The sequence below is a fragment of the Silene latifolia genome, chromosome 9 (genome assembly GCF_048544455.1).
Source record: "Silene latifolia isolate original U9 population chromosome 9, ASM4854445v1, whole genome shotgun sequence".
Lineage (NCBI taxonomy): Eukaryota > Viridiplantae > Streptophyta > Magnoliopsida > Caryophyllales > Caryophyllaceae > Silene > Silene latifolia.
The window spans coordinates 7273909-7345362 of record NC_133534.1 but is presented as its reverse complement, the minus strand read 5'-3'; the positions used below and the strand labels follow the sequence as shown (position 1 = coordinate 7345362).

At 35.5% G+C, this 71454-nt stretch overlaps 6 protein-coding genes and 1 pseudogene across 11 annotated transcripts; all 7 read left to right on the top strand.

Annotated features, from left to right (window-relative positions):
* LOC141600540 (LEAF RUST 10 DISEASE-RESISTANCE LOCUS RECEPTOR-LIKE PROTEIN KINASE-like 2.5) overlaps positions 1-982 on the top strand; it is a 1562-nt pseudogene extending 580 nt beyond the window's left edge.
* A 16529-nt stretch (positions 983-17511) lies between these two features.
* Positions 17512-19571, top strand: LOC141600539 (LEAF RUST 10 DISEASE-RESISTANCE LOCUS RECEPTOR-LIKE PROTEIN KINASE-like 2.4). Its single transcript, XM_074420784.1, has 3 exons — positions 17512-17843; positions 18375-18407; positions 18511-19571. The coding sequence occupies exons 1-3, from the start codon at positions 17594-17596 to the stop codon at positions 19569-19571; spliced, it is 1344 nt and encodes a 447-aa protein (XP_074276885.1). The 5' UTR covers positions 17512-17593.
* Positions 19572-26676: 7105 nt separating this feature from the next.
* On the top strand, positions 26677-38900 carry LOC141598944 (zinc finger protein BRUTUS-like). Of its 5 annotated transcripts, none has more exons than XM_074418783.1 (15): positions 26677-27122; positions 28962-29171; positions 29521-29715; positions 29788-30146; positions 32266-32491; positions 32732-32900; positions 32987-34204; positions 34336-34507; positions 34595-34816; positions 34899-35036; positions 36204-36438; positions 36940-36999; positions 37531-37602; positions 37885-38017; positions 38230-38900. In XM_074418783.1, the coding sequence occupies exons 1-14, from the start codon at positions 26850-26852 to the stop codon at positions 37981-37983; spliced, it is 3648 nt and encodes a 1215-aa protein (XP_074274884.1). In that variant the 5' UTR covers positions 26677-26849; the 3' UTR covers positions 37984-38017; positions 38230-38900. The 5 variants fall into 5 exon arrangements, 4 of the variants coding, with proteins under 4 accessions (XP_074274884.1, XP_074274885.1, XP_074274886.1 ...); XR_012523680.1 differs by having other exon boundaries at positions 26718-27122; positions 36565-36999; XM_074418784.1 differs by having other exon boundaries at positions 26718-27122; positions 28828-29171.
* A 1532-nt stretch (positions 38901-40432) lies between these two features.
* LOC141598943 (chaperone protein dnaJ 15-like) lies at positions 40433-46671 on the top strand. Its single transcript, XM_074418782.1, has 12 exons — positions 40433-40563; positions 40832-41120; positions 41781-41904; positions 43058-43140; positions 43227-43338; positions 43533-43637; positions 43722-43772; positions 44379-44468; positions 44547-44655; positions 44754-44902; positions 45010-45063; positions 46147-46671. Exons 2-12 carry the CDS (start codon positions 40993-40995, stop codon positions 46381-46383), a joined length of 1242 nt encoding a protein of 413 aa, XP_074274883.1. The 5' UTR covers positions 40433-40563; positions 40832-40992; the 3' UTR covers positions 46384-46671.
* Positions 46672-48102: 1431 nt separating this feature from the next.
* Positions 48103-48863, top strand: LOC141598941 (uncharacterized). The gene has a single exon (XM_074418781.1). It carries the CDS (start codon positions 48284-48286, stop codon positions 48728-48730), a length of 447 nt encoding a protein of 148 aa, XP_074274882.1. The 5' UTR covers positions 48103-48283; the 3' UTR covers positions 48731-48863.
* Positions 48864-50036: 1173 nt separating this feature from the next.
* Positions 50037-51447, top strand: LOC141598940 (uncharacterized). Its single transcript, XM_074418780.1, has 3 exons — positions 50037-50834; positions 50936-51016; positions 51136-51447. The coding sequence occupies exons 1-3, from the start codon at positions 50172-50174 to the stop codon at positions 51142-51144; spliced, it is 753 nt and encodes a 250-aa protein (XP_074274881.1). The 5' UTR covers positions 50037-50171; the 3' UTR covers positions 51145-51447.
* An 8590-nt stretch (positions 51448-60037) lies between these two features.
* Positions 60038-64487, top strand: LOC141598939 (protein SIEVE ELEMENT OCCLUSION B-like). Of its 2 annotated transcripts, none has more exons than XM_074418779.1 (7): positions 60038-60275; positions 61254-61319; positions 61591-62045; positions 62199-62296; positions 62377-62495; positions 63041-63511; positions 63943-64487. In XM_074418779.1, the coding sequence occupies exons 1-7, from the start codon at positions 60093-60095 to the stop codon at positions 64378-64380; spliced, it is 1830 nt and encodes a 609-aa protein (XP_074274880.1). In that variant the 5' UTR covers positions 60038-60092; the 3' UTR covers positions 64381-64487. The 2 variants fall into 2 exon arrangements, with proteins under 2 accessions (XP_074274880.1, XP_074274879.1); XM_074418778.1 differs by having other exon boundaries at positions 61245-61319.
* Positions 64488-71454: the final 6967 nt, after the last annotated feature.

Genomic DNA, 71454 nt, shown 5'->3' with positions numbered 1-71454 from the left:
AGCCAGTTCGTTCAAAGAAAAACTCGGTGAAGGAGGTTTTGGTTGTGTACAAAGGCAAATTGCAAGATGGACGGCTTGTAGCAGTGAAGTTACTGAATAAGATGAAGGGTAATGGAGACGACTTCATTAACGAGGTACTAAGCATTAGTAGGACTAACCATGTCAATGTTGTCGGTCTTTTAGGCTTCTCCCTTGAAGGGAATAAACGCGCTCTCATTTACGAGTACTTAGTCAATGGATCTCTTGATAAGTTCATCTACGGCAGCCAAACTCACCCGTCTCTTCAATGGGAAACCATGTTCAAAATTGCTGTTGGGATTGGTAGAGGGCTAAACTACCTACATAGAGGGTGTAATGCTCGTATACTACACTTCGACATTAAACCTCATAACGTTTTACTTGATGAAGAGTTCTGCCCAAAGATTTCCGACTTTGGACTTGCAAAATTGTGCCCTACAAAGGATAATACAATCTCGATGTTGGAAGCTAGGGGTACGATTGGGTATATTGCTCCCGAGGTTGTTTATAGAACTATTGGTGGAGTTTCTCATAAATCGGATGTGTATAGCTACGGGATGATGGTCTTAAATATGGCATGTGGTAGGTCGAATTTATCGCCTGAAGCACAGCGTAGTAGTGAACAGTACTTTCCGGAATGGATATTCAATCAACTCGAACAAACTGAACAAGCCTCACAAGCAACACAGGCAATGTTGAATGAAGAAGAAAAAGAGTTGCAAAGGAAAATGATTTTAGTGAGCCTATGGTGCATACAAACGTATCCATCGGACCGTCCATCAATGGACAGAGTACTCGAGATGATAGAAGGCCCTCTTGAATCACTGCCGATGCCCCCTCGAGCCACAGCTGTCTATATTTGATTCCTCCATGTAGTCGGACGAATATCAACCTTACGGACTATGGCAATAATCTATACGCGTCTGTAATGGTGGACCTTAGATTCAATTCTTGGGCTTTTGTATTGTAACTAGTTTTGAAACCCGTGAAAAATCACGGGTCCTATACAATTTCCTTTTTTATTAATACTACTTGTATAAAATATATTTTGATTTGAAAACATTGCAGACGATAAAATAGGATGTAAATAATGAGATTGGACATAGTAACACGGTAATATAAACAATAATAATAATAATATGAGATTAGTGGGGAATAGAGGCATTGTATTTGTCGTTAAAATGTGGGTCTTTGTAAAAGATACAAAAAAAAATCTAATCATGAGTAACTCTTCTTCTCCTCTATTAACAACCTAGTAAATTAATGGGATTTAGGCATTTAATAGAGATTTTTTTTTTTTAATGTACTCCCTCCGTTCCATTCAATTGTTTACACTTCCATTTTGCACAAATAACTAGGTGAGGAGAGAGGTGATGAAAGATGGAAATAAAACTCAATATTAAATACAAGAGAATGCAAGTTGTAGTGTTAAACCAAAATTTAATCACTTCATTAGTCTTTGGTGGATCACCCAACTTTTAACTGATCCACTTGTAGATGAATTTGAAGAAAATTTTCCTACTCCATTAAAAATTGCTGCTGAAGTTTTATGCTGATTTACACCAAATTCAAATACAAACACACTAATCCTTCTCCTCCTACCCCAATTATGATCTGTCTCAACCAAAAACAAGTCTTCACATTCACTACAAAGCCCACATCGGTTTTAGAAGAGTGCTCAAACGAGTGATCACATTTGTAGAGTATGAGATTTAAACAAACATCCAAATATAAACTTGTCAAATTGCAAAACTCTACTCTACGTAGTACTCCATCTAACTTGCATTCTCTTGAATGTGAGCACTCAAATAATAACAGTATAATACTATAATTAACCCTTCATAGACATAAATTTATAATTGTACCAAATTTACAACATCGAACTAATTTGTTCATCTGATCGAAATTTCCCAATAATTTCTAATGGAATTAACCAATCTAAAATTTCAGAAAAAAAATCAGAGATTATACAAATGATCTAAGACCAACACAAAACTCAATGTAAATTTCTACTCAAATTAACCCATCTAAAATTTTACAAGAATTTCAGATCCGACCTTAAACCACCAATATAGTGAAACCGATCCATCAAAAGATGGAGGAGACCAAACGTTTAAGGAGGTCACTAAGCTTCGAAAATGACCTTAAACCACCATCGTCTTCATCAACTTCCACATTATCTCCCTTCAGATCCGACCTTAAACCAGTGAGAACGACACCAACACCGTCTTTTTTCGAATGGCCGAAAGGAGGAATGTTACCGACTCCATAATCAACAAGATCTGTTGATGTTATTAAAATTAAGATGATTTATGGTGGAGATGGGTAAGAGATTGTGAGAGAGATGGAGAGAGAGAGAGAGAGAGAGAGAGAGTGTGTGAGAGAGATGAGCGGCGATGAGAAAGTATAAGAGAAATGGAGAAGGTAGGTTTTCAGAAAATAGAAGATATGATTAATAATAATTGTGTTGATTAAAATTTGCTTAAGTAAAATAGGCCCACATATCATATGGCTAAAGCTTACCAAAAATAGAAGTGTAAACATATGACTTGTACCCCTTGATTAGGAAAGTGTAAACATATGACCGGAACGGAGGGAGTATATGTTGAACAGATGACGCTGCTCATTGCTCTGATGATTCATGATTTATGTTAACTCGTAAATTCAGTAATGATTTGCATTCTCAATTCATCATACTCAAATTAAATAGTCTAATTACATGTATATAAACATAAGTTGTTTATATAGAAATCAATGATTAATACTTATTCACGGGTTATGTATTATGTAACTTCAAAATATTGGTGCTCCGGAGATTGAGGGGTTTCTTAACCGTCAATTTACCAACAGCGGTCAAGTTTTTCTCCTTCAATAGCTAAAAGAAAAATAGCCTAACAAAGTGAATGAAGTAAGACTAATATAGTAATTGAATACATTGAATATGTGTGTCTCCATTTCAAATTTAATTATCATTTGATGGTTTTTTTTCTCTTGTAAGAATTATCCGTCAATGTTGTGTCGATACTATTACTACAACTAAAAGGCCAAGAATAACTAATAGGCTAAAACCTTAGCATAATTATTGGAACAAAAATAGATAGGCTAATATCAATTAAAATAAACGACATAAAAATACATCCTCAATATGGTGATTACTCCATTCAAGAGCTTCATATTTGATCATCCATATGAACACATCCTCCAACATCAACTATCGTGTTAACTGATATTGAACTAATATCTGAAATAAAAATTCTTAAATTGTGGTATGTACTCACCGATTGTCATGTATTAATAATTAAAATAGGAAAATCTCCCAAAAAAAGAAATTCCAAGAAAAAAAAATGAGAAACATCATGCTACCTCTTAAAAAATCCACATATTTATCGACTGTCATTTGCACGTATTGATCTCCAAGTATGTCATGCTTCTGAAAATTCAATCAATTGTACAAATTAGTATTATGCCAAAATCAATTGTACATGAAATACAAAATTGTACTCCCTCCAAGTTTTATCAATCTTCCTTATTTCTCTTTTGAGCTTATTTTCTTATCTTTCCCTTTCCTTTTTTAGTTATCTTTTATTCATTGTTTATTCATTCTCTCTCCTAAAAAGTCAACAATTTGCCCTACTTTATTCTACTTTATTCATTCTTTATTCTTTATTATTTTCTCTCTCCACAACTCATACTACTTTATCCAGTTTTTTATTGTTTTCCTTATTTTTGGTGCAAAAAGCAAAGAGGAAGACTCATCTCACTTGGAGGGAGTATAAGATATACCGAGTATATGTAAAATATTATCAAATGAGTTTTGTATTAATAATTAAAATAGTAAAATCTCCCAAAAAAAATTCCAAGAAAAAAAATGAGAAACATCATCCTCTTAAAAAAATCCACATACTTGTCGATTGTCATTTGCACGTATTGATCTCCAAGTATGTCATGCTGCTGAAAATTCAATCAATTGTACAAATTAGTATTATGCCAAAATCAACTGTACACGAAATACAAAATTGCATAAGATATACCGAGTATATTTAAAATATTATCAAATGAGTTTGACCAATATAGTAAAATCTTATCATGGAAAAGAGAAATGAGAAAAACGAATTAGTTGTAGGTTGATAAAAAAAATTATAATAAAAATGCATGTCTATTGTTGTGCTCAAGAAATAAACATTATCATCTCAAGAAAAAAAGTACTGTAGTAATTAAGAAGTCATAATATCATCAAAAGTTTAAGGTAAACTAAAAATATGAATCATTATAAAGAAACTTGGGAAATGAGTTATGGAGAAAGAAGATGAAAAGTATGGTTAAATGCTTGTGGTGAATTGAATAAAGTATTGAAGTGGAAGAAGATAAAAAATTATTGTCTTCTTTAATTTTTTCTAATATTGTAATTGTAAGAATAAATATTAGGGGACATAAAAGAAAATAATTATGATGATGAGACTTGTAATATGACTTCTTGAAATCATGTTGTTATATCACATGTCATTTAAAAATGTACTCAATGTTAGTCTTTTTATACTATTTATTATATAGATTTTAAAGAAATAAATAAATGTATACTTTAATTTTATGAGCTGTGTTAATATGAAAAAATTTAACCGATTCACTAACATCTATGTTCTCTTCCAAAATTTTCAATTAAAATGTGAAATATAATTGTAAATTATGAAACTTTTATGTGAATTTTGGTAAGTTACATCTTTTTTTGTTTTTTTTAGCTTATCAAATCATAAATATATACATTTAATTTAAGAATATTAATGATGTCTTTTGATTTTCTTTATTTTTATGTTACACAATATGTAAAAACATTTTTGTAAGGACTTTTAGTAATCATTTATTTTAAATTAAATGCTTTATAAGAATTATATCAAATAACCAATAATCTAATAATAATTAATAAATAATTAAACAATCAATAAAAATTAATAGAAATTAATGGGGTATAAAATACTAAATGTTAATGCCATGTGAAATTAAATTAAATGCTTTAATCTGACATGTTAACTATATTGTATAGATATACTTAAGTATTTACAGAATTTGTTTGTAAATTACTTAAATTATATAAATATTTTCTTATCCATATATTTTATATTTTCCAAAACCTTACCCTTTACGTGAAATAATTTCATGAACTAAATACACTGTATTATTACCCTTTTAAAATTCTATTATTAGTATTTAATTTCACTTAAGTATTTACAAAATTTGTTTATAAATTACTTAAATTAAATACAAAAAAGTTATAGTAACAACAATAGTGAATTAATGCCTTAAAAAAAAAAGTAATGAATTAGTGATAATACAATTTTTTTTTTCAACTTCATTTATTCATTTTCGTTCTTAATTTCTTATGTATTCAGTTTTTTCTTATTTCGAATACATATAATACTACTCCATATGAAATATTTTGAAATTATCAACTTATAATTAATGCGTATTTTTTTATTGTAGTTTTTTTTAGTTATTAAATTTAAAGCTAATGGAATATGGATGGATTTTTAAAGGGAATAAGTATTTTAAATTAATGCAATATAATAATTAATTGGATAATCCATGTCATATTAGTTTGCCAAGTCACATTGTTACGTGGCTTTTTTTCATCCCATGTGGCATTGTCTACGTGGCATTTTTAGGCTAGCCTTTTAATAGTATTATATAGATATAGATATACTGCTATCTGAAACAACTGTATGTATTTTCGATATTTGTAGGTATTATAAATCGAGAGGGAGAATTACATAGAAGTAATCGTAATATTATTGATGATCGTTCGTTGTTTTCAACCATTACAATAGCTCCGTATTTATAGTACGGATAAAGATCTAAATATAATAATAATATCTCTTAATAATGGTAAACATAATAATATCGATATTATTCTGATTACGGTATACCGCAATAATATACCGTAATCTCCTATCGTAGGAAATTGAAGTACAAAATTATCAGTAACAAAAGGAAATTAAATGAGATTACACAATTGTCGTCCTCTAAACAATAAAAAGAGTCCGTTTTTGAAATAATGCTCAAAAATAAAAGAATTGTCGTTTTGGGTCGGTTTTGAAAACATTTATCGAAATGGTGTCCACGTAGGCTCGGTTTTGACGAGCCTGTACGGGGCTTAAACACGCCATACGTAATGGCGTGTTTATTTCAATGAACACGCCATTACATATGGCGTGTTTAGGCAGTCTGAAATTCTACCCCCAATCCAGTAGCAACATAAGGAAAGAAATAGCACACGCCATTACGTATGGCGTGTCTTGAGATGGAAACACGCCATTACGTATGGCGTGTTTTAGCAGCCCAAAATTTTTAGCCCAAGTCCAGTAGCTGGCAAAATGGAAGAAAATAGAACACGCCATACGTAATGGCGTGTCTTAAGAGTGAAACACGCCAATACGTATGGCGTGTTTAGGCAGTTTTTTTTTTTTTTTAGTATATCCGTCCCTTTCTACCAAATTAAACAAAACATTCATCATCTTCGCCTCACAAACACCAAGTGCGATAGAACAAACCTCACTCCCCTTCTTATTTCTTCACCTCACACTCATCTCTGGCGAATCTCCGGCGTATCTCCGGCATTATATTGGGTTTTTGCTTTTCAAATTATACATTCTACCTAATTAGCAAGGTAATTTAATTCTCTTAACTTATTTAATTTCATCTTTTGAATGTAGATTTTGCTTATTTTGTCTTCATTGTTGGTAATTATGTTGTTTTGTACATAGATCTACAACTTATATGTGTTAATTTAAGGTTGTTTAAAAAAAGCCCCAAATTTTCAAAACCCTAATTAGGTAGGATGAACGATTTATGATTTTTAATTGTTGTTTAGGTATGTATTTTAGGGAAATTAGGTTATTGGTAGTTGATTTATACTAAATTTGTTCAATTTTTTTTTATAGAATGGAAATTTGTGATTTTCCTCTTATTTGTTATTGGGATGGAGAAGTGTTGGAGCAAAATGGATGTGTAACCTATAGAGGAGGGAATCAATGTTTTATTCTAGCTAGTACAAAGATGACATATCTTGAATTAGTTGAAGAGATTTATAAGGGAATCGGTGTTCAAAGTTTGGGTACTCAATTGAAGGTAATGATGAAATTTCCGAGTCTTAGGGTGTTTCAAAATTGTTCCCCTTAATAATGAGGGAGCCTTTAAAGCGTTATGGGCAAGTATTCGTCATTCACATGCTCCTTCAATGGACATATTTGTAGAAGTTTCTACTAGTCAAATTGTCACTCCTACACCAAGTATTAGGCTAGATGATGTTGCTCAATTTGTTTCACTTGAAACTAATTACGTAAATGATGGGGAATTTTATGGTAACTTAGAAGGTGATGAGATTGATGAGGAATTGGACTTGAAGAGAATTTGTTGGCAAATGAAGAAGATGGTGATGATGATCTTGTCTTTGCTAGTGCTCCCATTGTTGAGTTTAATAAGATTGATCAATTAGATGAGGATGAATTGAATAGCTGGAAAACTTGGGAAAATATGGTAAGATATGAACATGGGAAAGAGTTTGCGGTTGGACAAGTGTTTCCAAACAAAGCTTCACTTAGCGATGAGGTGACATCATATTGTGTTAAAGCAAATCAATTTTTCAAAGTTGCCGAATCAAAGCCTAATACTATTACCTTCAAATGTGGCCGGATTCCTACACCATGTAATTGGCGGTTAAGGGCTACACAAAAAGACTTTCATTCTGAAGTTTTTACCGTTGTGACATACAAAGGTCCTCATGATGAGTCTTGTGTTTGTGACATGGTACCTCAAGACCACATGAATTTGAAACGAGCATTCATAAGTCATGAGATTCGTAACCTTGTTGAGGGAGATTGGGGATATAAAGTAAACTCTGTTGTTACTTATATTTTAGATAAGTATGGTTACACAATTTCATACACCAAAGCTTGGAATGCAAAACAAAGAGCAATTGAGGAAATATTTGGAGATTGGGATAAATCATATGAGTTGTACCTCGTTTCATGCAAGGCTTAAAAGAATCTAATCCTGGCACTATTGTTCAATTTTATACAACACCAACAACTAACCCAAATGTGCAAAAATTCAAGCGTGTTTTTTGGGCATTTAAACCATGTATTGATGGCTTTGAACATTGTCGGCCAGTTTTAAGCATTGATGGAACCCACTTATATGGAAAGTTCAAGGGAACAATTTTGACAGCTATGTCAATTGATGCTAATAATCAAATTTTCCCGGATGCTTTTGCTATTGTTGAAGCCGAAAATACCGATAGTTGGCCTTGGTTTATGTCATGCATAAGAGTATTTGTTACCAAAAGAAGTGGGTTGTGTGTCATTTCCGATAGACACAAAGGGATTATGAAAGCAATGAGTGAAGTTGGTAGTGGGTGGGAGGAGCCGTATGCTTATCATAGAGTTTGCATTCGTCATTTAGCTTCAAATGTTAATACAAGATTTAGAAATAATTCAGTTAAAGAAATGTTTGGGTCAACGGCAATGCAATTACAAAACAAGAAGTTTGACATAGGATTTCGTCGCCTAGGTGAATTGAATAGAGAGGCACAACAATATGTTGTTGAAATTGGAATAGAGAAGTGGTCAATTTGCCATGATGGTGGACATAGATATGGAATATTGACTACTAATTTGGCGGAGGCATTTAATAATGTTCTTAAAGGAGCACGTTTTCTACCCGTAACGGCACTCATAAAGTGTGTATTTTTTAGAGTTAATGCATACTTTGTTGAGCGACGTGAGTTTGCAAGGAAACGGTTGATGAAGGGGCTTCATTATAGTCCGAAGATTACCACCTTGTTGGAGGAAAATTGCCAAAAAGGAGCATACCATAAGGTTGTGGCTTTTGACCATGTCGGAGGGGTGTACCAAGTCACAACACGTAGAGGTTCTCGACCCATGTCACATGGTAACCATTTGCACACCGTTGATTTATCCAAGAGGACATGTACTTGTAACAAGTTCCAAACATACAAGTATCCATGTTCACATGTGTATGCCGTTTGTAAAAAGAAGGGTTTAAATGCTACTCAATTTGTGTACATCGCCTATTCTACCGGAGAACACTTAGCTTCATATGCTTCTAAATTTCACCCTTTGAAAGATGAGGCTTATTGGGGTCCTTACAATGGGCCTAAAATAGTGTGCGATGAGCAAAATAAACGGGGAAAAGGAAGACGGAAGAATAAAAGATTTCTTAATGAAATGGATGAGAAGAGTAAGAACAAGGTCACATGTAGTTTGTGTCGTGGTTTAGGCCACAATAAAAAAACATGTACTTTGAGAGTTAACAATTCACAAGGGTATTCTACTACTTACACTTGTCTTTAATTTTTTTTATTACCATAATTTTTTTAATTATTTGAACATTTATTTTCATGCTAATCTAATAATCTTCTTTTAAATGTGTAGGAATAATGGAACAACATCAACAACAAGGCCCGGTGAACCCGGAACTTCTCACACAACAAGAGGTACACCGGAGCAAGGCAATATTGGAAGGGCGGGACGTTGGTTCCCTTCGATGTAGGTCACACTTAGTTTCGCACAAGGGGTTTTTGGTAAGTGAGCATGTAGTTGATTTCATTAGGGACACTCAGTTTTTTTTTTATTCATAGGTTAGTGGGGTTGAAGTTTAATGTGGAATTAATAAGTGCTTTGGTTGAGCGATGGAGGCCGGAAACCCATTCATTTCACTTGACTATTGGCGAGGTTACTGTGACCTTGCAAGATGTTCAAGTGTTGTTAGGGCTACGGATTAGAGGGGATATTATTAGTGGACCAACCGCTTATAATTGGCCCTTGTTAATAACTGAACTCTTAGGCAAAACACCGAGTAGTGAAGACCTTAAGGGGGCTTCTTTGAGGATTGGTTGGTTGTTAGAACAATTTAGTGGTCTTCCGGAAGATGCAAATGAAGATGTTCTACATCAATATGTGAGGGCATATTTGCTTATCTTAATGGCCACTATCATGTTTCCGGATAAGAGTGGTAATGACATACAAGTTGTTTATTTGCCTTTGTTGAGGGATTTGAGCAACTTAGATAATTACTCTTGGGGAAGTGCCGTACTTGCTACTTTATATCGCAATTTATGTAGAGCAAGCAACGTAAAGTCCAAAGACATTGGAGGTCCCCTTGTTCTATTGCAATTGTGGGCATGGGAGAGGATTAGTATTGGTCGACCTACACTCATGAGACCCGTTAATGCTACTCATTATGGACCGAACCCATTAGGTTCTCAACATCAAATCAGGATTGACTCATTGGGTCGTAGGTGGGCAAGTGTGAATCGCAAGAGGCCGGAAGGGGTGACCACACTAATTGGGTATAGGGATGCTTTTGATTCAATGCAACATGATCAGTTTACATGGCAACCTTACACCCGACAGATTTTGTCTTTTTTGCCCGAGTTTTGTTATGATGACTCCGACGATTGGACAGTGATGGCACCTATGATTTGTTTCGACATTGTTGAGTGGCATTTTCCTAATAGGTTAGCTCGTCAATTTGGGTGGAAACAAATTATCCCTTTAAACTCTAATACCGAACCAAACTTGCACAAAGTTGACAAAAGGGGTGCCTCTTCACGGAATTGGATAGAAAAACATCAACCCTACATATCAAATTGGGTTAGGAGGGGTGATTTTCGGTTCCGTGGTGAAGAGGATGATATTGAAATGAGCTACTACGACCCTTACATGGTTTGGTACCGGGATCGCACTATTCTTCGCTTGAACCCTTTCCTCCCACAAGCTACTTATCAAGCACCATTTGGAGCCACACAATATCTTGTAAGTACACTTAATATAATTGTCTTAAAATTCTTAACCAATATATCATAAAATGTGATTAGCTTATACTACTTATTTTGTTTTAGGCGCAAGGTTTCGTCAATGTCCATAATACATGTGATGAGGAGCTTCGACAAATGCCTCTTGAGATGCCTCCTCATTTCCGGACAATGGTTTCACACCTACGGGACTACTCCTCTCATTCGCTTGAACATGTAGGCTATTCCCATCTCCTTCAACCAACCGTAGAACCAAGGGAAGAAAGTTCACCAATAGTTCAAGAGTCCCTCGACTCAATGAATGTGGATGACGATGCACCATTGGTTCAATACACTAGGAGGGGTAGACGCTCTAAGTCATCCATGCCGGCTAGACACTCTATGTCTTCCATGCCTTCCATGTCTTCAATGCCGGCCATGTCTTCAATGCCTTCCATGTCTTCAATGTCACCCATCAATGAACAAGGCACCCCGGAACCTAAGAAAGGGTTTTGGAGTCGCATTCGAGGAAAAAGCAAGAAGAAGACTTGAGGACTTGATGTAATAGTTAGAGGATTAATGGTTTGTTTGACATTTTAGATGGTTAATTTGTTTGACATTTTAGTTGTAAAACTTAGAATTTAATCCCCTTGTGCGAAGCTTATGTGGTGTGTAAACTCGGTTTTTATTTATAATAGGCAATGGTTTGTGTTGTCCTTTGCATTGTTGAGCATTGTTGAGTTTGGTTTTCTGTTTTGGCAAAGGAAAGATACGAGAACGAAGGAAATTTGTGCAGCAATGAAAAAAAAAAAATCTGACTAAACACGCCATACGTATTGGCATGTTTATCTCTTAAGACACGCCATTACGTATGGCGTGTTCTATTTTCTTCTATTATTGCAGCTACTGGACTTGGCTAAGAATTTTGGGCTGCTAAAACACGCCATACGTAATGGCGTGTTTCCTTTCCTTCCTTATTCAGCTACTGACTTTGGTTTCAATTTTGGACTGCCTAAACACGCCATATGTAATGACGTGTTTTATGAGTTAAACACGCCAATACGTATGGCGTGTTTAAGCCCCATACAGGCTCGTCAAAACCGAGCCTACGTGGACACCATTTCGATAAATGTTTTCAAAACCGACCCAAAACGACAATTCTTTTATTTTTGAGCATTATTTCAAAAACGGACTCCAATAAAAAGGTGAAACTTTCGGCCTCAGTTGTCAAAAGAGATTATTACTAACGAGTTGATCATCTTGAACCAAACTTGGAAAACCCAAAGTTGGTCTACTTAGCTAACGGTCGGGTTAATTATTGTCGACACTTTTACTAATTATCGTCGACAATTAACACATCTTTCCAATTTTGCCCCCATTAACTTCCCCTTGTCTCTCTCTCTCCCTAATCTTTCTAAAACAAAAAAAAGACGGTTTTTCGGGAAAAAATCGTAATTTAATTTACGAACTTTTCGATTAAAACGGTTTTAAATATACGGTAACAACGATCAAGTTAGTAACGGTTTTAAAAATATTTTCATCCGGAAAAAAAGAAAAAAAAAATCAGACGAAAATATTTTTCGTCCGGATTGAAAAAAAAAATTCATTTTTTGCCACGGTAATCAATAAGCGCTAATCCGTTCTAACAATAACGATTGTATTCTAAACCACCTAAAACTACTAAATAATTACAAATTTTTTAAAAATTAAATTAGTTTAGATTACTTGTCGTCGATTCCTTGAATTTGGTGGCGGAATTGAAGCGGTGGTGACGGAAATGTCGTACTTGAAAAAAAGATTTTAAAATATGGAAGGTTTAGAGTGAGGGGTAGATTATGAAAGTCATTAAACAATGTCGACGATAATTAGTAAAATGTCAACGATGTTTAGCAGGTTGGTCATGTATCCAAGAGCCTTAACTAGGCATTCCTAGATAAATGAGAGCGTTACCATCTCGGTTTTCCGAGGTAGTAAATAACAAAGTAAAATAAACCAAAGTACTTTAGATAAAATTTAGCGATTTCATGTTTATTACAACTTAACCAAACTAAAACTTAATATAAAATAAAATACAACTCGCCGCGGAAATAATTAAAGTGATTAATAAAAACTAAATGGTCTAGACTTCTAGATATACTGGCCGAGTCTTCACGCATCCCCATTAGCTCCCAAGTCAGCTAATCTTAAGCACCTGCAAGTCTGCTCTCCATGTATGGTTCATAACAGGTGTTCAGCAATACACTGTCAACCACGAGGTTGGGTATGATAACAATCTCAAGACAGATAATATGATATAAAGATTCAAACACAAATGCCAAACAACTGTTCTCATAATTTAGCCCTCAACCTCCCGTTGAGTCACAATTCAGTCCTCAACCTCTAGTTGAGTAGACACACCAGAGACAGGTCTGGGGCCTTACACCACCACGAAGGTATTATACGGTGTCTGCCAGTACGTTTATAATACATCACCCGAAGGCTCTTACCATGATGTCTACCTCAGCCAGTAAGTTTATATCACATCACCCGAAGGCTCTTACCATGATGTCTGCCAGGCTAAATCTGATATCCAACCCATTATCAAACCAATTGTAGCAACAACAATGACTACCTACCACACCGTCTCAGGAATAACCAATACAACCGCTTTTAATCACAATATGTAAGACGTGCAATAATCCAAAACAATTCAACCCACAACATCCAATTAAATGACAAGATACACAAATAATAAGTCTAGTAGAATCGTTATTTTCCATGTTATATTTCCCACTAAATTAGTGAGAGACGATCTTTCAGGAGACCTACTGTTAGCTGGTTTATTATCGTTAAATTGATCGATTTTTTGTAAATTTTATGTTCACTTGATAGAAGAGAGATTGGAGAAGTGTAATTGAAATTTATAAGAAGAACACACTTAGACCATCCCCAAGCAAGGTCAATTGCTTGGTCATGACCTTGCTTGGTCATGGTTAATCAAGTAATTAGCATTGTTAATGTGACCAAAGCTTGTTAATTTGTGACCAAAAACAAGAAATGGTCAATTTGTGACTAAGATTGATCAAAAGAGATGGTCTTATTGACCTTCTATGTGTAAATTTTTTATTGGTTGAACAATTATAAAACAATAAAAAAAAACTATTCTACACTACTCTACTCTATTTTCGTAACTAGAATTTGGGAAAACTTTCGTAATTAGAATTTGCTTTTAATGCATTTTATCATTTCGTAGTATTTAATGTTTTTTAATTTAATGTTTTTTTAAAAAAAATGTATGCGGTATTTTATATATCGAATCATGTTTTTCAATAATTTTTTAATTGTTAATGAAATCGTCTAATCACTTTTCAAAATTATAACGTTATTTAATATTTTTTCCCGTAAAGTACGCCATAAGATTAATATTGTCGTAAAATATTGGGTAGTTTTTTTTATTAAGATATTTAGAAAAATAGAAAAATAACTATATTTATAAAATGTTAAGAAAAATAATTGTAGAGGTAAGAGAGAGAAAAGTGGGATAGAGAATGTGGAAAATGATTGGGAATGTTGTAAAGTGAATAATGATTGGGTTGATGACCTAAGTCGCGACCTTCTGCTTTGGAGGGTGAAAATGGATCAAGTTTAATAAAGTGAAATTAAGAGTAAAATCAGGTCGTTACCTAGTTAGCGCGACCACTACTTGAAAATGGTCTTATCTATACAGTTAATTTGTTGAAGATTTAGAGTAACAATATCGATGAGTCCAACTCAAGACTCAATATTAGGTCACAAGACTCACAAAGTAAGACACATCTTAAAACTTGGGCCAGAGACAGGCTATTATTAAAGATGGGCTTTGTGTGACCAGAAAACAAGAAAAAGGCTCTCCGAAGGGTCCAATTAGCTTAACTCTGAATTACGTATTAATAATGTTAGGCGTTAGCTACCTTGGTCTTTTTTTAGACTAGATCTTTTTAAATTGAACTGAATTTAAAAAATTAAATTAAATTAAATTTAACGAATTTCAATTGAGTTGAACTGAATTGAAATTATGTTCAGATAAAGGTATTCACCTTTGTCAATTATCAATTCTTGATTAGCTAGTTTTTTTAGCTTTGTTCAATGTACTAGAGTGGTTCCTTGTACTACCATTTTTATTATGGTTTAGAAATTTCCCAGTTATATAGACTTCAACTCTTCAAGTTTAGAAGTAATTGAATTTCCTAATTGACCCGCAATTGAATTCAACTTCGTTAATGACTGGTATGCATTGTTGTTAAAATCGCGATTCGGATCATAGGGTCGCACAATCCTATGATCCAAAAAGTGGAAAATGATCTTGGTGGTAATATCGGTGTAGGAAGTTCAGGATCAGATAGGATTGTACATGATCGTGTAGGATTGATGGTAGGATCGTTCGGAAGCGTAAGAGCCTTATTTGTGTTCTAATTTTTTGAGGTGGTTGTTATTCTATAATGAAAAGTCCAAATCCTCCTGTATACTGAGAGAATAAAACTTCTCTAAAAATTTTCATCCAAAGTGCTCAAGCTTATATATGAAAATAAATTAGATTTTTATTTATTAAAGTAATTTTTCATTTAAAAATAAATTTTCATCATTAAACTTAAAAATATAATCTTTCAACAAAAATAAAACAAAATTGGTATAAAAATATAATCTATACATAAATTGTTACTCCTATTATTAACTTCATGACGAAAAAAGAATTTATTAAAAGAATTTGTGGTAGTTAAAATATTTTCATAAAAAATACATTTCATGAAATTACTTAAATCTCTTGATTAATTTTTGTTTTTATAAAATTTATGAGATATAAATCTAAAATCTATAAGTATTATAATAAAATTAAAAGGTCTATATATATCCCGCATTTGCGCAGGATCTACACTAGTTAAATGTATACATGTATAATATTGATATGATTATTAAGATTTTCGTGTCACTAGATTGACTTTTAACATTATACTTCCTCCATTCAACTCCACTCTACCACTTTCTTTTTTCACGTTTGCCAACGCGTGTTTTACGCGCTAAATATCATTAGCTACGTATTTGCAAAAATTATAAAAGTTAGATATTTTTAATGTACTCGTAAAGCCGAATCAAACAAGATCCCACATGAATATATTTCCACTTACGTATCGAGAAAAAATCGAAATTGAATACACAATTGTAAATAGTGTACAAAAGTGAAATAGGTAGAGTGAAGTTGAATGGAGGAAGTATTTCACAACTTGTACCAAATTTTTGATATAAACTTGTTTATCCAAGGTATTTATTTGTAAAATCTTACGATTCTGCGATCCGATCCTATCATCTCATCTTCGATCCAAACTAAAATCTCGATTCTAACAACCTTGATGAATATGATGATACGCATCAATTTGTGGAACCTATAAAAAGAGATGGTGGTAACCTGAAGAATTCTTGTGCACTTACGTCACTTAGCTCGCTCGGTCGTGCTAAACAAGATAATATTAAAGACAGGTCAGGAGTGACTTCAATAGATTTTCCAGACCAACTATTACTATTAGTCAAATAGTCAAACCAGAACTATTGTTTCTGATTTTCATTTTTCTCGTGTCTTATTACTTGCACTATTTTTTCCCACACATCATCATAGATAAACGTGTGTTTTTGCAAGCTGTTGGCCGGTCACAAATTTGGACCGCCTCAAATGTGACAACTTTATGTTAAAAAGTAACCACTTATAAAATGTTAACTACTCCCTCTGTTCCGGTGAGATGTTTACACTTCCTTTATTTTGTGAGGGGGAAATATAGGAAGTGTAAACATATCACTGGAACGGAGGGAGTATCAAATAATAGTCACATTTTCTCATTAAAATGGTCATATTTGAGTCCGTCATAATTTATGATAAAAAAGAGCCTGTTATAAATGAAAAATTTGCATTTTGCAAAACTCAAACTAGTATAAGTACATCAACTTTTCAAATGAAGAAACTTGTTCGTTCCATTGAGGTAAGTATTTCAAGTCGACCATGCTTCCTCAAACTATTTACCAAAAATGGGACGGAGGTGCATTTTTCTCATCTTGTCCTCGGTGACGAGCTTCAGAGTTCAGACTATTGAAACGGATCCTCTTACATTCTCTTTTGAATTTTATTCCAAATAAATTCCCTGAACTTCCTTATTCTTTTTACATTGAACTCGAATTTCATCTTCAATAGCGCGCTTAATCCCGAGTAAAAAAAAAATGGCTTATACTCTGTTTACCTTTCAATATAACTTCATAATTTCAATCTTTTTACTAACTTCAATTCATTTGTCAACTGCAAATAATCCATACTATACAATATGCTCAAATATTCTATTCTCTTGTGGAAATGTTCAAAATCTCGGGTACCCATTTTGGGGAGGTAACAGGCCACAATTCTGCGGCCATCAGAATTTCGGTCTCACCTGTGTAAACGGGCCGACTGTCAACCCGTTTATCTATAAAATGGGTACTACAAATGGGGCGGAATCTCTTAACGCGAGAATTGTTAGTATTAATACATTTTCGCGTACTATGTCCTTAGTTCAAGACCCGTTTTCTGATAATGATACGATTTCCTGTCAAAGTCTAATCAGGAACGAAACAATACCGTTCAAGTTAACTCCAATTGTTGCTAACATAAGCTTGTTCTTAGGTTGTGGTGATTCAGTCGCTAAGCGAATAAGTAGTTCAAAGTTTTTAACATGTAACAGCGTAAATAGTTCAAGGGATTTAGCTTATTACTTTGATAAACCGACAGAGACGGTTAAAATGAGTAAGTTGTGTTCGACAAGGAGGGTTTTTCCGGTGCTGAAGTCAGAGCTGGTGGAGTTAAATAATGGAAATGCGAGTCTTACAAGGGTGTTGAATACGGGGTTTGAAGTCGAGTACATGGTGGACTTTGATCGCTGCTTGGCTTGTAAGAATTCTGGAGGTGTGTGCGGCTCATCCGGTGATAATACATGGATATTTGTATGTTTTTGCCCAGAAGGTCCATATACTAGAGTATGTCCCAAGCAAGGTATACATACTAATCATGTTAATTTGGGTTTTGGGTTTCGACTTTCGATAAGTTTTGTTTCAGACGGATTTATTTTCAGACCAGATAATGTCACCTTTTTTTAATAGAATGTATTTAATGACAACATGTTATAACTAAAGTTGTCACTATTTACCCTGAAATGATGGTAACAATTTATCAGAAAATCATTTTATTGTAAAATGGCTACATTTGATCCGTCTTATTTCAGACGGAAAATAGCTCATCTGAAATAAGAATTTGCGCTTGGGTTTAGGCGAGGGAAGCTAAGAATGAACAAGGAGAAATTAACTGAAGTAAACCATTGAAATTGTCCTCCTTATTCTCTTGTACTCCCTCTGTCACCGTGAATAGTTTACATTTGCTTTATTTTGTGAAGGGAAAATATATCAAATGTAAACTATTGGCTGAGACGGAAAGAGTATGATTTTTGTTTACAAGTCATATTAATGTGAATACATCATATAGTATATGTTTCGGTCGGTTGATTAGTCATACTTTGCCATTTTGCAGAAAAACGAATTAGATTGGCAATTATCGGATCAGGTAATTTGGATATATACCGCTCCATCATGTTAAATCTTTCATGTTTCCGACAAGCTGTTAATGTTATTAGCTTATGATGTTCAATTCTTTTTTTCAATTTCAGGCTGTTTAGCTTTGATGATAATATTGGTTTTGGTTTCTTTGATAATCTGGTCCAAAAAACTTCTTTTGCCGAATAAATTTTCAAGAGAAATTGAAGGAATAACAGAGAACCAGAATGTAGAGGCTTTTCTGAAAGCATATGGATCTTTAGCCCCGAAAAGATACAAATATGCCGAAATAAAGAAAATAGCCAGTTCGTTCAAAGAAAAACTCGGGGAAGGAGGTTTTGGTATTGTTTATAAAGGCAGATTGCAAGATGGTCGGCTTGTGGCAGTGAAGTTACTGAATAAGACGAAGGGTAACGGAGAAGACTTCATCAACGAGGTGCTAAGCATTAGTAGAACTAATCATGTTAATGTTGTGACTCTTCTAGGCTTCTGCCTTGAAGGGAATAAACGCGCTCTCATTTACGAGCACTTAGTCAATGGATCTCTTGATAAATTCATCTATGGCCGCGACACACATCCATCTCTTCAATGGGAAACCTTGTTCAAAATTGCAGTCGGGATTGCTAGAGGACTAAATTACCTACATAGAGGGTGTAATGCTCGAATACTACACTTTGACATTAAACCTCATAACGTTTTACTTGATGAAGAGTTCTGCCCAAAGATTTCCGACTTTGGACTTGCAAAATTGTGCCCTACAAAGGATAGTACAATCTCGATGTTGGAAGCTAGGGGTACAATAGGGTATATTGCTCCCGAGGTTATTTATAGAAACATTGGTGGAGTGTCTCATAAATCAGATGTGTATAGCTACGGGATGATGGTCTTAAATATGGCATGTGGTAGGTCGAATTTATCGCCTGAAGTACATTGTAATAGTGAACAGTACTTTCCGGAATGGATACTCAATCAACTTGAACAAACTGAACAAGCAACTCGGGCAATGTTGGATGAAGAAGAAAAAGAGGTACAAAGAAAGATGATTTTGGTGAGCCTATGGTGCATACAAATGTATCCCTCAGACCGTCCATCAATGGATAGAGTACTCGAGATGATAGAAGGCCCTCTTGAATCACTGTCGATACCCCCTCGAGCAGCAACCGTCTATATTTGATTTCTCTTTTCTCGGAGTATCGACTTTACGGTTGTTATCTTATATATCCAGTTTGTAATGGCGGATCTAAGATTCGATCCAAGACCTTTTGAAATAGACTGATAGACGTATAGACAGTGGCGTAGCCAGAAAATTTTGCCATGTAGGATTTTGAATCTTAAAAGTTATTAATCGTTAATGATTCACACTTTCATTTTTAACCGTTTGAACCTGTGGGGTCTTGGGAACCCACTGGCCCAATACCCTAGGCCACTGGCCCCTGTTGCATATAGGTTCGATGTTCGTTTTTAGTTCTAAACCTAGACTTCAAATTTTTGAATCAAAAGTTACTCTGTGGATAAGTTTAATAATAGGCCTTATAAATAGGTGAATGTTATAGAAAACTCGGTAATAAAACAAGGAAAATGTATGACTTATGAGACAATTTAAGGATGTGATCCTCCTATGTACTCTTCTATATGAAAATAAAACCAGATAAAAATGTGCTCCTAGTGTATCGTTCTCTACAATCTTGTAGAAAAGGAAATATCACAATTTATAAGCATTTCTTCATTCTAAACAGAACACCCCATTTACATTCGCATAGCTTTTAGGACTGTACTCAGACTCTTAACCATATTTTTCCATTCACGAAAACGAAAGTAACTACAAAGTATTAACTAATACAACCTAAAATGAAAATAGATAATTTATCAACGAGACAATTTAAGTATATTTTGAAAGAGTGAATTCACCTAAAATTGGAACAATAGTTTTCAAGTGAGCAATAGTCACAGAAGCATTAATCTGACGAGGATGAAACTAATGTGCCGAACATGAGCAAGACACGCTCTTCCAATTTGTTTATTCACAAATTTTCATTTGTAACTGACAATTGTTTATTTACAAATTCTCATTTATGACGGACAAAATCCGTCACAAGTTTGTAACGTGAGACAAAAAGACAAGTGAGACAAGTAGGAAGATAAGTGGGAGAGGTTGTGAGATCTCACAAGCTTATAACCGTCACAAATAAGACAGATGGTTGTTTATTTGTAACTTTAGCAATACAACCGTGTCCACGTCCAAGGTTGACACTCATTGCATTCAGGACATTAATCCGTCACGGCTGACCGTTTCATGAAAAACACAAATAAAATACTACGGTATAATAAGTACGAAGTACGTGATTCCGTATTATTCCGTATGTTGGGATTCTCTAGTCACCGTCCAGACGTTGTCAACGAATTGTTTACATTTGGTGTCAACTGAATCAGTTTAAGCACATGCTATTTGAATAAATGAAATTTTTTCTAAAAAAATACACACTCTTTATGTATATTTTTTTTTTTTTAGAAAAGGTAAAGAATATACTCCCTTTATTTCTTTGATATATTCCACGTTTCTAAAATAACAAATTCACGTTGATGTTTCATTTTTCTTTGTTAGTCTATCCTCTATGATGTTTGATCCCTCTCTCTTTGATAAGGAAACGGTATATTAGAATATACCGTATAGAATATTATAGTGATATTGTGTCTTGAAATATATTGGGTTACCATATTATAGAGATTCTAGGGTTTCTATTAGGATCATTAGAGTGCTATATATATGGTCTTCTTGTAATCGTTATGGACACAACTCATGATGCGATTAAAGTCATGGGCTCTTGCTAGTTACGAGTCATTTTATTCGTTTCAAGTTAATAAGATGAGATTTATTATCCTATTTAGTTCTAGTTTATGGCAATTTATTTAGGCTTTTATTAGCTATTATTAGAGTCCTTAATTAGCTAAATTTATTATCATTCATTAGGGGAATATGTAAGGCCAAAACGGCTGTTTTGATAGGCTATATAAGCCATGTATTGTATTCAGAAGTTTTATCAATCAAGTTAAGAATTTCTAACAAAACCATTGTTTTTATTTGAGTATTTTCAAGTAAAACATAGAAGTTGTGTCTACAATTTCGAAAGGTTGTTCTCAAGCGTCGTCTTGTGAAAAACCCGATTAACTCTATCGGTGTAGAGCGTTAATCTCTTTGTTAGACTATCGGTGTAGTTTAACATTGTCTATCCCCATTGTTATTGTTATAGGTCTAACAATAGCAAATATCCCATTGGTTCGATTTATTTACATAAATCGAAACAAATATCCTTACAAATCAGATCGGGTCGTACCTAGTACGTTCGGATCTTGTTTGTTCTTTCTTTGTTTCCGCTGCACTCATACGAGTTTTATTCTCTCGAGTAAAATTCGTATCATAAGTGGTATCAGAGCTTCGGCTCTTGATCACCCCAAAAAAATCAAGACGGTCCTAAGGAGGTCCCAATCAATTAGTAGTTGAATATCCAACGCGATTGGTATTCAAAGGTTAAACTCAGCGAGGTAGTTGAGGTTTAATCGATTGGATCTTGAAGGTACAAATTGAACCAAAAAAAAAAAAAAAAAAAAAAAAAAAAAAAAAAAAAACCACAAAAATTACTGTTCACGGGGTACTATTCATCCGAAAAGAAAAAAAAAATGTTAGGTGTATTCTCGTTTGAAGGCATCTATGAACAAAATGTTAAGTTTGATCCAAGATTACCTCCTATCTTTGACGAGTATGGTCATGGGGAAGCGATGATTTACGGTTTCAAAGCACAGTGTAATTCGTTTAGTTGTGGGTATGAGTTCGATCTAAATCCCAAGGTCTACAAGAGCACAATTGGGTCTATTAAATTTCAAGATCAATCCGATTCTTATTTGGTTGATTTTGAAATAGAAAAGGATGCTGCAACTATGAAAGATTCCTCTTGTTTACATTATTTGTTTAAGGATGAGATTTCTAGTAAGCTATCAAGACTTGTGCATGGAGGGAGGAAGAGTGGAAGGCACAAAATGGTGTTTGGTATTCTTTTTGTTTGTGTGCATGGAGTGTTCATATTTGATCCCGGAGGAGTTCGATCACATGAATTGAGGACAATTCCTTTTCAAGGAGGAGGGGATGATGCGATTAAAGTCATGGGCTCTTGCTAGTTACGAGTCATTTTATTCGTTTCAAGTTAATAAGATGAGATTTATTATCCTATTTAGTTCTAGTTTATGGCAATTTATTTAGGCTTTTATTAGCTATTATTAGAGTCCTTAATTAGCTAAATTTATTATCATTCATTAGGGGAATATGTAAGGCCAAAACGGCTGTTTTGATAGGCTATATAAGCCATGTATTGTATTCAGAAGTTTTATCAATCAAGTTAAGAATTTCTAACAAAACCATTGTTTTTATTTGAGTATTTTCAAGTAAAACATAGAAGTTGTGTCTACAATTTCGAAAGGTTGTTCTCAAGCGTCGTCTTGTGAAAAACCCGATTAACTCTATCGGTGTAGAGTGTTAATCTCTTTGTTAGACTATCGGTGTAGTTTAACATTGTCTATCCCCATTGTTATTGTTATAGGTCTAACAATAGCAAATATCCCATTGGTTCGATTTATTTACATAAATCGAAACAAATATCCTTACAAATCAGATCGGGTCGTACCTAGTACGTTCGGATCTTGTTTGTTCTTTCTTTGTTTCCGCTGCACTCATACGAGTTTTATTCTCTCGAGTAAAATTCGTATCAACTCAATAATACAACTATCGTTTATGAACATCTCTCCCTCATGAAACTTATCATGGTATCAGAGTCTCACGCTCTTGAGACCTAAAATACAAAATTCCGCTGCCCTGCCGGTGGTGGGTCGATAATGTAAAACACCCACCGGCGGGATTCCTTTCTTGACTATCTATCTAATAATTTATTTTTAGTTTACAAAAAAAAAAAAATTGATTCGTCCTATCTTTTGTTCTCTGAGATTAGTGATTTCCCCATATTATCTCCCCATACAAAAAAAAAAAAATTGACAATTTATCCTTTCTTTGACATTTGATTTAATGTCTTCAATTCCGTTCAAGGTGGTATTTAAATTGACTGGCGAGTTACGCAATTTTAATCACCATGATGGTGGTTCAGATCTATTTGGAGTTCGAAAAACTTAGCGTTCTCCAAACTTTAAAATTAACGGATAATTTTTCGTCTTACTGAAATTTGTTTAGGTTCGATTAGTGTTCCTAACAAATTATTTGATATTCGACAAGTCCGAAAAACTTAATGTTCTTTTTCGAAGAAATTTCTAGCGAGTTTTATGCTCGTTTATCTTACCTACCTTGCGAAGATGAAGACTATTATTGAAGATGAAAAAGATGAAGATTTGAATTTTTTTTTTCTTATTTTTGATTTTCTTTTGTGCAAACTCATGGAAATTTTATCAAATTACCATGAGTTTGAGGGGGGATGATAAGGAAACGGTATATTAGAATATACCGTATAGAATATTATAGTGATATTGTGTCTTGAAATATATTGGGTTACCATATTATAGAGATTCTAGAGTTTCTATTAGGATCATTAGAGTGCTATATATATGGTCTTCTTGTAATCGTTATGGACACAACTCAATAATACAACTATCGTTTATGAACATATCTCCCTCGTGAAACTTATCACTCTTCCCTATATTCACATTCTCTTAATACTTCCAAAACTATATGAGCAAAATTTCCTATACAAAACCTAATTTTGTTTCCATCCAACCTGATCTTAAAGTATAAGACCTCGTTTGATTGACCGTGGAAATTTGGAATACAATTCCAACGGAATATGGAATTCATGGGATTTAAGTTCCCACATTAAATTCACGTGAATCTAAATCCGTTTGGTTGCCGATGTAGAAGTTCAATTACACCGGAGCACTACTACAAATCCAGGCAACTACAACGCCCCTTTAACAACGATTATTCACGAAAATCACAATAGACGTTGTAGAATGTATGGCGCGAATTTTACTAAAATAAATTACAACGGGTATTGTTATAAACACCGTTGTTATTAGTTTTAACAACGGGTCACACATTCACAACCGTTGTTAATAATTTGGCGCAAAATTGGCGCAAAGTTAGTGAAAAGTAATCACAACGGTTATTTTTGAAACCCGTTGTTAAACCTTATTTAACAACGGGTGTTTTTTACAACCGTTGTTAAAACTTATTTCACAACGGTTGTTGTTTAATAACCGTTGTCAATACCTTCCATACTATAAACCACACAAACACAAGTCTGCTGCAGCCACAAAACACAACCCTTAATACACAAACACAAACACAAACACAGCAGACAAACAAACACAAAACACATACACACTCTCTTTCTCTCTTTCTCTATTTCTCTCTTTCTCATCGTCGCTTTATCTTCTCGCCGTCACCGTGATTTCATCGTCTATTACGTTCTGTATTTATCGTAAAAATCTCGCCACACTTTATTAGTTTCATCGTCATTATTTTATTTTTCTATTTATTTCTTTTGCATGTATGTGTTTTTATCGACCATTATGTTATTTGTTTAAGTATTGTTCGCATAATTAGTTAGTAAAACAATGAAGAAGCAAGATGAAGAAGTAAGATAAACATAATTAATATATATATATATATATTTATAAATACATAAATTAAAAAAAAAAAATTACATATGTAAAAATGCAATTCTTATATTTTCATGGAGGATCTTATTCTCGCTCTATCGTATCCGTCCTCTCCTCCTTGGCTATTTGAGGTTCCGTTCGCCAGTTGCTATATCGTCATATAGCCGCAATCGCTCGTTTCTCCGTCAAGCCATCTTCTTTGGCGTGCTGCTGATGCGGATCGAGCTTCCGCAAGGTAGCTCCGGAAACTTTCCTCAATATGGAGGAACCGGCGGATGAAGTTGTTGTTGTTCTCGATCATGGTAAGAGTCTTAAGGATGAAATCATTCATTTTCTTAGAGTTTTTGAGTTTGATTTGAAAGATTAAGTAGAGTTTGTTTTAGCGATTAGAGTTTGGAGATGAATATATGAGATAATGGAAATGTTAGTTGAGATATGCAATGTATTTATACTAAGCAATGTGTGGGTTGAGTTAATTGCTTTTTAATTAATATATATGTTAGGAAGTTGTGCCATAATCATCATCATATCTCTCAATAATGTCGTTTCAAATCCTATTACTAACCCTTCTCATTCCATATTATCCGTTCATATGTACAGTGATGTCGGTAATAATGCATGCATCGGAATTCTAACATACAGGCCGTAATTATGCATGCATCTAGTAATATTTAATTTATTTATTTTTTTATTTTTTAAGAACAAACAACAACGGTTATTTTAAAACAACCCGTTGTCTTTAGTTATAACAACGGTTTTGTATATTAAAACCCGTTGTTATAACTTTCCCCCCAAAATTGAGTCACACTTTCCACAACGGGTTTTTATACATAAAACCGTGGTTAATAGTTTTAACAACGGTTTCCTTAAGTAAACCAACCGTTGTTAAAACCTTCTACAACGGACGCTTTAACAACGTCCGCTTTTTTATATAACAACGGTTTTTGACCGTTGTTATAGCCTGTATCTGTAGTAGTGGAGTCTGCAATTATCTAGGGGGCTAGATAATCCAACTCCTTGGAAAATAGAATTCCTACATCATGGCAAAAAATGAGCAACCAAACAAGTTCCAATTTTCGATTTACAACTCCCATGATTTCCGAGGAGCAACCAAACGAGGCCTAAATATTTGTTGAACATAAAATATTGGGTTGCTTTACAAAATTTCAAAGATTATTCAACAAAATCATAAATTTCTGTTTATTAAGTCTAAACCTTAATTAATCTGTTTTCAACTCAACAAGACCGAGGATTGAAACTTCAAAAAATAAAATAAAAACTAGAAAAAGGTTAGTAATGAATTATTGATTTATTATAGGCAAATAATTCGACCTGATCCATTTTCCCGTTCCACTTTAGATAAAATGCCCTGTCTACGTACCCAATCTGCCTCATTGTAGATAAACATTATCCGTCTAAAGTTTTAGACGGATAGTAGCACTATCACAAAATGCAAGTGGGAGGGTAGGTAAGAGTATCCATTTTCCACCCAGTAGAACTATTCATTCTCATTTTGTGAAAGAGATACTATCCGTTTACCGCTTCAGACCGATAATGTCCGTGTAAAGCGAGAATTTGGGTTACCTTAAAGTTTAAACTAGTAACTCCACTATCGATAAAATGCCTTCACATGAGTATAAAATAAGAACCGTGACTAATTTGAGTTTCCGTGCATCTAATTCCCCCTTCTGGAGTTTCTGGCTTACCCAGATAAACCAAATTATCCTAATTTTCAGATAAAAACAAAATTGAACTTACCTGAGTCCTTAGATACTGGACACTGAATTATACCGTACTGAAAATGGCGACGCCATTGACGATTATAACGGGAACAATCAACGCCGTTGATTCTTCTCCGGCAACTGCGTCAAAAACTTGCGTCACGAATTCAGCTCTCAAGTCGCCGATTTTGATATTCTTAATCTTTCACAAGGCTATTAAATCCGAGCTTGAAGGTCTTCACAGTGACGCTGTTGATTTCGCAACGAATCAGCGTAGTGATATTACTCCCTTGCTTCGGCGCGCTCACTTTTTACGGTCTATTTATCGTCATCATTGCAATGCTGAAGATGAGGTTTGTTTTAATTATTTTTGTTATTATTATTCCGTTTTCTTTTTTAATTGTGTTGTGAATTTCTGCAAATGACGTTAATATACAAAATTACACCTCTGGAAGTGCGGATAAGCTGTTTAAGATGACATTTGGTTTTCCTATGAGTGATCATTTGCTCCGTGTTCCGGTTCACCAGGTTCAGTCTATAATGCTTCATGATGTCCAAGGAGAAGTAATTTTAACCTTAATTATTGTGTGAGACGGTCTCAGAGTGTAAAACGGTTCATTTGTATAAATATCACTATTTTATTGATAACAGTAAATGAATGATTTTTTCGAGAAAATGGCCGTGTTTGAGCCTGTCTTATTCAGTAAGTAGATTATACAATCAGGTGTATTGGACTATTGGTTGTATAGTAAAGAATCTGAGCTTTATAATGAATTATTTGAGCTTAGACCTATACATTGATTTTAAAAAATTATAATGAAATTCAAGAATGTACATAAGCTCAATTATATTTTAATTTTGACATAAAAAAATTAAATATAAATCAAAAGTTATAAAAGCTCGAAAAAAAATATACATAAGTTCGATTAAATTTATGATGGTTGTACAATGCTCTTGTACAACAAGTTGTATAGTAGTATTTGTGTGTCTTATTCTAGAATTTGTGAATTTTTAAAGTTTTCATTACGTCTCATTACTGAAATTGTTACGTTTTCTAGTACAAAGGTACTTATTATGTCTGATTACTGAAATTGGACATTTGAACTGATGATTATGGCTGAGGTACCGTATTTGGGTAGATCATAGGTGATCAGATGTGGTGTAATAGTACAATATTTCTTATTATTGAAGATATAAGCTATATCAATGTGACTTCTGTCGTAAGAAATTTAGCGATATGGATTCTCGTGTTGCTTTTCTTTTGTAGATTCTCAAGAAGCATGCTTTTTAGAAATTGCGAGGCTATCAAGTATCAATCTTAGCATTTTGCCATCTTTGGTAGAAATAGATTAGTTGTGTCTGAGGAGGAATTTTTGAATGATAAAAAACGAGCGTCTATGTAGGAAGTGTTCCCATTTCAAGCCTTTCTGGCTATTCACTTGCAATTAAAAGCTGAGTACGTTTAGGAGGCGTAGCAGGGCACAAATGAACAGCTTGCAGTACACAAATGAAGGCCTAGCTGTGCACATTTGTAAGCCGAAGTTGTAGGGTCAAGGGTGGTATTCTTGGATTCTAGAAAGAAATTAGATTATGATTTTTTTAACTCGTATCATGAAGCATGTTTTTATCACTACATTAGCATTTCAATCCGAGAACGAATTTTATGCTTTATTACTATTATTAACGCTTTGACCTGCTTAGGGAAACTTAAATCAGCTAATGATTTGGATAGAAAAAAATTGACATAGTATTATGTGGCTTGCAAATTACTATTTACCTTCTGAAGTATTTATGACTACTTGCTTATCATTATTAGAAGTGTACTAGTCTATCAGCACAGACTGGTTGGTTAGTGAACCAACCAAAAGAGTGTAATTTGGGCCTTTGATAGCAAATGCACCAAATTTAGGAAACAATGTCTTCGGAACAGCACAAGTAATATTAGTTATTGCATTTCTCTGCACTGTAGCAGGTGCATGCAGTTCCGATATGCTATATAAGTCCCTCCTGTGTGCACAGATTGTAAATTTTTAGTTTTACATAAGAAAACTATGCCAGGGTGGAGGAAGTACTGTTTCAAGGGACGAAGTTTATCAACTACTTCCTCGGTCCTCGCCTCAGAAAACTATGTTTTCCATGTTTTAAAAGATAAGTTGACCTCAGACTTGCCGCAATTCTTTTGAAAACTGTAGGTCATTTTCCCAGCTCTTGATATCCGTGTGAAAAATGTGGCCAGAACTTACTCTTTGGAGCATGAAGGCGAGAGTGTTCTTTTTGGTGAATTGTTTGAGTTGTTGCATAGAGAGGTGCAGAATGAAGAAAGCTACAGAAGAGAGTTAGCTTCTAGAACAGGTGCTCTCCAAACATCTATTAGCCAGCACATGTCAAAGGAGGAGGAGCAGGTGACTATAATTAATTATGATTATTATTATTATAATTGAGGTTCCTATGTCATTATCCAATCCAATAATAACATCAAGAGAAATATTTGACTTTCATTATAAAAGACGGCATGATGATTTGAATGTGTAGCCCACTGATGTGTGTCTGGATAGTTATATGTGTCAAATAAAGATGTTGCTAGTGATATATTGATACAAGATGCTGTATTAATAATGGGATGCTGATTCAATAATAGAAGAATTTGGCCAAATGTTGCATACATTTTAACCCCTTTACAAAGGTGGGAGCCATTCAGGCATCAGGGCAATGTTGTAATTTTTACACGTGTTTCTGCTGAAAAATTTCCAGGTTTTTCCTTTGCTTATTGAAAAGTTTTCTTTTGAGGAGCAAGCGTCACTTGTCTGGCAATTCCTCTGCAGTATACCTGTGAATATGATGGTGGAATTTCTCCCATGGCTTTCTTCCTCTGTTTCCACTGATGAGAGACAGGATATGCGTAAATGCTTGCGTAAAATAATACCAAATGAGGCTCTTCTTCATCAGGTAAGAATCTTTACTGCTTTTAGTCCTTCACTTGAATCAACTGTTTGTTGACGTTGTTTTTCTTTATTGCAGGTCATTTTCACCTGGATGGATGGACCAACGTTAAATGAGGGTTGCTCGATTTCTGGTTCCACATTGCCGACTAGCCTTAATTCTGCAGCTTGCAATTCAGTGGCTCAAACCAATGGGCCTACTGCTTGTAAGGATCCCCCGGTTGGAAAAAGGAAACATGTTGAGTTGAGCGATACAGCTAAAGATGCAGATCTCAGTTACCCTATAGATGAGATATTGCACTGGCATAAGGCAATCAAGCGTGAACTTATTGATATAGCAGAAGCTGCGAGAAACATACAGCTGAATGCCAAGTTTTCTGATTTTTCGGGGTTTAATAAGAGGCTTCACTTCATAGCAGAAGTTTGCATCTTTCACAGGTATGGCGTCTGATGTTATTTGCGTTTTCATTTAATTCTTTTGAATAGAAATGTGCCTTGAATTCCTGCGCATGTTGAACAATGGAGTCCAGTTGTTGGCTGTAGATGTATTTGTCACTGGCATCTGATAATCCGTCGAAGCTTACCTTGCCTGAAGTGGCAACCACAGACAAATATCAGATGAGCCTCCTGCACTATCTTGTGTTTCTTTCTCTCTTTTCTTGGTGTCATTGGAGCAAAATTCAACCATTATAAAATGACTGACTTTGTGGCGGGTTATTATATTTTGGTTGGTGGATTTATTATCTTCTGAATCTGATGTCACTTGTAAAGAATAGATGGTCTTGCTGTATGTCTTTGTATTAGTAGCATTGATTCTTAATGGCGAGCATTATTTGGGAGGGGAAAACGCATTTCAGAGCCTCAAGGAGAAAAAAAGGAGCTTTTTGTTCCCAGTTCCTTGTTTGGATGAAGGGATTTGGAGGGAAAGGATGAGAAGAGAGATGGAGGGTTTCTGTTTCTTTTTTTCTACCAACATAGGAAATATTTGGAAAGAAATAAATCATTGCTTAATTTTCCCCCTCTCTCTCCTTCATCATCTCCCCACCATTTCTGTCCTAATACTGTATCCAAGCAATTCCTTAGCGTAATGTTGGTTTTCTTATTGAACTTCGGTGGCCCTCTTTATTGACTCGGTCAAGTGTGAATTTTTCCCATGTTTAAGTTTCCGGACTCCAAATATTTTACCGATTGATATAAGCTATTATAATTGTTTTTTACAGTTTTTTGTGAACATTATCTTGTCATTTGCACTAAATAAACATCTTATCTGAGTGTTAATTTGCATTGTAAATTTGAACAAATATTCCCCAACTGCTGACACATTTGTTTCATGTACTCCCTAGGTTTCACTCAGTTAGCCCCATATGATATTTTTTTTTTGTGAGGAGGAAAACAACAAAAAAGGTGAGTTAAGTGAAATAGGATTAGTATACGGTACACCACTACACCCAATAGTTATCTATAGCCCCTGCCTGTTTTTGCCGTATCTCATCCTCACTTGCCGTTGTTATTTAAATATCCAGATCATTTGAGTTTATTTCCATCATTTATGATGAAGAACTGGGGAAGTAATTAGAGCTTTCACTCGAGAGGTCAGGATGTGGTCATACTGTGTATACCGGTTTTGTTGGGTCAACATAACCTTTGATATCGAGACAGGTACAATTCATGTACTACAAGTGCGGTCATATATGTGTCAGGTGGAGTTGCGTTTAAAGTCATTACTGCATTAGGTTATGAGTTTGGTTAGGGAATTTCATGTTTATGCTATCATAAGGTCAATTGATTTTGCTGTTATAACTTTAATTATCAAAGTTAAATGTTAGGTCCACCTCATTCGGATCATTGTTAAGCAAAGTCATTATGTGGACAATCAATTAATTAGGATCAGTCCTTATCGACTTGTCGTACCACGGTTCACCAATGTCGGTTTAGGAGTCTGGAACTAATCAGGCCTTAAATAAGATAAGATAGTTTTTGGTTCACTGATTTTTGGGTTCTATGGGGTGGGTCGCTTTTATGCTGTTTGAGCCGGTCTTCTTAAGGCGATTTCCATTTAATATTTCTAAAAACGGCCTGTAAAATGCTTTAAAAGTAATTTTCATAGAGTCTTAAACAATGTAAGGGTTTGTTCAGAGGCAGTGACGTGTCACTGTTCATAAGATGATGCCATTTTGTTGTGTCTTAAACTTTGTTCGATTGTGTAATTTCATCCTTGTAATCGTTGTCTTGGGGATTTTATTTTATTTCTAGATCTATGACTTTATGATCGGTATAGAGTAATAGTCATGACAAATCCACAACAGTCTTGCTCTGTGTAGTATACTAGTATGTGTACCTGTTTCCTTTCATCCTCTCAAAATTAAGCCCAATATTTGACTTACGCCTTTCATTGAGAGACTAGATTTATATGGGATGATAGGATGCTATCTCTTGCCCTTTCGTCAAGGGCCATCTAAGTCATCTTGTACGCATCCCAATTAAATGTTGTGAGCTAATAGATTCCTATATTCCGCTTAGTTGTGAAATCATGCTTTATTTTTATTGTTGTCTGCAGCATTGCTGAGGACAAGGTTATATACCCTGCTGTAGATGCAAAACTTTCTTTTACCCAGAAGCACGATGAAGAAAAAAGCGAATTTGAGAAACTTAGATGCTTGATCGAGTGTATACAAATTGCTGGGCTGGAATCCTCTCTTTCTGATTTTAACCCGCAACTATGTGCTTATGCTGACCAAATAATGGACTCCATACAGAAGCATTTTGATAATGAGGAAATTCAGGTGTGCACATGTGGAAGTACGATTTTCTAGAGACCGCGTTCTTTTTTTTGTTTAAAGTGAGAATAAAAATCTTCATCAAATGCATTGATCCTTTATTCCCGAGATTTACTTTAGCCCATATGTATGTAAAGCGGTGGCCATTGGAACGCAGAACGCTCATAGAGATGTGAATTTCAATTGCCATTCTAATCTGGATAATACTTCTAAGTTTTATCTGGTTATATTGATCTTGCAATTTAGGTACTCCCACTTGCTCGAAAGCTTTTTACTCCCCAAAGACAACGAGAGCTTCTGTATCAAAGCCTATGTGTGATGCCTTTGAAATTGATTGAACGTGTATTGCCTTGGCTGATGGAATCGCTCGATGAAGAAGCAGCAAAGATTTTTCTCAAAAATATGCATATGGCAGGTGATAAGTTTTTTACGGTATGGTAATGTCCTCGTATTCCTGCACAGTTTTATTTATCTAATATTAAGCTCAAGTTTTTTCTACAGCCCCAGCTTCTGAGACTGCTCTAGCCACACTTTTTTCTGGTTGGGCTTGCAAAGGTTTGGCAAGTGATGTCTGCTTGGCATCAAGTGCAATTGGGTGCTGTCCTGCTAAATTTATGTGTACGGAAGTTAATGGTCATATAATGCGTAAATCCAATCCTTGTGTATCTAATAACGAAAAGGCTACTTTAGTTTATCAGAATGATGAATCTCAGCCTTACAACCAAGGAAACGTAGTATCAATAGAGAAGCTTGCTGAGGTTTCCGACAAAAGAGAACTTGATTGTCAAAGGTTACCGTGTGGCACTCTTTCTTGCTGTGTCCCTGGTTTAGGAGTTAGTAGTGGTAATCTCTTGAGTTCTTTGGCTGCTACTAAATCTCTCCGTTCCTTGTCTCTTAGTCCCATTGCGCCCTTCCTAAATTCAAGCCTTTTCAACTGGGAAACGGAGATCAACATTTTGGATGCTGGCTCTACTTCAAGGCCTATTGATAATATATTTAAATTTCACAAAGCTATTCGTAAAGACTTGGAGTATTTGGATGCTGAATCTGGAAAATTAAATCAGTGTGATGAGGCTTTTCTTAGACAATTTAGTGGTAGGTTCCGCCTGCTGTGGGGACTTTATAGGGCTCATAGTAATGCTGAGGATGATATAGTTTTTCCAGCACTGGAATCTAAGGAAACACTACACAATGTTAGCCACTCATATACTTTGGATCACAAGCAGGAAGAGAGGCTTTTTGAAGACATATCGTCTGCACTATCTGAGCTTAATAAACTTCACGTTCGTCTTACTAGATCAATAGCTGCTCATGATCCAGTCGGAGGCCATTTTGATGCTGGAAAATCTAGTGAAAGTTTGAAGAAGTATCATGAACTAGCCACAAAGCTTCAGGGAATGTGCAAGTCTATTAGAGTAACTCTTGATCAGCATGTTTTCCGAGAAGAGCTGGAACTTTGGCCTCTGTTTGACAAGCATTTCTCTGTGGAGGAGCAGGATAAACTTGTTGGTCGCATAATTGGCACTACAGGAGCTGAGGTACTTCAATCTATGCTGCCTTGGGTAACTTCTGCTCTCACACAAGAGGAACAGAATAAGATGATGGACACGTGGAAGAATGCCACAAAAAATACTATGTTCAGTGAGTGGCTCAACGAATGGTGGCAAAGAAATCCTGCTTCTCAACAATGCTCCACATCAGAAGTGGGTAGTGCACAAGGTATGTGCTCTATTAAACAATGCATCATTGAGCTGCTGAGGGCAACCATATTTTCTTTTCAGTTTATGAATTTTTTTCGTCTCAAAACATTTTACTTCATCATAGTTGACACTTGTTTTATGATCCTTTAGGCCATGATTTATGTGATTCTCTGAACTCAACTGATCAGACCTTCAAGCCTGGATGGAAAGATATCTTCAGGATGAATCAAAACGAACTCGAGTCTGAGATTCGAAAAGTTGCTCGTGATTCAAGCCTTGATCCGAGAAGAAAAGATTACCTTATCCAGAATCTAATGACTAGGTTCATTATTAACATTTTGCTATCAGTTCTGTCTCAAGTTCCATGGTATAGTTGTTTGTTATGCTCATAGAAATTCTTGTATGTTAGTCGCTGGATAGCTGCTCAGCAAAAGTCTTCCCATGAAGGAGCAGGTGAGTCTTCTAGTGCGAATGACTTTATGGGGAGCTTCCCTTCATACCGGGATCCTGAGAAGAAAATCCTTGGGTGCGAACATTACAAAAGAAACTGCAAACTTCGAGCTGCCTGCTGTGATAAATTGTTTACATGCAGGTTCTGTCATGATAAAGTTAGTGACCACTCCATGGATAGGTAGGCCATGTCACTCTTTTTACTTTAGGTTTTGATTTAACGACAGGTGGAAACTTACTATTCTGCCTTCTTATTTCTGTAGGAAGGTTACCTCTGAAATGATGTGTATGCAATGCTGTAAGATTCAGCCTATTGGACAAGTCTGCACAACACCCTCTTGCAATGGCCTTCCAATGTCTAAATATTACTGTGGCATCTGCAAATTTTTTGACGACGAAAGGTAAAGGAGCATGTGTTCAGCTTCCATTCACCATTGCATTGCATTGCATTGGATTGTTTCCAATATGTAAAATTGAAGTCAGGATTGGTGGGAAAAGATTGAGGTTGTGACAACGACTTGAGACTTGATCTTGGAATCAGAAATAGTGGCCTAAATTTGGTTGTCCACGCCATTAATGTTACGGAACTTACGGTTGTGATAACCTTCAAAATCAAGGCTTGAGTCATTGACTCATTGCCCAAATTTAAAACCATGGTTCTGAGCTCTGACCATGGTACTAAAACTTGATGGAACTACAAGTTGCCGCTAAGACCTTTAAAAAATGCCTTTATTTCAGTCCAGACAACTGATAATTCAAACTACAGTTGATGCCTTTTAGATATTTTGTGACTGTATAACTTGTTACTTTTTAGAGAAGAATTGGTCAACTGATGCATTTGCAAAAGATGTGTATTTGTGAAAAAGATGCAATAAGTCTATATGAGAAACAACAAAGACTATTAACAAAATCTACTCTGATTTCAGATTTAAAGAAGTGAAAAAATAACACATTTAGTTAATTATATTGAAATTAGAATCACATAAATTGGCAAGGCGTCACAAAGTTGCTGCCAATTGCTACCAATATCGCATTTTTATACAATGTTTAAGACTGACCTAGTCAAATTTGGCCTGTGCCGCTGTCAGTCTTTGCCATGGGTAATGTATAATATAGGTCTGCAAATATTTAATAGGTATTCTGTGACATGGTCATTGGTTTTGAAGAATAATGTGCTGTCGGGCCTCTCAGAGTCTCAGGCAGTCGGTCTCAGGCACAATAGAGATTCAGATTTATGCTGTTGATCTATATAGGCATATTTTTTCGATAAGTTTTGCCAGTCATGTAGATTAAGTCAACATTACAGACTTACTGACTGCCCGTGATTCCTCCCAAGTTTTTCCCTTAACCGTCAAGAATGTTCAGGACTGCTTTGAGGACTCTTAATTATAAATTGTTTTGATCATTTGTAAGCTATTGAAGGAAATTTTCATGTCACTTGGGTGTTATATTGTAAGAAGATACTGTTTTTGACACAACAGATCAGCCGGGAAGACATTTTGAACTGAATGGAAGACTTGTTGAACATACTTGCTGATACAGCGTTTATTCTTGAAATTCTGTATTAGGAATGTCTATCACTGCCCCTTCTGCAATGTATGTCGCGTAGGAAAGGGTCTTGGTGAAGACTGTTTCCATTGCATGACTTGTAATTGCTGCCTAAGTGTAAAGTTAGTCGACCACAAATGTCGCGAGAAAGAACTGGAAACCAATTGCCCGATTTGCTGTGATTTCCTCTCCACATCTAGCGAATCAGTCAGAGCTCTTCCTTGTGGCCATTTTATGCATTCAGCTTGCTTTCAGGTAGTTTTTACTTAATTACCTGTACAACTATGTGTTTCTCTTTGTTATTTGCGCCTCTCCGCGCTTCAGAAAACCATAGCTTTTTGTCTAAAGTTTTAATTGTAGCTTTTGAAAAATATATATCAGACTTGGAGAATACTGTCATTCGGATTATGCTGGAAAAACTCCATTTAAAACAGTTAGTGTGCCTTTCTGATACATTAACTCATCATTTTGTGATCCACGGGCAATGCACAAGAGTAAAGGAATGAATTGAATGATGACAAATTGGAGAAGCGAAGATGAAGTGGTGATAAAAAAAATGGTTATTGGTCTTCAAGTCTTTCTAAAAATTTTGTTGCTCTTACTGCTCTATATTATGAAACAGAGAATGAAAAGATAAATTGAGCTATAGTTTTGTCTTGTACTTTAAAGATTGTGAAATTACAGCGGTAGTCTTTCTAAAAATTTGTGCTACTATATTAGAGTCTCACACTTAACAATTTTTTTTCTGAGTCGCAGGCTTATACTTGCAGCAATTACATCTGCCCTATCTGTAGCAAGTCACTAGGAGATATGGCGGTATGTTTTTTCTTTTATCTGTATTCGTTTCTCGTCTATATAATTTTTTTTTGCATCTTTAGGAAGTAGTTTAAATGAACATATTTTTCATGTTTTGATATGAAGATAACATTCATACATTGTAAAAGGATTCTTGTTGTCTATGAGGTTTTGCTGGTTTCTGAACAATGAAAGTTCTGTAATGCTAGTCTTGATTTCCAAAGTGAAGTTTCTATGTAACAACCTCCTGTTATGCCTGCTCTTCTGAATGGATCATAGGTTCAAATGTAAGGTTCTTTTAGGCATTTAAAATTATTCTACGGCGGGTTTGAAAAGCTGAAAAGGGTGATATGTCCCCCATGGTGTCCTTTTATAGAAGGGCGCTACGTACATGTTTGGTTAAATTAAATGGTCTATATATTTGTACTTTATTGGAGTCGCGAACGATGTCTTTTATGTTACTGTATGCGAGAAACTAACTATAAAAAAGAACATAACATTTCTATTTGTTGTCCTGTACCGTTGTCTCATCATTGCTTGTCACCTATGCAGGTATACTTTGGTATGCTGGACGCCTTATTGGCTTCTGAACAGCTTCCAGATGAATATAGGGATCGTTGTCAGGTAAAGAGTCCACTTCTTCTGATCTTTACTCCCTTCTTTCTTTAGGTTTGACTACATTTTCCTTTTTGAATCATTCAAACTAGCTCACTACATTTTTAATATTTTGATTTTGAAAAGACCAAATACCCTGTCAAAGTCATGGGACTCAATTATCCATCCGCCTGCTTACTTGCACTTTCCATCTATTTGACAATATACCCTTCTATTTTTTTGTACCTTATAGTTTCTTATCGTGTTCATGACTTCATGTGTTGTATGGCTTCTGAATCTTATGATGAACAGGACATACTCTGTAATGACTGTGGTAGAAAAGGAACTGCGCGCTTTCATTGGCTTTACCACAAGTGTGGTTGTGGATCATACAATACTCGAGTTATTTAAATAGACTCGTCGGGTTCTAATTGTTCAACTTAAAGTAAGCTGCAGAATTTACTTTCTACATTGGTTACTACATCTCATACTATTTTCACCCTTCTATAATCTCCCTCTCTTTTGGCCCGGGAAGGGGGGCCTTAGATGTGCTACTGTCAGGGCACATCTTATGCTATGCTCCGTATAATATATTAAACCCTTCTAAGATTTCTAATGTTTTGACCGAATTTAAGTCTTGTATAATTTCCTTTCCAGGTTGTGCAATGCTTGTGGATTCAGAATCTTGAAGTGTAGTTCTGGTAGTTACTCTGGATCATGGCAGTTTTGTGAGGGTCGAAGGTTACGGCAAACGCATTTGGATTCATCAAGGCACGTTGATACTCAAGATCAGAAGAGATGATGAAAGAGAACTAGACAATGTCTTTGTGCACTAATACCAAGTCTTTAATGTGAGAATGTTTGGATCAATAGTAAAAGGAAGTGAATTATGCTCCCTGTGACTACAATATGGTTCACGCCTTTGTCGAGTGGTTTTGGCGCTCCCTTACGCGATTGAGTGCCTCTGGGATCGTTTTATGCAGGCTTGAGTGTCGGGTTAATGCGTAGAAGAAGGGTATCATGGTGAAGATTGAAGGTCATCCTTAATGAAGGTCTTTGTGGAAGAATAATTGCATGGGTGGCTTAATGTTTTTCTTTAGCTAGTGGTCTTTGCATTTGGTCGTTGCACAAGCTTTGTTTGATTTTGTACGTTGGTAGGCCAAAAATGCTTCTAGTAAGGTTTGAATTCCGGCCATTTGATTTGAATAAGAAGTTGGGACCAACTAATCTCACTTTCGTATGTTGATAATTTAGTTACAAAACGTTATTTATCTTATCGAATTTGGGTCTTAAACCCCAATTATAGTTAATGTTGCTATGTCACTTGACCCGAGACTCAAGTTTTTTTTTTTCTACTAGGAGTATTTTATTTTCAAAAATTATGTAAACTCGACTCATTTTAAAAACATGTATAGTAGATTATACTTCATTATAGTACTTAAAAAATATTGAGCTATTCGTGAGCTTTTCGAGCTGAGTTTGGCCTTGCTCAGCTTGACTTGTAAAGGATCTGAGCCGAGCTCGAATGAGTAGCTTTGACCGAGTCAATTTCGAGCTGCTTTCGAGCTGTCTCATCTCATTATCACTCTTAGCAACCAGCACCATTTGTTGTAGTAACATTCGAATTTTCTCTGTTGTAAGTTCAGTTGATCAATTTTGAGTACCATAAGAGCATCCGCAAAGGTGAGGCTCCCCATATTCTCTTTCCTTTTCTTATTTGTCCACCTTATTTTCTACTAACTTTTCCATTTACCCTCCCCATTTCATAACAATATCTATGTAATAATGGGGTTTCCTAATTCACACACACAAATTTGGAAACCTCCCAAAAGTAACACAAACTGCTTTACTTTTTTTGGGGGGAGACCTTCCCTAAAAACAGTGGAACCCCATTTTATGGGGAGGTTGGTGCAACAATGAGGTTACTCATTTGAGGAAAGAGAAGGCAAATGAAAAGGTAATTTCTCTCCTTTGCGGATGCTCTAATCGTCTTTGATCGAACCCCATAATAATAGTATTAAAGCCTTATAAAGTAGTACTCCGACAACTCCGTACATGTTAAGATGAATCATGGTCGAACTTTCACCTCCGATCGATTTCAATTTATTGGCCGGAATATAGGAGTAGATTTTAATCTCAATCTTAATTGTTACTTAATATTTACATTTCTATTTAGTTCCCACAATTTCATAGGGCTGTAAATGAACTGAGCCTGCTCAACAAGCCCTCGGGATCGGCTCGGTCAAAGCTCGGCTCGAGATCGGTCAAACGAAGCTCGAGCTCGGGCTCGAACTAAGCTGCGCCCAAACCGAGCCGAGCTCGAGCACACTAAGGCTCGGCTCGGGAGCTCGTTTAAGCTCGTTATTTTTAAAATTACTTAATGTTTTTCAATATATTTACTTAAATTGTATCAATTTTAAAATAAATAAATTAAAATCTTAGTTTATAAGATAAAATTACATAATAATTGTTATTATAAGCTAAAAAAAAGATAATATTCTCGTTTGAATTTGAATTTTTAAATCAAAAATTACGTTATAATTAAAATAATGCTCGAAAAAATGGTACGCAAACAAAGCTCGGGCTCGGGTTCGGGCTCGTAAAATATTATATGAGCCGATCCAGAGCCTTGATTTCAAGAGCTCGGGTTCGGGCTCGAACTCGATTTTTACAATATGAGCCGAGCTCGATCATAGGTAAGCTCGAGCGCGGCTCGGTTACACCCCTTGAATTTCAAACCCTAAAAAAAATCAAGGGCCAAAGCCTAAAAGTTTCAAAAAAAATTCACTCAATTCAGTTCAGTTTCGTTCAGTTCCGTTTCGTTTATAAACAAATAAAACAACCAATCATTTGACAAACCGATTCATACATTTGAAAATTCAGAAACTTAGTTTGCACCCAAGAAGACTAAACCAAACACACTGTAAGTCTGTAAGCAATAATCTTACGAAACGAAACACAGTAATTTCACAAGCTCGTTTTCTTCACCAGGTCCTCTTTCTCTCCCTCTTTTTCTTTCAAGTTTTCTTCAAATCGCATCCTTTTCCTTTAGATCTTGCATAATTAATTCTATTCTATAACTACAATTCGAAATTTGACTTGTAAATTATTGTAATTGCCATTTTTTCCGATTGATTTTAGTGAATTGTCCAATTTCTTGATTTTGGGGGAAAACTATGATTTAATTGTTAAATTTGTGATCTTTATTTTGTTTGGATTGAAAATGAATGAATTTGTTGCGGATTTTGTTGATATGCAGTTTATTGGCGATTTTTGGGTGAAGGAATTATTGTAATTGGGGGAAGGTGAAGAGAATCTAGACCTAGAAATTGGATTTAATTGAATCGGCGTCGAAAAAGAGGGGAAATACAAATAGAGGGAGGGATAGGGTGGAAAAGAGAGAGGTGTGGAAAGGCGAAAATGGGGTCGAAGAGTGGAGCAACTTCTGCCCCAACTATTGTAAGGAGAGATCCTTATGAAGTTTTGAATGTTTCTAAAGAAGCTGATGATCAGGAGATTAAGACGGCTTATCGTAAACTCGCTCTCAAGTACGTTTTCCGCTTGATTATTGACTCTTGCGTTGTTTTGTTGTGTTTTAATTTGCATTTTATCATTTTGATTGATTGTTGTATGCTATGTTAGCTATGTGAAGTGGGATTTTTTGTTAAGTGGCAGAAAAAGGTCAAAGAAGACACCGGAAATAATGAATGGTCGATTCGTTGTGCTGTTTTGTTGCTGCTGCTGTTGTTCTTGCAGCTTGTTGAATGAAGAAACAGGCTTTTATTGTATTAATCAGTGAATAGTGTGGGATAGGATAGCTAAATGGCGATAATGATAAAAAAAAGTTCATGTTGTCTTGCATTTTATTTACCTTCCGTATTACTCAATCCAGTGCCAATGGCGGAGTGTTACTTGCAAATTTTCAGTTATATCTGCTGTTCATGTTTAAGGAATGTGAGTATTTGTTGTTTACAACAACTTGAGAAAAATGCACAAACGAGGAGGGTGGCATTAAAACTATGTATGTGGTGTAAAGGAGTGGCTCTAATTGCTAGTGGACGCTTTAGTTACACTTTTAGTGGAGTCATGTTTACTTTCTAAATGTAACTGTATTGCACACATCATCAACGCGTTAGCATATTGCCCGTTTTGTGGTGATCGATTGATTTCCAACATGGACTATATGTATTAATCAGAATTCAGTGTAGGTATCATCCTGATAAAAATGCCAACAATCCTGAAGCGTCGGAGCTTTTCAAGGAGGTTGCATATTCATATAGCGTCTTATCTGATGCAGAAAAGAGAAGACAATATGACGCAGCAGGGTTTGAGGTATAATAGGTTTTAAACTCAATTATTGTCCTATTCCGCCATTTAAATTGTGGTTGGTTGAATCTCACATACACTGATAGGTCTGATACACTTATACATGCATTGTGATACCTTCATTACAATTACACGTTGGTTTTTTCCTAGAAGTCCCATGGGAACCATATTCGGTTTAGGGAGGTTGGCTCATTTTGTTACTTTCTAAACAATTTTCTATCAGTGTAGCATGTTACTATTAGTTTTTTTGTATGAATCTAGTACTTTTAGAGCTTATGAATATCGTTTTTGCATTAGATGACATCCTAGTTGCATTGAGAAGTCCCGCCACTGTATTATCTTTTACTTTTGACGTGGTACCTTTTTTTGTATGTTCACTTCTGAGTTACCATTATTTTGCGGCTCCTTTGAAGTAAATGACCAATTCTTAGGTTCAAATTGCTACCATCATTCATTTAGAGCATGTACAATAGGGACTCTCCAAGCTGCTCGCTATTGTTGGAAAGCGAAATCTAGTGCTATTTGCTTACAATAGCTTACTTTATCATGCTCTCCATGAGAAAAAATGGGGAGTACCTCTACATGAGGCCTCCATTAAAAGTAAGACCATAGAAAATGGAAATGTGACCAAAAATATCTTTTAAATTTTCTTTTGGTGGAACCTAAGGATATGATGAAATGCACATGAGAGAGTTTTGCCATTGTAGGTGTAAAATCTGATCTTTGCTCTCCAAGGATAAAAAGAGTAAGTGGAGAGCAAAACCAGTGTTCTCCATTTTACAGTTGGACAACTTGTACTGTTAGGAGAGTTTTAATACATGAGTTGGATCTGTCAGATAACAACACTCGGTAGAAAATCGCATGACTCTGGTTCACGAGTAGGAATCTGTCAGGCTTGTTTCAAAATTCAAATCATATGAGGGCCTCATGTTAGTTGATCCCAAATCATTTTGGATCTAGTCTTTGCTGTGGTTATGGTTAGGCTTTTTTTAAGCGACCATAAAATAGTAGCTTGGCCTTGTTATATTACACTAACAAGACAGTAAAATAAACATAAGACTAGATAAAATAGTGGTCATTGTACTTGATGTAACAGTTTAATCTTGTTGCATTCATTATTTCCAAGGCGATACTGAGTTATGTTTCAATAACAAACTAGGCTTTGGATGCTGAGGGCATGGATATGGAAATCGATTTATCCAATCTGGGGACTGTGAATACAATGTTTGCTGCTTTATTCAGGTAAGAGCCTTTTAGTTTCACGTTTCCAGTTGAGCTGCAGCTTTACTCTTTCTTGAATTCTTATGGTGTTTGTTACTGGTTTTCAGTAAGCTTGGTGTTCCCATAAAAACAACAATTTCTGCTAATGTATTGGAAGAAGCATTGAACGGAACTGTGACTGTTCGCCCACTTCCCATTGGAACATCAGTTAGTGGAAAGGTATTTTGTTGTAAGTTCTTAGGTTATTCATAAAATACACTAGTACCTGGCCTTATCGTTGTGGAAGGGAGTTCCAAACTAGAAATGTAATTGTTGGCAAGCATAAGACAACTTACTGACACGTGTGATTAAGTCCTCTATTACTGAAAGTCAATGGTGACACTTTTATTTATTCATCTCCCATCTTTTCACAGGTAGATAAGCAGTGCGCCCACTTCTTTGGTGTGACAATTAGTGATGAGCAAGCCGAGGCAGGAATTGTAGTTCGTGTTACTTCTGCTGCCCAAAGCAAATTTAAGGTATAGGTGTATTTTAGAGATGAATGTATTCACGTAGCTTCATCAGTTATCTCATTACTATATATTTTCTGGTGATGTGGTCAGCTTCTTTACTTTGAGCAAGATGCAAATGGAGGCTATGGTCTAGCATTACAGGTATATGATTCATTTAATAATTTGTGTGTACTAGTTATGTGTTTAGTTTGCATTCTTGCTCAAAGCAACCTCTTTTACTTCACATTTACTTATTTACTTATTGAGTGTAAGTTCCTCTTGCTGTTGAACTTTTGGGAAGCATTGGCCATAAGTTTATGGGTTTAATTTGTTGCTGGGCCTCCGGAAATTTACTTGTGATTTTTGGTTTATCTTATAAAATCATTAAAATGTACTGTAGCAGAGTAGCTTTTTATCAGCTTCCTCGCTAACTTTGGTATCTTAGTCTTACAAGCCATGTTCACTTTGCATTTTAGGATCTTCAGAAGTTTCTCTCCTTAATTAGTGTAACCTTTTTCACAGAAGACATCTTTGATTTTTTTTTTTATTATTAATGAATTAATGATTTCTAACTTGCAAATTCTGATCCGAACTTGATTTTGAATAAGCAGATTCGAAGTAGAAATTGATTTGTGGTACTGAATTATGTGTGTTTTACATAGACTCTTGAATTTCTAATGATGTTTTTATATTGGTTTTGGGCTAGCATAGGTGAGTGATTTTTACGTCCGCTGGCTTACACATAATTATTGTTCTTGTTTTATGCAGGAGGATAGTGAGAAGACTGGGAAGGTGACATCTGCTGGGATGTACTTTTTGCATTTTCAGGTGTATAGGCTGGATTCAACTGTCAATGCGGTGAGTAATTGTCATATATTTTCTTCGTTGGCTTGGAGTACTTTAGTGCTGTGTTGATCTTTGTTTGCGACTATGCAGTTAGCAATGGCCAAGGACCCTGAAGCTTCTTTCTTCAAGAGATTGGAAGGTCTTCAGCCTTGCGAGGTGTCTGAATTGAAGTCTGGAACTCACATCTTTGCTGTCTACGGTCTGCATCTTCTTACACTGAACTTTTGCTGCAATACCTTTTGTGCCCAACTAATTTTGAGATGATAAACCTGATGTTTTCTTCTTTTGGTGAAAAAGGTGATAATTTCTTTAAACCTGCATCATACATGATTGAGGCACTTTGTGCAAAATCTTACGAGGACACAACAGAGAAATTGAAGGATATCGAGGCACAAATTTTGAGAAAGAGAAATGACCTTCGTCAGTTTGAAACTGAATATAGAAAGGTATATGCTGCAGATACGTGTAGTAGATGCTATATTTTCCTTTCCTGTCGTTTCTCCTTAAATATTTGATTGTAATCCTTGTCCTGATAACTCTTGGTTTTTTGAAGGCATTGGCTCGATTTCAAGAAGTGACAAACAGATACAACCAAGAAAAGCAGTCCGTAAGTTTCCATCTGTTCATTTTCACCGAATTTTACTTACTGCCTTGCTGCATTAGACTGAAAATGCAAATTTCTGTGGCCTTTGTGTACTTATATACTCCTCGTGGATGTATCTGTCAATATATTTTTGTTGGTTCTAGGCCTTCGGTTCATAGCTAGATTCAGTTGAGGGCTTTTTGGTAGACACTGCCTTTTCAGTTAGAACTTGGAAGATGCTTTTTCTATACTTCTGCTCAACTGTTTGTGGATTTAAATGTCATCGTGGAGCTAAATGTTTTATGTGTATTGCCGTTTGGCAATTTAATCTCTCAGTTGGCTGTATAAAAAATACTGTAGAGGAAGACCGAGACAGACATGGTTGAGAGTGATAGAGCACGATATGAGATTTCTGGGGCTTGAGGAGAGTATGGTGACGGAGAGGGCACAATGGAGGGAAAGGATACATGTGGATTTTTAGTATTTGATGTTTTTTTGACATATTTAGTGTTTTTATTTAATTTAAAGAAATTAAATTATTTATTCTTCTCTCCTTTATTACACTTTTTTACCAACCACTTTTAAGGCATTCCGAACCCTTAATTCTATTTCGGTTTTCAAAATCGTTTTAATCTTTTCTCTCGATTTAAATTTTAAGTTTTTATAAAAAAAATCCGGAATTCGATTTTAAAACCCCTAAGTTTACCTTGACTTTCCATTACATTTTCGTTCTCCCTTTTTGTTTTTCATTTTCCTTTTTTATTCGCATTTTGAGGCGTGCGTTCACCCATGGACGGTTCGAAAGGATGATTCATGTCAGCCGACCCTAAATCATTTTGGGATTAAGGCTCTGATGTTGTTGTTGTTGTTCTCAGTTGAAATCATTCCCTCTGTAAGTGCGGGCTTTGAGACTAGAACTGGACTGAACCTGAACCAATAATGCTCGGAACCTTTTTTTTTTACCGGACCTGTTTACGCAGGTCCAGTCTAAACCAGTAATACTCAGAACCGTATTTGTTACTGTGTCGGTCCGCATTTATCATGCTCCAAGAAACTCGATGTTACCCTTGTACTGTTGAGTTCTCATACACATGCTTTGAAATACAGGTAGATGATCTTCTCAAGCAACGAGATACTATTCAGTCTGCTTTCACTACAGTGAGGACAGTGAGCTTGGTCGGAAGTGGTACTAACATGGCAAATGGGAGCACAAGTCGAGTTCCAAGCGATGATACCAAGGGTGAGAGCCCTGGTCAAGATGGAAGCACTGATGGGAAAGACAAATCATCTCGGAAAAAGTGGTTTAATCTTAATCTGAGGAGTTCTGATAAGAAGATTGGCTGATGTTGTTGAGTATATTCTTTACAAATTTCAACATTCATCTATTAGCTCGTAGCTTCATTTTCGCTCCCCTTTTTTTTGGTGTATGTTTGGTGTCATCCTCCCTATATACAAAAAGTTAAGGTTCATTTTTTTTGAAGACGGACGGGTTTTTAGAGCAACGAGTCTTGAATGAGTTAATTTTTTCCCCTAGTTATGTTGTAGATACTTATATAACAGGTTCATTGGGTTTTTTCTGCTACATTGTAAATATGTTTCTTCACAATTTTCTATTAATGTTTTTTTTATTCACACCGTTCTGTTGTCAGTGGCGCGAAATCTACTCTACTGCAAAAGATACAGAAAGTCCGTATAACATATACATTTGTTACGTGATTTCCATTAAAATGGCCGAGGCATGTTGAGATTATGTCCGAATGTGGCTCAGTCGGAGTCCAACAATTCAGGATCCCCCTTATTAGATTGGGGATAGTCGAGCATATATTACTAATCCTCCATGAAATAAGATACTAACCGATATCGGCCCATTAGGTATAACACTTGTCGCCAATATACTTTTATTTAACAGGTTTTTTACGTTTTTATTCTTTTGTGAGAAGTATTTTTAATGAAACAGATTAAATTAATCTGTTTCTGTTTCATCTGTTGTCGCCAGTATTTATTTATTTATTTATTTTTTAATGAAACAGAAATAATTTGTTGAATGAGAGGGAGTAATTGGTAGGAGTAGTGATGATTTTAAACAATTGAGTAGCACATTCGTAACATGCTTGAGAGAATTTGATTTGGATCTAATATAAACAATAGTTGTACGAGACTCAACCTAATTATAACGGCTAGTTACACAAGCCCATGAAGTTATTCCAAAATCCTTAACCGACCACAACAACAGTCTTTTCCAGCTTGGCAATCCAACTACCTTGTCTACCTCATGTTTTGGACCTTCACTTTCACCGTGTTCTCTTAATTCAGCTCTTATAAAATTAAAATTTTACAGAGTAGTACTCCCTCTTATTCTCTATGTTCTTCCACAATTGGTTTTGGGTAGAATTTAGTGGGAGTATGATATGTGGATGTAAATAAAAGTAAGAGAGAGAATGTGGGGTCATAAGATATTGTAACCACAAAAGATAGACAAATAAGGAAAGTGGAAGATCTTAGTGAATTTGTCGTTTTAGGAAATGTGGAAGATGTTAGAGAATAGGAGGGAGTAATTTTTTCGAGTCATGTGAAAAAGGTGATGTTGAGGAGATTTGAACATTTTTATCATTTATACTATAATTTTTATTTGAACATTTACGATTGTTTAACTGTCTAAACGTAAGTAGAGTTGAGATGTTATATGAATGAATTTTTCAAAATAAATATTTTCATATAGTCGTCTAAAACTTGTATCAAGAGTATATTGTGAAATTGTGATGAATATGAGTTAAAAGTAACATCCTGAAATCTCTAAAAATAAATAGAGTCAATATGAATCTTAAAAACTTGATTGATTTAAGCAACCAATAAAAATATGTAAGTGTAACAAGTTTAAAACTTACAAGGGGAAATAAATTTACCCCCTTTTAGTATAACTCGACACAAATCTGTTCTAAATGAAAATGTGGTAGACTGGTAGTAGTAAATAAAAATCTATACATGTTGATTGAATTGAAAAAACACGGTGTAAATTTTAACGATTAATTTATCTGTAAACAATTAAAGGTAAGGAGCAAATACTATATATACATAGCTCAACACTCCAAATCCCAATACATTATTAGTCCATCATTTGAGTCACTTTCACCTTTCTCTAATCACAACAAGAAACTCTATCAAATTCCCAAAACTCAAACTAAAAAGTTCCAAAGTAAAGATTTCAACATTTTATACAAAGTTTCTTGTTTCATACTTTTGTACTATGAAGATTTCAATACCCTTAACAAAAATGAAAAAACCCATCACATTAAACTTAACATTCTTCAACAAAAACTCAAAAAAAGCCAAGAAATTCCAACTTCTTAAGCACTACAATTATGGTTTTATCCAAGAATACCAATTCTCTCCTTCCAACTCTCCACTAATTCTACGTCATAAAAGGCGGTACTCGGCCAACTTGGGTCGAAAGGAGACGAAAGGCAGAGACTTTCAATCAATGTTGTTTATGTGTAAGTGTTTCGGAGGTGGGTTTCGAGCTGAAGCTAGAGATGATGTTTATTCAATGGAGAATTGTCATGTTATTGAAGAAGAGTTGGAAATGTGTGAATTGGGTGTTAGTGAAGATGGATTGTCTTCGGTTGATGAAAAAGCAGATGAATTTATTCAGAAATTTTATGCTCAAATGAGAATGCAAAGTCATGAATTTTAGTAATTAGTGGTGTTAATTTGCTTGATTTTTTTTTTTTTTTTTTGGTGATGATGAAACCGGCAGTCGTTACCTTCGATGTGCTTTAGTAATTAGCGGTGTTAATTTGTTTGATTTACACATTCATTATTCATTGTTTTAGTGGCTTTATTTTTTATTTTATTTTATTTTTAGTTGTAATTTTATGAACATTGGAGTAATTTGTTGTAATTTTCCGTCGATTTTGTTTCCCAGCTTATCATGAAATTGTTTTTGAAGTAACTTGTTTGTTCTTTTTTATCCAATTCCTATTACACTTGTCAAATTCTTCTTTTTATATTTGCTTTATTATCAAATTTTATTATAAACTAAAATTATAAAACTCAAGGGCAACCTTGATGAATAACTTATCCCGAGTTTGCAGGGTATCTGGGTGTCGCTTGGCATGGCAAATTTTTTATTATAAAACTCAAAAACTACACCATCAGTTATAGTACATCAGATGCATAATCTACTTACTATATAATAACCAAGCTGCTCGCTACTATTGAAGAGCAAAATATATCGCTCCTTGTTCACAATAAGCTTAATTTATCGTGCTTACGCAAAGTCTCCATTAGAAGTAGGACCAGGATCATAACTTCTTCTTCTTCCTCCCGGAATTGAAGAATGTCACGCATCACCGAGATTCACTAACAAAACTCATTATTGAAAAATCAATCAAAATGTTAAATTATAAAGTTGACTAAAACCTTCCTAAGAACTCATAACGTTTAAGCCAAATTTTAATAACCATTAGCAATTACCCCCTCCACATTTCTATGTTCTTCCCATTTCATTATAATACTACTCACATATAATGGAGAAATGGGAAGAACATTAAAATGTGGAGGGAGTAATAAAAAAGCAGATTCAGTGTTAAATTTCCAAATTCCATTTACTAAAGCCTGCAGGTATGATTTTGGAAACTTGTACTTAGGATGATGACGGGGGATATGTGTACGAGATTTGGTTGAAAGGTGCACACCCATTAATTGATCGGCTAGTTTTGCTATAGACGGATATATCCGTCTATAACTAAAGACGGGTCAAATAGCTTGAAAATGGTGACATTTTTGGTCCCAACACCCCAGTCTTTAGTTATAGACGGATATGTGTCGTCTATAATGAGATTTTGTGTTAATTGAATAGGTTAAGTAAGATAACCACGAGTCACGACTTGAGACGCAAGGCAAGCCCAATTCCAACCCGAACCCATTTGTACACCCCTTTTAAAAAAAACGGAGGGTAGATAAAATCAAATATCACCGTTGGCGTTGGGTTTGTTTCCCTCCCCGTCACCTCACCTCACCCACTTTTTTACTCTCAAAAAACTCCCATCTTCCGCCTTCACTATATAAATCCTCTTCTCCCTCTTTTTTCATATTTTTTCACAATTCCTCCCAATTTCCTTCTTCCCTCATTAATGGTGATTTCCGCCGCCGACAACAATAATTCCTCCATGGCAACAACCACAAGAACATCCAAAAACCAATCAAATTTCCCGCCGTCTAAAACGGCGTCGTGGAGTCGTCACAACTTTACTTCAACTCCCACCTTTAATCTCACTTGGGGACGCCAACGCCATCTCCGTTGTGTCAAAGACCCTGAGTTATTCCTTCGTTCGCGATCGCCACCGCCGTCTTCATCATCGTCCGATGACGATGACGGGATTGGCGCCGTCAGGGAGAAACTCACCATCGATTTCCGCGCTCAAATCGATCAATTGAAAGCCACCTATCTCGCACCTCCGCCACCGCCGACGTCGACGGAAAATGACGTGGCAACGGAGAATCGTCCGTGGAATTTAAGAACTAGGAGAGCGGTGTGTAAGTTGCCGAACAATAGTAATTTTAACGGTAATATTATTGATCGGAAACCTAGTTCTTCGCCGGCGAGGAATTGTAACGGTAATTCTCCGGCGAGAAACGGTTATGGTGAAGTTGCGAGAGAGGAGAAAGGGAAAAGAGTCAAGTTCGCGGTTTCGCTTTCAAAGCGGGAAATTGAAGAGGATTTCTTGGCGATGGCGGGAGTTCGACCGGCGAGGCGACCGAAGAAACGGGCGAAATCGGTTCAGAAGCAAGTCGATGTAAGTTTACGGAGTAATTTGATTGTTTCGATTTGTTTTTACTGTTGAATTTGATTAATTTACTGTTACATTGAGTTAATTTGGGTGTTTTTGATGTGCAGGCGATGTGTCCTGGGTTTTGGTTGACGGAAATTAATGCTGATATGTATAAAGTGAATGAACAGATTCCTGATGATGCAAAGGTTTGATCTTTTCTTCGATTTTCGATGATAAAAGATCGTAATTTTCATTGATAGATTTGTGTGTTTTTGAATTGGTCGAAAGAATCTGATGTTTGTTTTTATTGTTTGATTGATTGCAGAGGTCGTGAGGAAGGTGGTAGATTTCGATAGGCGAAAACAGAAGGTTGACATTGTTGAACTTTGGTAAATGGTAAATGGTAAATGGTGATTGAAGGGTGGTAATAGATGATAGAGAGACGGGGTTATAGAGGGAAAGTATTGAAATTTTTCGGTGTTTTTCAATTTGTAAGTAATCTGTTTGTTGCGGTTTTTTGGAAATGCTAAATTGCTAATCTTTTGAGGTTCTTCTTGAAAAGAAGATTTTCTATTCGAATAATGTATTTCTTTTGAAATGTGAATGGAAATGCATTTGCTTTTATGATTTGTGTTCACTTGGACGCGGTTTAATGTGTTTGAATCCGAGAATGAATTTTGTTTGCTGTGCTGATTTGATTCCTGCAATGGTTTTTGATGAGAATATCATGATTAATTGTAAAGTTTGCATCTTTTTCGTCTGTGGTAGCTCCACTGTGCGCATGCCTTGCCCTAGTCAATCAGTAGTTTGAGTCGGGGCTTTTTGCAGATGAGGCATTCGTGACTTCGTGCTACTTCCAAGTTCCAATAGTCCATTCTTTTCTGTAATCGTCATGACTAACCAACTTACAAGCATTTTCTGTTGTCTTGTCAAGTCTGATTAATTCTCCGATTGTTGTTTTATGTGCGCTTTTAAAGGTCTCGCTGTTTTACAATTCATCTGGTAGTGATCAAATTTCCTTCTACAAGTATCTGCTCGTAAAAACTTGATTAACTAGTAGGGCAAGTACTTGATTTTCATGGCTCAAAAACTTGTGTTGTAATCTGTACTGTTTTTGCTGCTCTGAACACGTATTTTTTGCGAGTTGGTGGAAAAACTGAAGGCCGATGCTAATCTTACTGTTCTCAGTCTTTGTGCTCTTCATTTGTGTCATACTTTTGATCAATTGAACCTCATTTTACACTTTCAAGTACTCATTTAAATTCCCGCACGCTTTCTCTGACATTTGTATAGGATGCTGATAAGCGATTGCAGAGTGCCTTTCGAGTACTGTTGCAATAGATTGGTGTAGGTTGTTCCACATACAACCTGAACAACCTACATAGTTTTGAAACCTGTTTTATTTTCCGAAGTTCTGAATTTTTTCGTTTTCTTGATCAAAATTCCAAGCCTCCACGGTCATTCAAAGGTAATCTACTTTTTGCCCTTTTCATTTTTAAGCAGATTTGTCTCCCCCGTATACGCGATGTGCCCAGTTCTATAAACAGAGTCGGGTACAGGCGTGCATCAGATACTTGGTTATGATCTGTTTCGTTGATATCAAACATTCAAGCCGCTGTGCTTCATATAACTCACAAATCAAAACACCAAACTTCCTTAAATACCTGACTGTTCTTTGGTTATCCAATTGACCTACTAACTTCGTAACCCAGTATTTCTTTTCATAAGTACGAAGTAGCTTATAAGCCGGTCATGAGCGGGATCAGCATCGACACAATTCATTGCAAGGTTCACTAATCTCATCTCAGAGGTGCCTTTAAATTTTGATCGTCTTTTTTTTTTTTTTTTTTTTTTTGTGAATATTGTATTTTTTTTTTTTTTTTGATTAGGTAAGAAAACTAGATTGATCATCTAGCAGAGTAGACCAACCTATCTCATCCTTTCGAATGAGGGAGGTAAGTTGAAGCCACCTGCTATCAAACCACCTCGAAAGAGTTGGACATGAATGTCCAACAGAAGCCATGAAGTCAACAACCTTGTTGGCTTCACGAAAGCAATGTTTAATTATCACTTCATCGAAAAAATGAAGGTCTAATTTCACATCTTTGATAATACTAGAAATTTCCCACGGAATTTGCCAAGTACCTCGAATCGAGTTAATAACACATAAGTTATCACCCTCCACAATTAACTTTGAGATTCCTAAGTATTTAGCTGATAAAATACCTTCTTTTAAAGCAAGTGCTTCCGCAACAAGGATACTATTGGATCCGCACATTTTTGCTCCCAACAAAACGACTTTACCATTGTGATCTCTTATAGAATATCCTAAAGCAGCTTTATTACCTTCTATTCTCGATCCGTCAAAATTTAGCTTTAGGAAACCGTTTGTAGGTTTTTCCCACCAAATCTCTTCCTTACTAGAATTGTTTCTAGCTGACTCTTCTACCTCGGGATTGTTGAGATCCTTAAATCTAGTCACATTCCATGTCTTAGTGCTATTATTACATAAAGTAATAAGTTTGCTGATACTTAAATTAACATTATTTAAGATAATATCATTTCTATGGAACCATGCATTCCACCAAATAAAAATAATCTTTATAAAGTCATCTTTTGGAATTAAATCCTTGAGATAATTAAGTTTTGTTAGAAAACTTTGACTTGTAATAGTGCCATAATTTGACAAAAACTCGTTGAATTTGTGAATATTGTATGATCATTCATTTTTAGTGCTTTTATTTGGTCATTTTAGGTACTTGCCATTAGGGCTTGGTTTATTTCGGGCCATGTCCTTCAGGTCGGTAACTTCCGATTGCAACTACAAGGATTTTCCTTTAATCTACTGTCTTCAGGTCGTTTTGAGTCATATTGGATCATTTTGGATCCGAGGTAGTTTGGTGTCCTTTAATGCTTGTTTATAGACTAGATAGAGGTGATCAAATATGGGCTTGAGTTGGGTTAACATGATTTTTTTTGGCCCGGACATGCGCGTTAGCGGCCATAGCGGGTTTGGGTGGATTCAAGGGCTGGCCGGGCCTTTGTAAATTTTGAAAAATACATTGTTTAAGCCCGCTTTATTAGCGGGCTAGACAAGATGGTTCCAATGAGTCGTCACGTCCATGACTCTAGTCCTAGACAAATTGCAATTTCTATGAAATTGAAATTATTACCTGCAATTAGACGAGTTATTATTCTTATTCATACAAAATATACGATCATGTGCATTAAATATTTCATAAAAACACATTTGTGCGTAATTACGTATTGTTAATCCAAAATCAATATGCAATTACGCATCTATGGACACATACAATTGCTAACAAAACCATTTTAACTAAGAGAACCTTTGCGCCTTCATTTTTTCAAATCATGAGGGATATTGTGAAACTACCTCAAACCAATTATATATGATGATTTCCATACCATTGTTTACGCCAAGATCATAGTTGATCTTGGCGAGGTCTACAAAATTGTTCTAAGATCATATTTCGGTATTCAATTAATAATACAGAGTATTGTTAATTGTTAATATTAGGACTGTAAAATTTTCGTACTAGTATTATATAAAGACCATTTTCCCGTTCCCCTCCTATAAAAAAACAATGAAAGAAAAAAAATCTATGCCCATTTCAAACATAGACAACAAGGTAAAAGTGTAAAACTGGTTAAATTTGATTTTATGACGGTGATCACAACACGATTGTTCAATAAAACTCGTTCTTAATCCGTTTTGTTATACACAAAACATTTCGATGATTAATACTCTTAAAACAATGAGTGAAAAACGAATGACAGAAGGAAGAAGGAAAGATAGAATTGTATATCTTATTGATTGAACGAACGATACAAAGGCATAGCTTATATACAACCAACACAATATTTACTGTTAAGATACGTATAATACATTTGATATATCCGAATGATCTCGATATTATTCCATAATATCGTTTATCACTCCCCCTCAAGTTGGAGCACTTGGCAAGCTAATGCCCAACTTGGATCGAAGAAACCGAAATGCTTCTCCGCCTAATGCCTTTGTGAAAATGTCCGCAACTTGGTCTTTACTTCGTATATAGGATGTCGAGATTGTCTTGTTCAAAATATGATGACGTATAAAATGACAATCTACCTCAATGTGCTTCGTACGATCGTGGAAAACCGGATTTTTAGCAATACTTAATGCGGCTGTGTTATCACAAAACACTTCAATGGGTGAATTATGCTCAATTCCGAGTGACTTGAGAAAGGACTTGAGCCAAATTACTTCACTAGTCACGGCACCCAATGCTCGATATTCCGCTTCTGCACTGGACTTGGCAACAGTTGTTTGCTTCCTTGCTTTCCACGAGATTGGTGATTGACCCAACATTACAAAATAGCCGGTTAAAGACCTCCGTGTTAATGGGCATCTAGCGTAATCGGAATCCGAGTAACCTCGTAACAACAAATCTGAATTTCGCTCTATCACAATTCCTTTCCCCGGACTTCCTTTAATATATCGAATGGCCCTTAACACGGCATCCCAATGTTCCTTCCTCGGGGCATGTACAAATTGCGACAAAATGTGGACGACATAAACTAAGTCGGGTCTCGTTATGGTCAAATAAATGAGCCGTCCAACTAGTCGTCGATACTTAATTGGGTCGTGCAACAAGTCTCCGTCAGCCAAAGCTAATTGATGATTAGGTTGGATAGGTATATCAATCGGTTTTGCTCCCTCCAAACCCGCTTCTTGAACAATTTCTAAGGCATATTTTCGTTGACTAAGGAAAAGCCCTTTTGACCCGGTTGCAACCTCAATTCCTAAGAAATATTTTAGCCTCCCGAGGTCTTTTATACCAAAGCTACGATCAAGAAATAATTTTAGACGGCTACTCGCTACCTCGTTATCACTTACAATGATCATATCATCAACATAGACCAAAATTCCCATAAAAATTCCGTTCTTATTGTAAGTGAATAGCGAGTAGTCAGCCATAGATTGAACAAAGCCATACCTTGTTAATGAATCCGTTAATTTAGCAAACCAATTACGCGAAGCTTGCTTTAGCCCATATAACGATTTCATCAATCTACAAACCTTGGTCGAGCCTCCTTTTTCGAAACCAGGTGGCATTCGCATATACACCTCCTCATCTAAATCTCCGTGAAGGAACGCATTATTGACGTCTAATTGGGTAATAGACCATCCTTTCGTAATAGCTACAGCGAGCAAACAACGAACACTCGTCATCTTCGCAACAGGAGCAAAAGTTTCATGGTAGTCTACTCCCTCAACCTGGGTGTAGCCTTGCGCGACCAATCTCGCTTTGTATCTTTCAATGGTACCATCCGCCTTATACTTCACTTTGTATACCCACCGACACCCAATGGGTTTTTTATTGTTGGGAAGATCCACAATTTTCCAAGTCCCATTCATCTCAAGTGCATCGAACTCTCTTGCCATTGCCTCCTGCCACTCCTTTATTTTCGAGGCCTCATAATAATTTCTTGGTTCATGAATTGCATCAACTTTGGCCAAAAAAGTCCTGTAATTACCAGAAAAACAATCGGTGGTGACGTAATTAATCAAAGGATAACGAGTACCTTTCTTCTTGGATGATGATTGAAGCGAGTGAGCAGTGTCAGTGACAGTGGGGTGTATGAGCCGAGTGGATTTGCAAAAATAATCCTTTTTCCAATAAGGATCAAACTTTTGACGAGCGCCTCTCCCAACGGCCCCTGTATCAGCTGCATTATCGTCAGTAACCATCTGCTCAACATTTTCTGAACTGGGTATGGCTGCTGCCTCTTTGTCAAGACTTTCATTTACGACCCGCTGTTCTATCTCTCCTGTTTCAGTAACACGTACATCGTCTGCTTGTACTTTACTTTCTGAGGTTTTGTCCTCTTCATGTTGGGTAGGATACTCACCCACAAAGGGTGTTGCTTCGGGTGAAAGTACTTCAGGTGAGTTAATTGGGCTAATGATTTTCTGATTGGTGGATTCAATATTTGCATAATGAAAAACATTCTCATAGAAAATTACGTCTCTTGACTCAAAAATACATTTCTTCTTTAAGTCGTAGACCTTCCACCCTTTTTTGTTACTAGGATAGCCAACAAAAATACACCTTTTTCCTCTTTCATTAAATTTATCTTTGGGTTTATCTTTATTATGCGCATAACAAACACACCCGAAGACCCGAACATTCTCCAAAATGGGTCGAGTACCGTATAAAAGCTCATAGGGAGTCAGCCCGTTAAGTATGAGAGTTGGTGTCCTATTTATTAAATAGGCGGCGGTTAGAACACACTCCCCCCAAAATTCAATAGGTAAGTCACCTTGGAAACGAAGGGCTCTTGCTCTTTCTAGAATATATCTATGCCTTCGCTCCACCCGACCATTTTGTTGCGGGGTGTCAACTTGGCTAGTTTGAAAAATCATACCGTGTTCATTGTAAAAATCTTTCATAGCGTTGGACAGAAATTCCGTTTCATTATCACTTTGCACTACTTTCACTTCTTTTCCAAATTGTGTCTTAGCCATTTTACAAAAATTAATCATGAGTTGACTCACTTCTCCCCTATCCCGCATTAATCGGACCCAAACATGTCTACTTCGGTCATCAACAATAGTAAGGAAATAACTTGCTCCCGACAAACTTTTAGTGTGATATGGACCCCAAATGTCACAATGAATTAAAGAAAACAAATCCTTACTTCTCTTATAATTAGGCTTAAAAACCGAACGAGTTTGTTTGGCTCGACAACACGGGTCACAAATATTATTTGAATCCCAAGATAAAGTAAAACCAACTAAATCAGAAAAAAGAGGTAAAATACGGCTAGACGGGTGTCCGAGCCTTGCGTGCCATAAGCGTGAATTAATGTTTGTACTTGCCTTGGCCACCATATGTCGTTGTTCACCCTTGAAATAATAGACCCCGTCACTGTGCTCACCCCTCCCAATCTTCATCCTCGTAGATTGGTCATGTATTATACAATGATCATTATAAAAAGTCACAACACAATTATTCTCGGTAATTAATTGTTGTATAGAAATTAAATCACAGGTTAAGGACGGGACATAGAGCACATCTTTAAGCGTAAAATGGTTATTTAATGTTACTTGTCCATGTTCCTGTGTCACAATCTGTGACCCATCGGGTAAGCTGACCGTAGACACCTTGCCTTGCCAAATATCATCTAGCAATTCTCGTCTACCTGTCATGTGATGCGAACATCCGCTATCGAGTAACCAACGACCGTATTGATTATTTTTCATACCTGAATTCTGCTGGCTGCTTTTGCCCTTATTACTCAAAAGGCTACGCAACTGTATCACCTCATCAGGAGTTAAATTCTGTTTCTGGAATTCTCCTTCAGTCACGGTGGCCGCATGTGCCTGTTGATTGGGTCCACCATTGCCTCTACCGCCTTCCACAATCACCGGTTTCTTGACGGTACCCTCGATGAAACTCAATTTGTTTTTAGCATCGAGACCGTTTCTAACCGCATCCGCCCACAAAGAATAAGTATTCCCATCGAAAAAAGAATGGGATAAGGAAAGATTGGGGCTTTCACTTGGATGAAGGTATAATGGTGAAGAAGGGGGTATTGACTCATATTTTTTATCAAATTTTACGGGAATTCCGTCTTCCTTTGTCATCTTAATTATCTTCGTGATGAAAGGAAAAAAAATATGAACCAGGATCAAATACGCTCTGATGCCATGAAAAACGAATGACAGAAGGAAGAAGGAAAGATAGAATTGTATATCTTATTGATTGAACGAACAATACAAAGGCATAGCTTATATACAACCAACACAATATTTACTTCCCTAATATAAGTATATAAAAGGAACTAAATACAAAATAACCAAAAACTGTTAAGATACGTATAATACATTTGATATATCCGAATGATCTCGATATTATTCCATAATATCGTTTATCAATGAGAAATTTTGTTATTAATTCTACAAATCTTTCCTCTCCTATACCAAAAATTCTAATGGTTTAACCCTCAAAATGATTCACTCATGATAAGATTATAGGAGGGAGAAGATTGCATAAGGAAATTGTAAATTGTTATTGATAATGTGATGATTGATCGATCAGAATACGAGGATATATATAATAAATTACAATACCCTAAACCCTATACGGTAGCCGTCATATCTTGTGACCTAACCCTAATGGGCCTAATATCCTAATAACTCAAGACTCTCCAAACTCACCCGCACCGCGCAAATATAACTCGGAATGAAAGAATGAACACAAAGAGTACATTGAAATGTCTTTTGCTCGAATGAGGTACTTTCCAAGATTGAATTTATTATTGCAGGATTGAGGGTTACAATTTTCGTAGCTCTCTTGATTCCGTCTCTAATGGATTTAAGGGGTTTTGATAGTACTACGAGGGTCTTATCGATTTAATCTCGTAGGGAGATGATGTGGTCGTTTTGTAACTTATTTCATCCTACCTACAATAAGACGGGGTGATTTGACCTCATCCATCTACTCTCCTTAAACTTTAAACACAACCATTATAATTATAATTGTAGTAGCTTGGAGGGTAAGACGGTATATTCTAAAAGTATCCTAAGATATTATAACATTATTTTCTGATAATTATCTCTAAAATACCAAAGATAATACTCCCTCCCATCCACTCTTTTCTTCCCTATTTCTTAAAACGGATTATTCAGGTTTTCTTCCCCTTTCCTTTTTGAGAAAGCTTTTATTAATATTATACTCATACCTCTCTCCACTCATCAAACCCCACTATATCCTTTATTAATATTTAATTCTAATTATTCCTACCTCTCTCTAATAACCAAACCCCACCCATCACCTTTATTAATATTTAATCCTAATCATTCATACCTCTCTCCAATTACCAAACCCCACTCATATCTTTATCAATATTATACTCCACCCTTAATCTCCGTGCCCACCTTAAATGGGAAGAAAAGAGTGGATAGGAGGGAGTATAAAATATATAATTGGGACAGAGGGAATATTTTGAAGTTTCGAACCTTTGCTTCTCATGAGAGGTTATGCTCAAAATTAGAGTAAGAATCCTTCCAATCTTGTTTGTAGTTTGCAATTGTAGAAAGCATAAGTGTCTGTAGAGAACGTAACGCATCAAAGCAAAGTTTTCTATTCTTTTATTCTTACCTTCACTCTTAAATCAAAACATTAAGCGTATAACATTCAATAACCTGAAAAGTTCCTTAACTTTTGACGGTATAAAAATACTAAAGAGTGTAAGTTTAAGCCACAAACAAACATGGAAAACATTCGAGAGCACGGTCGGCAAAGAGCTCCGATGTACTCGGATGACGACCTTATGCCGCTACTTCAAGAATTGCACATTCCTACTTATTCCTCTGACGATTATATACGTCCTAAGTTGTCAATTGTTGAGAAGTTAATCAACCGTGCCACAGACACCATAGACGAAGGTACAAAGGTAAGTTTCCTTTAATTGTTTGCCCACATTTTATTTGATACGGAGTACTTTACTCAGTACTCTGTATTATGGCTCATTTGACGCCAAAAAAAAAAAAAATTATATAGTCAGTCTAGCTCCTTCAAAAGTTAAGAAAATTTGTTTCTTTTTAATGCGTAACATTGAGTTGAGCCAATTGAGAATATAACGAGGTACGAGTATGTTTTAATATAAGATTGACCTATATGTTGTACGATAACATTGAGTTAAACTCTTACAGAATAAACATTATATAAAAATTATTAACGCATAAATGATGGTCTTCTCACCAAAAAAAAAAATCTCATTCCTTCTCTTTATTACGAGTATTATTTTTAGATAAATATTATAACATCTCGTATTATTGTTAAAGTAAATAATGTTGGTGATTTAAGAGTAATTATCGGTTCATTTGGCGTAATTAAGGTCGGTTCATTGATGGGTAATTTCGAAATAATATAATACGAGTTCGGGAAGTACGGAGTGTACGCTCGTATAATTATTTACGGATTGCGGAATAGTTTTCGTTCGAATAACTATGACGGGATTGCAGTAATTAAATTCCGCGTAATTTAATTAATTGCATCTGAATTTCTGAAGAGTTGCAACCCTTCAGAAATACATCACCCTGTTTTCTCTTTTTCCCGAAATCCTTCCTATATATATAGATGAAGGATGAGAAGAAAATAACACAGAAAAATTAATCTTCTTTTGCATCAAGGAACGTATAACAATCTACACAAAATATTTCTATATTACGTTTCTGTTTTTTGTGCCAAAAATTAGAGGGCACCCTCTTATCTCAGTAGAACGTTATACCCAAGCACTGTTAAGGGTCGAATTATTCTATTATGAAAGTGGAGTCGATTCGTGCAGTTTTATTGTCAATTCTTTTTTCGTACATACTCAAACTCTAACAAATAACCTCTGTTTATGCAAAATTCTTGATAGTTGATACAGGAAGCCTTATCGGAGGACGACGAAATAAGAAAAAATCAAGAAATAATAGGAAGCGTATCGTGCCAGGTAATTCATTATCATTTATCAACCAATAATTTGTCATGAATTCAAATTGATGTTGCGACGTACAAAGGCCTATACTAACTTATGAACCTCAATAACCCGCTATTATTAAATGAGATCAAAAAGCTATTATAACACCGTTGTACATTAGAAAACAGTCTTAAAAGGAAACTAAATGTGCATTTTGTAAATTATTGTCGGAATTCTTTCATAATTTTGAACATTTAGTAATAGTGTTTTGAAAAATATATTGTGAAAAAGGTGATGATTGCAGGTTACAAGAGAGATTTTGAATGGTAACGATGCACACACGGTCACAATTGGGGTGCTCAAGTACTTAAGAAACTTCAGTTGGGAAAAAGGATTGGTGTTCACTTTAACAGCATTTGGTATCACCTTTGGGGATTTTTGGCTCCTTGTCCGGATTTATGCCAACAACGCTGTTAACGAACCCATGACAGCCGGTCAGAGGGAACCGACATCGTCTGCAAACAAAGACGCTTACAAGTTTCAAATTGAAGCTAATAATGATTTCATCAAAAGCCTGCTTAATACAACCGAACACCTTATCTATATTGTACAACAACTACCTTATTTTATTGTTCAAGAAATGTTCGGGGTCGGACTAACAAAGTCTAATCGATTTCCCATATATGTGTACTGGATAATGAGAGGTGCAATTGTTGCTGCAACCCAGATCATTATTTTGTCTAGCAAGGGACTTGATCAGTAAGCCAGCCTATTTAAAATTATAATATTTTTTTTAATGTCAAATATATTCATAATAAAACTTGGATTTGTCTAGGAAAGCTATAATTCAAGGAGTTAGTTGATGGAATTTCCTTTTGAGTTTATTTTATATTTATATATTGTGATGTACAGACATTTGGTAGGGATTTCATATCCAAAGGAATTTGATAAGCTCAAATCACTCAACCAAGAGTTGATGCTCAAATTCTCTGAATTTGAAGATCGAGCAAGTAAGTAAATGTGTTCCTAATACTTCATCTAATACTTCACTCAACCAATAATTTTAAATTATACGATTTTATTTAAGCAGGCAAGTGGCGTAACTTTCCACGACTTGACACCCATTCGGATGTTGTCGAAATGATGAAGACAGTTATCAAACCAGAAAAAGACTTGCATCCATTGTACCATAGTCTGACCAACAGAAAGGTATGTCCTTGGATTGATCAAGTGGGATAATGCTAGCTAGTCTAACAACCTAACCCTCTCGAGTGTAGGTAGTTTCTTGGGTCTGTAAAGGTCTCACTCTCGTGAATAACCCCCAACCGAGTCCAAGGCATTTAAGGTAAACATTTTAGTCCCAACTAAGGTCTTTCTCACTCCCACCGATGAAATCCCCTAGCCAAATGGTAGAGCCACTTTAGGTAGGTCTCACTTCCCAAGCCTACCTATATCCGCTACTAAAGCCCAACTCTTGTTGATTGCCTAATTAAGTTGCCCAAAATCGGCCCAACTCCCGTTGATAACACCAAATAGTTGGACAAAATTCAAACATGAACTTTGAATTAACTCAGAAAAAATACATATAAGCTCGGATTCTTATACCTTAGTTGTACAATGCTTATGGTACAACTGGATCTATAATCCTATTTGTGCAAATTCGCAATAATTTTTAATTTGGCGTGTTGACTATTTGTTACTCTACGGTCTTTTAAAGCTCGAAACCTCAATGCTTTATGTAATGTGTATGGCAGGACAATCTCGACGTGTTGAATGGGAAACGTGTGCTCCTACTCATCTCAGGGCTAAACATTGCTTCTGAAGATATAGCAAATCTTAAGCATGTTACCATTGACTCTGAAAGAGATGTAATTGTGTGGATACCCATCTTAAAGCACTCGATCTCAGGGTCAGACGATGTCCAAAATCAATTAGAGACCTTGCAAAATTTGATGCCTTGGTATTCTATTCATCAACCTTCACTAATTGAAGACGGCGCAATAGAGGCCTTTAGACTGGAATGGGACTTCAAAGATAGGCCTATTCTTGTTGTTTTAAGTCCCAAGGCAAATGTGCTCAACTTTAATGCAATTTTCATGGTGAGAATTTGGCAAAATCTACCTATTGATAGCCTTACGAGGGTGATGGAGCGACAACTATGGGAGAAGGAAACATGGAACCTCGAACTTCTTATAAATGATATTGATCCAATCATTCAAGAATGGGTAAGTTCCATCTATTATGAGCCTTCATACAAATTTCCATTCTTCAAATAACATGCGTATATTTGAACTTTGATGAAACTTTGAATCCGAATGTTGCTTAACTTAAATGAAGTTGGAGATTAGAAGTAAAATAAATTGTTGTTTTCCGGTATAATGAGCTATTCCACTTATTACGAGTTTGGTTTGTTATGATATCTTCGTGAACTCATTCTAGGGTTCGATACTTATCTATGACACTTTTATAACAAAGTCTTATTAAAAAGGTATATATAAAAATTTGATGACCATTTGTCTCAATTATTTGTTTATTTTTTTATTAAAATACCTCTCACAAATAATATAAAGGTAAATAAATGATTGTGACCAAAGAAATATTAAAATTGAACTATTTCTACCGAGATGTGCATTTAATTTTAGCTCTTGTCAAACAGATTCGAGATGGAAGTTACATTTTAATGTATGGAGGCGATGACATAGACTGGATACGAAATTTCATAAAGCAGTCACAGTCTGTATCATGTAATCTGTTTGTCCATGTAGAGATGGTTTATGTCGGAAATAGCCACAACAAAGACCGTGGTTGCAAGGTGGAGGATGTGATCATGACGGAAAAATTGAGCCATTGTTTACCAGAATCAAGTAGGGCATATTTTTGGTTACGAATTAATAGCATGGTAGCGTCCAAAAAGAGATTCGGAGGGATCAATTATCATAGGGATAAACTATCACAAGAGATTTTAAGATTTATCAGTCATAAAGAATGGGCTTTGCTTGCAAAAGGATCAACTATCATAGGCCAAGGGCCAGGCCGAATTGCCATGACGGCCCTTGAAGATATAGAGAAATGGAGGACAATGTCTTTAAAATAATAAGTCTACTCTAATTTGGATTAATACAATAACTAGTTTAAACCCGTGCAAAATTGCACGGGTATGTATTTGGGCCGATATTAATGTTTTTGGATGTTTTTTTTTTTTTTTTTTTTTTTTTTTTTTGCATTTCTATTGTATTTATCTAGTTGGTCTAAACCAACGATCTACATAATTAATGTTTAAACTTGTTACAAATACTTGTTCACATGCAATGCTTTAAGAGGAAATAACAAAAGATATTTTTTTTAAAATATATCGTACTATCTAGTTATTAAAAATTATGCATGTAATTTATTCGCATTATATGTAATTCAATCTCGTAATTAAATGTAATTCCTTCTCGTAATTATGTAATTTTATTATTATTTTTTTTTTTAAATTATGTAATTCATTTATTTGTAATTAGTTTCATTTATTCCGATTTGTAATTCATTCCGCTTATATGCCATTAATTTCATTTATTCGGAATGTATAAAATTATTCCACAATATTATTTCATAGTATTTGTTCTAAGACGGAATTTGTCGCATGTTTGTATAGCTGGAATTCTGAAGAAATAAATACATTCTACACTAACGGGTCCCACTATGACATGTATTTCCAGAAAAAAAGAAGAAAAAAAAACGGCTAAATTAATGACGTGGCACGCCCTGGATTGAGTATTGTCTTCTGAATTAATAAAGATAAGATATGAAGTGGATTGTAACTTCCCACAAACATTCGTTTTACGAGTAGGTATTCAGTAAGACAGTCTCATATTAAGAGCATTGTAAGATTACTAATAAAATACACTAATAACTGACAAAAAAAAGAATGGAAAATAACCACCTCTTCATCGGACGTCTTACAATAACAATATTGTGAGACCGTCTCATGGGAGAATTATTGTTTATTTAGGTAAGGTATATGAATGGATTGCGTATGCAATTTTTTTATACATAACGTTTTTGTCCTGTTTCACTAATTAACAAACGCGTAACAATTCTCACTCTCATTTATCATATTGTTTGCATTTACTTTTGAACCGAATTTCTAGGACCTAATATGTATATGACTTTTAAGGGTACTTATGTTGTGTTAACTATACATATACCCCCCAAAAAGGACACTCAAAAATTCGATTGAATATATAAAAGAAAAACTAGTTTTGGAGCCCGTGAAAATCACGGGATCGTTAATAATTGACTGTGTTTAAGTGTTTAATTCGTGAATAACTTATATGGAGTAGTCCCTCTCTCTCAATCATTTGTTTAATTTTAATTAAAAAAAACCACTCACAAATAATTAAAAAAAAAAGGTAAATAAATGAACACGACTGAGGGAGCGGTATCTTAAAACAAAAGTTTAATACATTCAAAATTTTTGATTCAGGATGTAGGCAAACCAAAATGTGAATAGCTTGGTTGGTTTGAAGCGAGGACACAGTTCGTCAAATTGAACTTTCGGGTTCTTGTGATCTTATGGACAATCTTGACGCCATAGAAGTATTGGAACATGAATTTGCACTCCATTGTCGTCCATTGTTTTCAAAGGATTTAAAAATACGATTACAAGTTGCTACCAATAAAACAAAACATTAAAAAAAGTCACCCAACCATATATGAACAAATTGCATTGAAATTATTTTCTACTCCATATGCAGTTAAAAACCTCCTAAATTCGAAATATATAGCGTGGTTACTATTCATTATTCTTTCTTTCCCTACAAAAATATAACATTCTTATTACTTCACTTATAGTAAGTACACATACAGATATAAAATTTAAATAAATACTCCCGTTAAAATCCTAAAACGTGTACAATATGGATAATTATGCTAGTCTCGTAAAAATATTTCTTATTGGACATGCAAAATAATTACGCGAATTTCAAAGCACATCCATGTTAGGATCGCATTAACATATACATACCTCCTACAATAACATCATTAATTAAATTATCAATTTAATTAATTGAATTGGCACCTCCAATTAAGACTATTAAATATAAATACATGAACAAAAAGAAAAAGGAAAAAGGAGACAAAAATGTCCAATAAAATACTCTAAATTACATAGAGAACAAAAAAACTGACTTTTGTAAGGACGGGTAATGTTGGTTTGGACAACCTGGTATCAAATAAGACAATATAAATTGGTAATTGGATGATATTTTATAGAAAGAAAATCAATGACTCTTATTTTTCTCATTTGAGTTGCTAATGATTCTTCAATTGACTCTTTAATTAATGATTCTTCAATTGCCTCTTTAATTAACGATTCTTCAATTGTCTCTTTATTATTTGACCATTGCTTTGATCGGCTTAAAGATTAAAGAATGTGGTTTTCTTAACCAACAAACATTGCTACTTTGTCATACTTAATAATTCATAAAAGCAAATCAGACCAGACGCTGAAACCAAATCATCCGAATTGCAAAATTCATTTATGTATAAATCATATCCATCCCAAATAATTTACTATGAAGGTGGCTCTGATACCACTTGTTAGAATTAATCCAAATAGAGACCATAAACTTCATACTAAATTACTCGGTAAATACTAGATGCGGAAGCGTACCTGATTACATGACGAATAGTTGGGATGAACCGCCTGAAGGGGGGTCTTCGGGATTAGGTCTTCTAGTAGACACACATACAGTAGCGATCTCTCTACTGATGGAATGCGGGGAGATTAAGTTATTGTGTGCTACCAGGGACCATAACCCGGGTGACTTATATATAGTCCTCTTAATCTAATGCGTCCATCATGCATTAGAAACCTAATGAGTATCTACACTTAGATAATAGACTGACCCATACTTTTTAAGCCGTAAAGAAGCCCATATTTAATACACCGTAGTTGATCACTTTATATTTAGGCGAACCTTAACTGATAGCGCATAAATACAATTACTACCGAATTAATAATTTGTCCATATAATATTGTATTAGACCCATATTTCTTACACGTCAACACGAGAACTTCCCTCTTCTAACCAACTAGGGAAATATACCTTTATTAAAATAAAGGTAAACAAATGATTAAGACAAAGGGACTATGTGAATAGGTATACAACGCTAGTAATCTCCTATCTACTACTTTGTAAGGGAATATAAATTCTCAATCACCTTCCCTTGCTAACATCATTTTAATCAATTTTGAGACGTTAAAAACTTGTAACACGTCACAAATATGAATTTGTGTTAACACATCTACAAATCTTTCATAGTACAAAATTTACCCGTGCGAAATGACCCTATACCAAGAAAAATAAGCCCACATGATTTAATATTTTCTATTTAGTACGTATGTTACTTATACAGTTATACATATATACTCTCTCCAAGATTCTTTTTTTTTTTATCTTCCCTTTTTAATAAAATATTCTTCACATATATTAGAGAAATGGGAAGATAAAAAAAATTGGAGGGAGTATATATGTTCGAAGGTAGATCCACTATGATGATATGATCTTTACCAAGATCCTTACATGAAACACAAATCCACAATGCATTTGTGAAAAAGTAGAAGGTGGGTATCTCTAAAGAGCGTAATGGCACGCATGAAAGCAAAGTATTGATTTTTTTATTCTTATCTTAAGAATGAAATTAAAAATGAGCCTTTGTATACATTTAAATATGTGTGTTTCACTTTCAATCATTTATTTTTGCACTTAACCATAACATTCATAAAACTTAAATTTTCTCTTTAATTTAACCCTTTTGGATCGATGGCACACGTAAGTTAAAAAACTATATATGATTATTCCGAAAATAGTGGTTATTTACGTAGGATCGTGTTGAGTTTATGGATTCAAGTACCTAAGAGGGGGAGGGGGTGAATTAGGTACTCTTTTAAAAATTTTAACTTCAACTTTATTGGATTAAAGTAAGTTAAGTGAACAAAAGAGATTAGAGGATACTTTGAATAATATTGAAAGATTGAACAAGTATCACAATGAATGTTTGCTGAAGTATGAAAGCAACAATCGTTCTGACTGTATCTATTTGTCTCAGTTTGTGGAATATAACTGCAGACCAAATGCGACAGTATGATGAACTGTTACTTCTAAGTTTAAGCGAAACAAAAACAAACAAACAAAGTAAATTGCAGCGGAAATAAAGTAAAAACAATGAACACGAGATTTTTGAATTGGTTCGGCAAATACTCAAGTGCCTACGTCCAATCTACCATTTTATTACTTTCCTTTAGTGATCTACTCCGACAACTAAAAGACCCTTGTAATAAAAGACGCCAACCTACTCCGGTTGCAAAGCTAGTACAAGAACTACTCCGTTCTTATGACAAGCTAACTCGCAATCTACTCCGATTGCCAAGAGTTAAAGGACTACTCCGTCCTAGAACTCAACAACTCACAACCTACTCCGGTTGCCAAGAGTTAAAGACTACTCCGTCCTAAACTCTACTAACACACTTAGAATGTTATAGGATCAAGTTTCCACTAACATATTCTTAACAAAGAATAGAGATGGACAACTTTTACAAGATCAACAATTCTTAAGCAAGAGAGTTTAGTATTATAAAGCAACAGTAGCCACGACTGTAGAAACTGAAGACACTTGAAGACTTTTAAAGGATTTTGCAAACAAACACGATTTTTAAGCTTTAAAAACAATTTGCAAAGTTGAAAGAATTATTTCAGAAAAGTCTTAAGGATTTATGAAGAGGATGCACGGTTTATATAGAGGAGGTGAGTGAAGGGGTTGCTAGGGTTTTGAAGGGTCAAAGACCTCACATGTGAAGAGCATTTGCAACCACCCAAAACTTGTACCAAAAAGGCCTCTTTTGCAAAGGCAAGAATAGGGAAAGATGGTTTGAAAGATATCCTTAAAAGCTCATGCAAATTCAGAAAACAAAGAGAGAAAAGACAAGTCACATGATGACAAGTTGACACTAAAATGACAAAAAGCATTCTTTGTTTTCTTAAAGACTCAAAGGGTTGAATTTGCATAAAGAGGAAACATTTTGAAAATAATAATTCAAACCACTCTTTATTGAATACCATCTCCTTAATAAAAATCCGATTTTTTTATCTTTGAAAATAAGAGTCACGTGAAAGCTTTTGAAAGATAAAAAGAGGTCTTCAAGTTTTTACGAGTTGTGGCATAATCCAAGCAGCTGTTTGCGTGTGAAAGCAACAGTCGTCTGGACTGTTTCTGTTACTCTAATATACTCTACTTTCTTGCTTGTACATTAGATGACACTTGACTAAATACAATGGGATTAATAACAACTTCAACACTTCTTAATCCATGCTTGATATGATCATATATCCTGAAAAGGTAAACTAAGATGACACAAATCAAATGGGCATGTTATCATCAACATAAGGAACCCAACAAATTCCCCCTTTGATGATGACAAGCCCCAAATGAATGTATAAGCAATGTAAACACCTTAATTCAAGATTTTAAGCAAGCAAGATCAAATGATAGAGAAGGGACAATATTACCTTACCTAAGGCAAAAGCTAGAATCAAACTACTATGACAATTTTACATTGCCCCAAAACAAGAATCAAGCTAAGAAGGTTAGACGAGCCATTAGTTTAATCAATAAGCAAAGAGATTCAAAGCATGAGTTTACCTTTTCCCCCTCTTGACATCATCAAACGGATAGGGATGTCAAAAGCATTAGAGTGCAGATAATTCACAAGAAAACACAAAAAGACACATGTAATTGTAACAAGGTAACAAGGTCAACATAAACAACGATTAAACATAAGTTAATCAAAGTTCAACACGGCTAAATAGAGTTTAATACAAACCACCAAGCATCAAGATAACAAGTAAAGAGAATAGTCTTAGAAGGGCACAACCAAGGTGGGACAAAATGAAAAGGCACGGGTAAAAGTGAAGGGGCCGAAAGGAAAGGGATAGGCTAAGGGGAGGAAGCTTGTTCACCATCCGAGCCACTACCCAAAGGATCATCATCCACATGAGCATCATCACCAACTTCTTTTGTAGACACAAGGGTGGAAATGATATCCACCTCACCACGGATGAGGTCCATAGTAGAAGCAAGGGCCGAGATTGCCAAGTCCTTTTGACGAGCATCTTCCTTAAGCCACGCACCCAACTCAGCCACGGCATTAAGCACTTCCCGCATACCACCCGTATTCACTTGACTAGATGACCCAACCTCCGGGTCCTTCTTAATTTTCACAGAAATTAATTCATCATTTTCAATCTTGATAAGCATCTTCCCCATTTGCCCATCACTCATAACATCACACATATCCAACGAACCCAAGCTAGTATTCACTAACTGATAATGGGGTTTGTCGCACTCCCCCAATCAAACAATTAACTCAACTAATGTAGTAGGGTAGTCGAGGTCGAATCCACAGGGAGCATGGGTGAGTATTAATCGTTCATATTCTTATGCTTAGCTAAGTCGACAATAAAAGATGAGGTTGTTATACTAATGCTACCTAAAACAAAATGAAATGCAAACTTAACAAAAGAAAGGTAAATGAGCAAGAAAGAAGGACAAGTTGTGATTCAAATGATTAAAAGGCCTAGAACTCGGTTCTCCCACAACAATTCGTAATTCCACATACTAATTCCCTAGGCTAATCAAAAGGGGTAGGTAGGTAAGGGGGAGATGACTCTAATTCGCCTAGAACCTCCCTTCCGGTCTCGCAATAGGACACTAGCTACTCCGACTAACCCCCCTCCCGGGTTCGAAAGCCGGTATCCCTAACTCAAAACCCGACAACCCCAAGAACATGCATTTTCCCAAGGAGGTCAAGTAAATGGTCAAGGTCATTAAGCCCTCATCATATTCCGGGTCATCCCACTCCCCCTTCCGGAGGTCGATTTCAAACGCTAGCCTAGAGGCACCCTCCCTCGGTTCTCCCTTCCGGTCTCAACCTTAGTTGGTGACAAGGGTCGGTCCCCAAATATTCGACTAACAACCTAACCAACTTCCGTTGGTGGACAAGGGTCAAAAGCCGACACTACCCGGAAACCAAACCTTAAGCAAGAAAATTCCCCTAGACTACCCTAACCAATTTTCCCCACAAATTAGCCTTAGTGACAATTAGTTAGTGAAATTACCCATATCG

Coding starts and splice junctions, on each gene's coding strand:
- LOC141598943 (XM_074418782.1), top strand. CDS start 40,993: ATGGGGTCGAAGAGTGGAGCAACTTCTGCCCCAACTATTGTAAGGAGA. Junction 44,469..44,546: donor TGGATTCAACTGTCAATGCG/GTGAGTAATTGT, acceptor GCGACTATGCAG/TTAGCAATGGCCAAGGACCC. Junction 44,903..45,009: donor TTGAAACTGAATATAGAAAG/GTATATGCTGCA, acceptor GGTTTTTTGAAG/GCATTGGCTCGATTTCAAGA.
- LOC141598939 (XM_074418778.1), top strand. CDS start 60,093: ATGGAAAACATTCGAGAGCACGGTCGGCAAAGAGCTCCGATGTACTCG. Junction 61,320..61,590: donor TAGGAAGCGTATCGTGCCAG/GTAATTCATTAT, acceptor TGATGATTGCAG/GTTACAAGAGAGATTTTGAA. Junction 63,512..63,942: donor ATCCAATCATTCAAGAATGG/GTAAGTTCCATC, acceptor CTTGTCAAACAG/ATTCGAGATGGAAGTTACAT.
- LOC141598941 (XM_074418781.1), top strand. CDS start 48,284: ATGAAGATTTCAATACCCTTAACAAAAATGAAAAAACCCATCACATTA.
- LOC141600539 (XM_074420784.1), top strand. CDS start 17,594: ATGAGTAAGTTGTGTTCGACAAGGAGGGTTTTTCCGGTGCTGAAGTCA. Junction 17,844..18,374: donor TAGAGTATGTCCCAAGCAAG/GTATACATACTA, acceptor GCCATTTTGCAG/AAAAACGAATTAGATTGGCA. Junction 18,408..18,510: donor ATTGGCAATTATCGGATCAG/GTAATTTGGATA, acceptor TTTCAATTTCAG/GCTGTTTAGCTTTGATGATA.
- LOC141598940 (XM_074418780.1), top strand. CDS start 50,172: ATGGTGATTTCCGCCGCCGACAACAATAATTCCTCCATGGCAACAACC. Junction 50,835..50,935: donor CGGTTCAGAAGCAAGTCGAT/GTAAGTTTACGG, acceptor TTTGATGTGCAG/GCGATGTGTCCTGGGTTTTG.
- LOC141598944 (XM_074418783.1), top strand. CDS start 26,850: ATGGCGACGCCATTGACGATTATAACGGGAACAATCAACGCCGTTGAT. Junction 27,123..28,961: donor ATTGCAATGCTGAAGATGAG/GTTTGTTTTAAT, acceptor TGAAAACTGTAG/GTCATTTTCCCAGCTCTTGA. Junction 29,172..29,520: donor TGTCAAAGGAGGAGGAGCAG/GTGACTATAATT, acceptor AAAAATTTCCAG/GTTTTTCCTTTGCTTATTGA.